This window comes from Mustela nivalis (assembly GCF_964662115.1).
Source record: "Mustela nivalis genome assembly, chromosome: 2".
Classification (NCBI taxonomy): Eukaryota; Metazoa; Chordata; class Mammalia; order Carnivora; family Mustelidae; genus Mustela; species Mustela nivalis.
This window is the reverse complement of record NC_139021.1, coordinates 140,026,833-140,095,980: the sequence shown is the minus strand read 5'-3', so window position 1 is coordinate 140,095,980 and position 69,148 is coordinate 140,026,833. Positions and strand designations below refer to the sequence as shown.

Sequence of the window (69,148 nt, the reverse complement as noted above, 5' to 3'; positions counted from 1 at the left end):
AGTATAATCAATAAGCAAATTGGCTATTTAAAAATCAGGTAAATCGGGACGCCTGGGTGGCTCAGTTGGTTAAACAGCTGCCTTCGGCTCAGGTCATGATCCCAGCGTCCTGGGATCGAGTCCCACGTCGGGCTCCTTGCTCCGCAGGGAGCCTGCTTCTCCCTCTGACTCTGCCTTCCACTCTGTCTGCCTGTGCTCGCTCTCGCTCGCTCTCTTTCTGACAAATAAATAAATAAAATCTTCAAAAAAAATCAGGTAAATCATACTTTTACCAGTTACACTGAATAAAAGCAATTCTAGTTTTCGTTACTTGTACATTGGTGACAATGCTGAAATGATATTTTAAGTGCTAAAACAAACCTACTGCAACCTAAACATCACAACATACTTCTCCCCCAGCCAGTAGCCTTTCTTCAAGGAGATGGGAAGAAGAGCTTTTGGTCAGAAGACCCAAAAGTCTAAGGGAGTGCAGAAGTTACCAAGTGGGAGGTGTGCAGTTAGTGACTTCCAGCAAAACGAGGCTGATGGTGATTTTATGTGATTTTATGAGTTGTGAGAAATGCTGACTCACTTCAAAATGTCTCCCTGTGCTCGCACTGGCTGGAGCAATACCAACTAGATATTCATTTGCATCAACCCTATCAGTTGCGACGTCATAGTCCATTCATTAAGAAGGGAGAGAAAGCCATGCATGGGATGCAAAAACCACTTTGCATTATGTCTAAACCCTTTGTAAGACAGATAATATCTCCATTTTACAGAAGCAGAAAGAGAAGTTCAGAGAGTTATTTAAGCTTCTGAGATTCTCATAGCTGATCATTGAGAGAGCTGATATGCAAACCCAGACTCTTCTGGCTTTAAAATTTTCTTGTTACGGCTGTGTTCTCTCAGTAGCATTTCACCATAGCTTACTATTTGTAGGTATTACTAGTTACTGATATTTTAGTTAAAGTAGCCTAAGCCATTTTGCTAAACCACAAAGCTAGTTGAATTGGATATGCTAGGAGAGTAGCTAAGCAGGTGGGCTGGTGCTGAAGAGTTTGAACTTGGCCAGACACCTTCTGAGAGCCTGAAGAGCTGGTACTGCCAGACAGCCCCAGGGAAGGGATGATGGGCAAGCAAACAAGAGGAAGTTCACTTGCTTTGCCCTTTTTCCTAGGGTAGTGTTTCCCCCCAATTTTTTTAATTTTCTATAAATTACTGGGCAATTTTGTTAAAGTATAAATTCAGTTCCTGAGTCTAGGGTGGAGCCCCAGATTCTGCCTTTCTAACAAGTGAGCAGATGATGCGGAGGCTGCTATTACGGGACCACACTGAATAACAAGGGCCAGCCCGTACTTGGAGTATATTGTGGAGAATGTACTGGAGGGAAAAGGAAAAATGTTTAGACACTTGGGTCGCTGGAGGAGTTTGAGGGCAGAGCAGCTGTGCCGCAGTTCTAAGGAAGCTGGTGGAGGGCTGCCTGGGTGATAGAGGGTGGGTGGGAGGTGGGCACAGTGCTGGCAGTGTCTTCGGCTCATGCTGTAGATTCTGAAACCAACCAGAAAGTGAGCCCTTTATGGCGTCTGTTGATTCAATGGACACAGAGCCGTGATCCTATGGCTTCAAAGCCAGTGGAAGCAGATGGCTCTGAACAGTAGAATTAGGGTTGTGTTTGCTGCCTTATCCAAGGACTCTTTGGGATTAGTTCTGGAGCATTCAATAGCAAGCTTTTGGCAAATGAAGCTCTGAGAGGCCCTTGGTCTAAGCTCTGCCATCAGGAGACATTAGAGGAGCTGGCAGCAGAGCTACAACCTCAATTCGTTGGTAATTACTTTTTATTATCTTGAATTGGGAAAAAATTGAAGCAGATTTAATGGGCATCATAGTGTAGGAAAAGGAGGCAACTCTTGGAAGAGTCAAGTTTGAGTGTGGTGTCTCTTACCAGCTGTGATGAATCTTTTTTGGCCTCAGCTTCCTCCTCTGTTAAATGGGAACAATACCTGCCTGCGTCATTGTGAGAGCTGAATGACCCTTGCAGGAATGCTTTGTAAATGGAAGACTGGCTATATGTGTTTATCAATATGGAAAGTTGGTATCAGAGACAGAATAGGGATGGGAGTCTGCTTCTACATAGGTTTTTTTTTTTTTTTTTTTTTAATTTGTCAGAGAGAGAGAGAGAGAGCACGAGCGAGCACAGGCAGACAGAGTGGCAGGCAGAGGCAGAGGGAGAAGCAGGCTCCCTGATAAGCAAGGAGCCCGATGTGGGACTTGATCCCAGAGCGCTGGGATCATGACCTGAGCCGAAGGCAGCCGCTTAACCAACTGAGCCACACAGGCGTCCCCCCCCCCTTTTTTTTTTTACATAGGTTTTTAATATCTGCTCTCAACGGGCCAAATGAGACAATTATATAGAACTTTCCTAACATGAAATGCTTCTGACCAAATTTTATTTTTGGGTGGGAGGGTCCATTTGGACTAAATGACCAAAACAATTATTTTAGTTTCTTATTTCACTTAAAATATTTAAATCCCAATACACCTTTCATATGAAAATATTTTCTAGGGCAAATAAAAGAAGACAACATATCAAGAGAAAACTAAAGTCAGATTACTTCATGACTATAGTTTTGTTTCTTTACAATTTTGCCTCTAAAATGTTCTACCTCCCTGTTTAGTTGTTTGGGGTGAAGATCTGTTTAGTGAAGAATTATATTCTAGGGGAAAAGGTGACTCGACTTCTGTCTCTGCCATAACTTTGGCTGTATTGTGAAATCTTAGGTCAGTGATTTAAACCCATCAAGTAAAGTGTGGAGTGACGTCACATGGTCCTCTGTCAATCCCAGATCCTCAATTTCCCACCTGTGTTGCTGAATTGATGGGGAGCTGATTTAAAGGGAGGGACATGATATTTAAAATTTCTGTAAACTAAATAAAGACAATTGAGATCACCTTCAGTTCTTAAAACAAAACTGATTTACAGTGATTGGCTGTGACCACATGCTTTCATTTCAGAATGGAAGGTATGTGCTTACGTGAAATCCTTTTTTTTTTTTTTCTTTAAGATTTTATTTATTTGACAGAGAGATAGAGAGAGAGCACAAGTAAGCACAGCAGCAGGCAGAGGGAGAGAGAGAAGCAGGCTCTCCACCGAGCAGAGAGCCTGATGCGGGGCTCGACCTCAGGACCCTGGAACCATGACCTGAGCTGAAGGCAGCCACTGAACCAGCTGAGCCACCCAGATGCCCTACGTGAAGTCTTTACGGATGCTAATGAATGTCCAAATGAGTCCCAGCCTCGTTCTAAGTTAAGAGTGGAGGGGTGATGGATTCCTTGAGGCTATGTAGGATATAATTAACATTCATATTGCTGGCTATGTGTTGACATATATTTGACTCAATGTTTTTCTACTTTAAAAATACTAGAAGTCATTCTACAAAAGCTCTTATTAACTGAATGGAGGATTAGAAGTATTCACGGTTGGGGATTTCCCATTGAAGGACAGTTAGGCTTGTGTAATCCACCCCTGCCCTTTCCCTCACCCTCCCTCCCCAAGGAAATTTTGTGGTGGGAGATGAACTGACCAATCACATGCTGCCCTTCTATCCCACCCAACTTCCTGCTTTGTCCTCTGAAATTAACTGGCTGATTTTAAACACGCCCACGTCGGCTCCCTTTTTCACTTCTTTTGGATATTTACCTTGGTGAGTGTGTTTGCTTATGTAAAGTGAGTACTGTTTATTTAGTGACAACACCCTTCAGGATACACATATTTAATATAGAATCCCATAATTATAGAAATCCTCCTAGAAATTGCTACATTTATCAGGATCTGGGACTCGCTTCATATTTTGGTATTTATCAAGAATATTTACTTTAAACTTTCTGGATGCTCATTGAATACATCCTGAACCGTTGAGCAAGACGTTTACTTGGAAGAAGGCCTGGGAACGCACGTAAAAGGCGGTACTAGTATTTGCAAGGTGGGGGGCCAGTGCAGGGCACTGAGAGCACCCAGTTCTCCTGAGGGCACCAACACCCACTCACCTACTGCAGTGTCCAGCACATCCTGGGCGCACACAGTGTTTGTGTTCCCTGTCATCATTACACCTGGCACCTCACCTCCTCACCCTGGGGCCAGAAAATTGGATGTCACCCCGGAGGCTGAGCGGCTCTGCCTACTCCCGTCTCTGCCCCCATCTCTGCTCGAGAGCAGTGGCCGCTAGCAAAACAGCGTTGGTAAAAGTCCGCATCTTGATCACGTGGCCCATCTACGCACATCTTTTGCTTGAAACGCTCCCCTGGCTTCCCTGGGCCTTCAGGAAGACACCTCAGCTCCTTCTAGGAGCCACAGAGAGCCTCCCTCTTGCTGTCCTTTAGCCCATACTCCACGCTCCAGCCTCACTGATCCCCTTGAGATGTCATGAAGGTTTCCTGCTCTCTCTAGCTTGTGGGCTTCGGTGAAAGTTCTTTCTGTTGCCTGGGACGTTTTTCCCCCAGAGCCACCTGGCGTATTTGTTTCTGTTAGGAGTGCGGAGGGCCTACCCTAACCCAGCATGCAGTGGGTGTTTAGTCCACCTTCAGAGAAGGAATGAGTGGATTGTGAGGATGGGAAGGTGGGGAGGGTGTGGGGACCCCCATATGACTGGGGTGCAGCCTGTCCTGCCTGCACAGCTGCCACCAAAACAGCACCCAGCAGGGCATGATGCTTCTTCCCTAGCCACGCCTCGTCCCCCAGGACAGGTCTGCCTCAGAGAGAGCCAACAGGTTGCCCGGGCTTCTGGCGTAAGCAAGACTCAAGGTAGTTGTTCTTGCACCGACAAGATTCTGGGTCCCCTGCTAGGAAGTGGCCTTATTTGGCTCTAGAACCAAGCCTTTTGCCCCCTCTTTGGATATCCTGCTCCTTGGTCGTCACATTGCCAGATTGCATAGTCTTCAGCTTAGGCCTTTAACTTCTCAAAGATTTTTCTCCTATAATGAAGACTCACAAGAGAATTTTTAACTTTGCAAGTGTGGACTTCTTCCTTCTATGGCTTAACAACCTCCCACTGTAGTTTGTTTCATTTTCCACTGCATTGTAAGCTCCTTGATGTCAAGAATCATAGTGGGTTTTGTTTGCTGTCAGTATTTCCAGAGACTAGAGTAGTGCCTGGGATATAGTAGGTGCTCAGTAAATAGTTGAGTGAGTAACATGAACAAATATAGGAATGAAGGAGCCACAGCAAATACTTTGTTTCTTAAAAGAAGAAGATTTAGAGCAGTTTTACATTTACAGAATTATTATACAGATTGCATGGAGTTTCTGTATACCCCGAACCCATTTTCCCCTATGATTAATATAGGACGTTAGTCCGGTACAAGGTCATGGGATCTTTTTCCTGAGCTCTCCCTTTCTGTGGTCTTCCCAGTGGTCTTCCACTCGGGGACTCCCCTTTTTGGTCCTTTGTCCACGCAGTGGGTTTCACTTACTCCACTCTGCTGCGCACCTTCCTGACCATGCCTGTCTTTGAGGCCAGGGGGCCAGGGACACAGAGAAAAAGAGCCACCGGGATTGTCTCCACTTTCTGGGCAGTCAGAACTCCTCCAATCAGAGACAGTTTCCCTCCCTCAGAACTGCGGGGCTTGCAGACTCCCACTGCCAATTTTGTCACCATGGAATCGTCTGGGAGCTGGGGCTTGAGAGAACAGAAGAAAGAGAGCGAGAGAGGATTTCCCTCCACTCTCTCACAGTGCTTGGCCGTCCGAGAAAGGGAGCCTCTCCTGGAGCTTTCTCGTGCGCCCAGGTGCCCACTCCTGGGTTCCAGGGAAGAAATGGGAGCCTTACTGACTTTTCGGTGATACTTTGAATTCTGGTCTTCCCCCATCTGCCTACTACTGTCTACTTTCAGAGTCCTTAACAGCCCCTCCATGGCGGCACTCAATGGCAGAGTCAGGGTGGGGTGTGCTGAATAATCAGTAATGGGACTCCACATGTCTAATGAACTTTAAAATTTTTATCTAAATAATACATAGAGGGACTATACCTGCATAAACGTATGGATATATTTCCTTCCAGAGAAAATACACCATGTTAATGATGTTTACTAATCTGTGAATAGAACGATCAGAGTATTTATTCCCTATTTTCCAAATTTTTCCCACAGTTGCCATAAAATACACAAGAATTAAACCCAATAAATGTTATTTTTAAGATTTTTAAAAATATTTATTTACTTACTTTAGACAGAGAGTCGGGGGGTAGCAGAGGGAGAGGGAAAGAGAATTTCCAGCTGACTCCCTGATGAGCACAGAGCCCAAGTAGGGCTCAATCTTACAATCCTGAGATCATGACTTGAGCCTAAATCATGAGTCAGACACCTAACCCACTGAGCTACCCAGGCACCCCTAAATGTTATTTTTTAAAAAAATTAAGCCCAGTACAATTGAACGTTGTGATTAGCAGCTTACAGCGCCATTTAATACAAAACATTTTGCTTTCATTTCTTCTTAGAAAGCAGCTCCAGAAAACCCAGAGGTTTGGGGATATTGTATTGTTTTCCCATTAGGGAAACACTTTGTTTATGCCAGAATCGTATACTATTTTGACACTATAGCTTTCTAGTAAGTTTTGAGTTTAAAAGACAGGAGTCCTCCAACTTTATTTTTCCTTTTCAAGATTGTTCTGGTTAATAAGAGACTCCTAATCTTGGGAAACAAACTGAGGATTCCTGGAGGTGAGGGGGGTGAGGGGGATGGGGCAGCTGGGTGATGGAGAGGGTAGGTGTTGTGGTGAGCACTGGGTGTTGTGTAAGACTGAGGAATCACTTACCTCTACCTCTGAAACAAATAATACATTTTATCTTAATTTTAAAATGGTCTAAAAATTTTTTAAAATAAAGCCACTCTATTAAAAAAAGATTGTTATGGATAATTTGAGGTCTTTTATAATTCCATATTAATTTTAGGATAAACTTTTACATTTCAGGGAAAGATGCTACTAGATTTTCATAGAGATTACATTGAATCTGTAGATTTTTTTCAGCTGTATGTCATTGTTAGCAATATTGTCTTCCAGTCCATGAATATGAGATGTCTTCTCATTTACTTTGGTTTTCTTCATTTCAGCAATGTTTTGTAGTTTGCAGTGTACAAATCTTGAACCTCCTTAGTTAAATTTTTCCTAAGTATTTTATTCTTTCTGAGAGCATTGTAAATGGAATTTTAATTTCCTTCTCAAATTGTTCATTATATTATAGTGTTTAGCAATCAACTTATTTTTGTGTGTTGATTATGCCTGAAACTTTACTGAATTAGCTTATAAGTTCTAATCATTTATTTTGCGTGGATTCCTTAGGATTTTCTATATGCAAGATCATGTTATCTACAAATAATAGTTTTACTTCTTTCCTTTTCAGTTTCAGTGCCTTTTCTTTCTTTTTCTTGATGATTTGTTCTGGCTAGAACTTAGAGTACAGTGTTGAATAGAAGTGGTGAAAATAGGCATCCTTGACTTGTTCCTGATGTTAGGAGAAAGGCTTTCATTTAATTACCATTGAGTATAATGTTAGCTGTGCATTTTTCATATAATGCCCTTTATCATGTTGGGTAAGTTTCCTTCTAGTCTAAGTTTGTTGAGTATTTTTATCATACAAGAGAATTGGATTTTTCAAATTCTTTTTGTCCATCAAATAAGATGTGTGTCCCCCCACTTTGTTCTATCATTATGGTTTATTACCTTGATTTTAATATTTTTAACCATCCTTGCATTCCTGGGATAAATCCTCTTTAGTCATGATGCATAATCCTTTTAAGATGTTGCTGAAATTTATTTGCTAGCATTTCAAAGAGGATTATTTCATTATACTCATAAGGGATATGGGTCTATAGTTTTCTTCCTATATCTTTGTCAGACTTTGGTATCATTATAATTATAGTTGGACAAATAGAATGAATTAAGAAGTGTTGCTTCCTCTTTTATTTATTTGGAAGAGTTTGAGAAGGACTAGTGTTATTCTTCTTTAATTAAGTATTTGGGGGAATTCATCAGTGAAGCCATCTGGTCCTGAGCTTTTTGTTGGAAGGTTTTTGATTGCTGGTTCAATCTCTTGACATGTAGTTCTTTTCAGGTTTTGTATTGATTCTTGAGTCATTTGGAGTTTGTGTGCTTCTAGACATTTGTTCGTTCTGTCTAGATTATCTAATTGGTGTGCAGTTGTTCATAGTATTCTCTTATAATCCTTTTTATTTCTGTAAGGTCTTTAGTAATGTCCTCGCTTCTATTTCTGATTTTAATTAAATATTCTTTCTTTGGTATCTTTTGGTCCATTGTGCTAAATGTTTATCAGTTTTGTTGACTTTTTTTTTTTCAAAGAACAAATCCTTCATTTTGTTGTTCCCTTTTGTTTTTCTATTCTCTCTTTTATCAGGACTCTAAATTGTTATTCCCTTCCTCTGCTAGCTTTGGGTTTACCATGCCGTTTTTCTCAGTTATTTAGATGTAAAACAGAATTAATGTGCTCTTTTTGGTCTCAGTTACTTAGGTATAAAACTGAGTTATTGATTTGGGATCTTTTTTTAAAATATAAACATTTACACTTTTATAAATTTCCCTCTGAGCACTGCTTTGCTGTATGCCATAAGTTTTGATGTGTTGTGTTTTAATTTTCCTTCATATCAATGCGTTTTTCTAATTTCATTTGTGATTTCTTTTTGATCCATTTTTGTCCAAGATTGTGTAGGTTAAGTTTTGTATATTGTAAGTTTTCTAGTTTTTCTTCTGTTACTGATTTCTAGCTTCATTCTGTTATAGTTAAAGTGGATACTTTGTATGATATAAATCTTTTCAAATTTATTGAGACTTTGTCACATAATACATAGTCTACTCTGGAGAATGTTCCATGTGCACTTGAGAAAAATATGTATTCTTTTGTTGTTTGGTGGAGTTTTCTGTATACATCAGCTGGGTCTGGTTGGTGATTAGTGTTGTTCAAGTCTTCTGTTTTCTTTTTGATCTTCTGTATATTTGTTCTATCTGTTATTGGAAATAGGATATCAAATCTCCAGCTCTTTCTTTAGTTCTGTGAGTTTTAACTTCATATATTTTGGAAATTTGTTGGTAGGTATATTTATAATGGTTATATCTTCTTAATTGATTGATTTTTTTTTCAACATGTAGAACCTTTATTTGTATCTCATAACATTTTTTATTTGAATTCTATTTTGTCTGATATTAGGGCTAGCCACCGTAGGTCTGGTTACTACTTGATTGGAGTATCTTTTTCCATCCCTTCACTCTCAACCTACTTGTACATTTGGTTCTAAAGTGAACACTGTTTAGTTGGATTTTGCTTTATTTTTAACCCACTCTACCTTTTAGTTGGAGAGTTTAATCTGATTGAATTTAAAATAATTGTGGATGAAAAAGGACCTTTGCCATTGTGCTGTTTGTTTTCTGTATGTGAGATCTTTTTTGTTCCTCTAATTCTCCATTACTGCCTTTCTTGTGATTGATTTTTTTCCTTATTTTACCATTTTTATTCTTTTCTTGTTTCTTTTGTACATTTTACCCTACAGGTTACCCTTTGGATTACAATTAGCATCTTAAAAACTATCACATTGAATTAAAACCAACATAGTTTCAGTAGTATATGAAGGCACTGCTCCTTTATAGCTCTGCCTCCCCTATTCTGTTGTTATTGTCCCAAATTACAAATAACAAGTAATATGTAGTGTGTCCATTAACAAAGATTTACAAAGATTAACAAAGATTTATAATTGGTTTATACATTTGTCTTTTAAATAAAAAGGAAAAGTTATAAATGAAAGAAACACAATCACTTTATTTACCTATGTACATGTACATGTACCATTTTTCTTTCTTTGTATGGCTTTGAGTTACTGTCTAGTGTTTTTTCATTTCAGCTTGAAGGCTTTCCTTTAGCATTCTGTACAGGGCATGTCTGCTGGGACAAATTCTCTTAGTTTTTATTTATCTATGAGTGTCTTAATTCCTCCTTCATTTTTTGAGAGATAGTTTTGTTGGGTACAGAATTCTTGATTGACAAGGTTCCCCCCTCCCTTTCAGTACTTTAAATATGTCATCACATTGCTTTCTAGCATCCACAGTTTCTGAAGAGAAATCTCTGTTAATATAGTAAAGGATTCCTTGTATGTGATAAGGTGCTTCTCTCTTGCTGCTTTCAAGATTCGTTCATTGTCTGTCTTTCATGTTTCATTATAATGTGTTTTCTTGTGGATCTCTTTGATTTTCTTCTGCTTGGAGTTTGTTGAGCACCGTGAATGTGTAAATTGATAGCTCACCAAATTTGTGAAGTTTTGAGATATTATTTCTTCAGGTATTCTTTCTGCTCCAAGTTGGGCAAAACAAAAGCCAGATTTTACACCAGTCCTTCTAGGAGCTATTAGGTAAAAAAAACAAACAAAGATAACCTCAGTTATTTGAGAATAAAGGTTTTGCTCATTCTGCACTAACAACTGCATTGGGAACATGAATTATCATCTTCATGGATGCCATGGATCTGGGGAGTGCAGGATGGGGTGGCCAATTTAAAATGCAACAGTGGGGAACCTGGGTGGCTCAGTGGGTTAAGCCTCTGCTTTTGTCTCAGGTCATGGTCTCAGGGTCCTGGGATCAAGCCCCCGCATCAGGCTCTCTGCTTAGCGGGGAGCCTGCCCCCCCCCCCCCCGCCTCTCTGCCTACTTGTGATCTTTCTCTCTCTGTCAAATAAATAAATAAATAAATAAGATCTTTAAAAAATAAATAAGATGCAACAGCATTCTCTTCCTGCAGGTGACAGCAATAATTATCACAGTAAGTGTGACCACTTCTTTCTTTACTAAGCTTCCTATAAATTCTTGACTTAATTCCAGAGTTTCGCAACAGTTGATTTAAACAGGACTTTTTCCAGGTATTAGTTGACTTTTGTGGCTGGATGGAAGGTTTCAGTTCTCTACCCCCCCACCCCCATTTTCAGTGATCTCACTTCTTTCTTTTCCTTTTTGAATCCTTTATTAGATCTTTATATATTCCGAAAATATATGTGTTACAAATCATTTTCTATTTTTTATTAAAGGGGGGTTATATATCATCTTTTGGCCCCCTTTTCACTGAATACTGTTGCACTTCATTTGTATTTTGGCATGTGGTATTGTGGTTAATGTTTTGACTGCTGAATGGTATTCCAGTGTAGGAGTTTTTCCAGGAGATTATTTAGCTCTTACTTTGTGAATATTTTGTTTGTATGCCTTGATTGAGGTGAGGTAGTATAAGAGATGGCTTGTTTCTCCAGCTACCAACTTGCAGGCCATTTTAAGGCACCCAGTATGTGGAGCATGGTACCAGCCTCTGAAGGGTATGTTGGTACAGCAGGGTGGGCCCAGGTGGTACCTCACTCAAATGTGAGATGGCAAGGATGGGCACAGATGTGACTACTTGTGGAAATGAAAATGGAAAAAGAGAATTCCAAGGCACCACTGAGGAAGAATGGCTGACAAGCTTTGGGGGAAATTGGATATGGATGATAAAGGATCAGAAATTGAAATTACTTCTTAGGATCTCAGGTCCCCAGAAGCTGGGGTATCAGTGTTTGGGGGAAGGGATGATTCTAGGAAGAGAAACAATGGAGGCAGGGCAGGATTTAAATCCGACGAATATCTCAGCATCCATTGCTTCTCAGGCTACTTCTGGATCAAGGCAGGAGTTTTACCTCTTGTCTCTGATTTTGGAATGCTTTTCCTCTATAATCTAGCTCACATTTTCCTGTCAGATAGAAAACCCCCATTTGCTTGACTTCCTGCATGGCTCCTTATTGCCCTGAGTCCCAGCTCCTGGCTCACCTGCTTTCCCTGCCCTCTATCTTCCTGCCCAGGCACCTCCCACCTCCCAAGTAGAGTTGGGCAATGGTCCTCTGTAACGGCTCTAAGCCACATGGGGACTTCTTGGCCCCACAGCCTTACCATCTCTTTACTGCCTTTAAAACGCTATAATATCTTTGGGGTCCAGCTCAGATTCTGCTTTTTTCTGTGAAATCTTTCCACATTTTTTTCCCTTCCTTTCCAGAATAGTCTTTGTATATGGAGAGCTTATTTGGATTTTTTTGCTGAACCAAAGTCACAAATCATTGAAGTGGCCTAAATTTTAAAAGACTGTATAATCTGAATCTATTTATCTTTCTTTCATAAATAAATTATTCGTGTTCTATAATGATATATGTAGGAAGAGTTTGTGCTTAAATTAATGAGGGCAAAAGTACTAAATCTTTTGAAAATAGTCCATGTGATTATTATGCCATTTAGATGGTTAAGGGAGTTTCTCACCAAAGTTGGTAAATGTTTGCACCTAACAGCTTTTAAGAAGTGAATGTGCACTCCACTCTGTATCCAGAGTCATCAACACTGCGTTACCTCTTGTCGGTGGTATAGCCATCAGGCATGGAAGGTGCAGGAGCAGGCCAAGGGCATCGTCTGCCCAGGTGCTCTCCACGAGCTACCTGGAGTCAGGTGCCATCAAAGCCTCTTCATGAAACTGGTCAGTGTGGCTTACACACAGCCATTTGCTTTGTATTTAATATTCATTTGGTATTTTATATTTTAATATCACGTGTAAATCTGATCAAAACGATAATTTGTTTTCAAAGCCAAGTTTCTTTAGAGGTTTGTCAGCAGACCTTCAGAGTTGAAGGTTGTTGCATGGAAATGAAATCAACTGTGGGCCTTTGACACATTGAATTGGACTTAGGTAATCAGTGGGGCTTGGGGAGGGAGAGACATTAGGACAATTCATGCGTAAGGGACAGCATGTGCGTAAGGCAGGCTTTAATTTGAGTTCATGATGGCCAATTCCCTCTTGGTTCAGTTTTCTAAGTCAAAAAGGGGCAGATTGAAGCCACTGTTCTAACTCTTGGTGCAAATGCAATTTTTTTTTTAATTTTTTTTTTTTGTCTAACTGGTAACATTTACTATAAGAGAGAAATCTTTTGACTGATTCAGCATTGCTTTGGTCTTGCATTTTATATTTATACATAAGAAAATCATATAGTATGTACATAGAAGGCACTTAAGTAATATTTTATTAAAGTCTTACTATGCACTGGCTCTTTGCTCAATCCTCATCCTACCTGAATGACCGCATCTATTTCTCACAATGATGCTGTGAGGTCGGTAGACATTTAACCTGCTTTACAGTTGAGGAAGCAGGAGCTGAGAGGTTGGGAAGCCTTCTGCAGGGTGGATAGTGGGTTAGAGGCTAGACAGGACTCCAGCCCTGAAGCCCGCACTCCCACCCACTGTGTTCTGTGTGCTGCTTGTTAACATCTGTGGGCTAAAAGACTATAAGGTGGCCTAGATTGAGTGGGGATGTCATATGAGACTCACACATAAGATGGGTACTGAACTTGGTGCTCCCAGATCCTTCCCTCACTCTGAATCTGTGTCCAGACTGCAGAAGCCGCCTGGTTATCTCCCGCAAAGCAATACTTCTCTGTATGGGACATGCCCATTTAGTCATTCTGCTCAGGGAGCAGTGAGAGAGCTTTGCGCTCTGACTTCTTGCCAGCTCTGGGACCTTGGTGAGTACTTGCTACTTAAACACCATCTTGCTCTTACAACAGAGTTAAAGCATAATGGCCATAGTTCTAGCTGCTGGGCTAACCTAGGTCTATAGTTCACATTAAACATTAGCTCATATTGCCTCCAGGTTTGAAACCAGTGTACCCAGAAGAAATTTACAAAGGGACAGCGATGTTGAAATATTTTAAGTGCAAACAGGAGGAGTCCTGGCTTCTGACAAGGACAAGGCTATGTTGTCTAAAGTCCCTATTTGATCCTCATTTTTCCGTCCTTTCTCAGTGGCCTTTTCCTCTCTGGACCTTCAGCAGTCTTGTGCCTGAGCATTCCAGCTCCTTCTTTCTTAAGTGCCTCTGATGAGATGTGTATATGTAAATTCTCTTACTTCATCCCAGAAGCGGTCACTTTAATATAGTTTATACCTGGAGGGGTAGTGCTGCTACAGCCAACCAGCACTCCAGCTTTGGAGCACCAGAGAAAAATTTTTAAATGCTCACATTCTGAATATAGAGGGAATTGGGGTAGCAGAATTGTTAGTGGGGGCTATCGCATCCCAACTTTTGCTTCCCACAGCCCAACATTTGGGGCACAAGCCTCTGGCTGCTTACATTTTATTGCCTTCTAGTGGGAACTGGTTTCTCCACCCATTCTCACTGTGATCTCAATCCCCTGCCATTGTGCTAGCCTGAGGATGCAGCTAGATCTGAGGGTAGGAGACAATGAAGAGATAGAGAGACACCATCATTTAGTGCATTACTTGGCTAAAATTTGTAAGCCTGTCCACATTCCTTGGTCAAAGCAAAAAATGTGCGGGAGTCCTGCGAGCAGGTGTTGACCAGGTGAACAGGACCAAATAGGTAGGTGTTTAATTTATCTTAGGGGAGCTTTGGGAACCTGAACTCTGATAATTTCCCTGTAATGAATCCGTCTCTCAAGAGTTCCTTTCCCAAAATAGCATTGTCTTCTGTAACCTGTCCAGATACTTCTTAACGTCTTGCTTGTGACTGCCAGCATGTGAGAGACGTTGACAATTTAGGCGATTTCTATTAGCAGAAAAATATGGGCTCAAAAGCTTCTCCTCTGAATGAATGTGTTGTGTAACATCTGAGCTGACTCAGGATACAGGTGCATGCTTTAGCTCTGAGAAGGTAGAAGGAGGAGGAGAGCCCGAGCCAGACAAGGTGTGGGGGAGGAAGGCCAGCACCCAATAGAGCAGGTCACCCTGTGTTGCAGGCTTTGCCTAAACCGTATCTCTGGGAAAGAGTACCTGGCTGCCTGTTTGTATCCCTGAGTCACCACAGACCCCATACCTCCAACGTGGTATGTTAACCTTGGAGCAATATGGAGATTAGCTGCAGAGCTGAAGCAGGGTCCCAAAGGAGCTTCAGTTCTGCAGCATCTACACAGCCTTCTTTTCCACACACTGACCAGATGCCTGTGCTTGGGACGTCCGAGCTGACGACTGGAATCCCTCAAGGTAAGAAGAACCCCTCCCAGGAAATGGACTCCTCCAATTTTCTCACATGATTATTCAGGCACTTTCACTTTTCCATATATAGGAGTCACTCAGGAGCAAGCTGTGACCAGTCAGAGGGAGTGACACGGCTGTGCCAGTCCCTCCCTCCTCACCTTCCTCTCATGTGCTCTCAGGCTGGTCGGCAGAAGTGAGCCCTGTGGCTCTGCCAAAGACAAGCCTGTTGGGTTTACAGAAGGAAAAAAAACCAACAAAACCAAAACCCCAAGCAAATCTCAGGCAAAGTCACAGCCTGAAATCGGTACCCTGAAGAAGCTGAGTGGAGAAGCGTGCCGAGATGAATGGCCCGGTGGATGGCTTGTGCGACCATTCTCTAAGTGAAGAAGGAGCGTTCATGTTCACCTCAGAGTCGGTTGGAGAGGGGCACCCGGGTGAGTAGGTGGTCATGGGCTCATGGCAGCTGCTGCCAGGGGAGTCATTTTACCAGAGGCCTTAAAGACAGTTTGTGTTGGTTACTCTGCGGGACCTCTGGAGGTGCGGTATGAGGCGTTTTTCATTCTATTAGTTTGTAGTTTTGTAAAACAGCCACTGAGTATGAACTGGGAAGTGTTCAGGCAATGAAGCCCAAGGCTCGCTCTGTGCCCGCCTCCAGCATCTCCACGTGATGGGGCTACAGCAGAGAACATCCCCTGGGTTGACGGAACATAGTATACGGGGGACGTGTGTCATCAGATATCCACTTTATATATATTTTTGGTGGGGGCGAGAATAAAGCTTTATTATCAATGAGTGACTTAAGTCAACAGGGAATGTTCCTGTGGACAAGATCACTGAGTTTTGCATGTAAGGCACATGCAGGCTAGGCATGAACGGCACATTCTAGTAGTCGCTGAGATAGATCACCAGGTCCTGAAGGCCTCAAGTGTGTTAGCTGAGAGAAGTACAGGTGACCTCCTGAAGAGGAAGAACATTTGAGCAGTTTTTGGTGTGGGGGGAAGTGGGAGAGGTTCGCACACGTGAGCAGCGAGGCCCATGATCAGAGCCTCAGGCTGGAGGTCAGTGGTTCTCAGACCTCTGTGAGCATCCGCTTCCCCCGGCAGGCTTGCTGGTGTACAGTTGCGTACCCACCCCCTGAGTCTCTGATTTAGTAGGTCTTGGTTGAGGCTCAAGATTGACGTTTTCAATAAAGTTCTCAGGAGATGATGCTGCTGCTGTGGGAAACACATTCTGAGAATCACTGTTGTAGAAGAATCCTAGGGCTAGACACATTGATTTATGACTTTTAAGCACTTCTTCAAAATTCATTTGAACATTTGAAGTTACGGTAACTTATCACCAAGGCTGTCTTTTCTTCCTGTTCCTCCTCCACTTTCTTTCATACTCCTAGCTCAGCTTTCATCATCTCCTCACCCCACTCCTTCCATATGCTTTAGCCAGTGGTTCGCAACAGGGGGCGATGTTGCCCTTTTCCCCTAAGGGCATTTTGTATTGTCTTCCTGAAACCAATTTTTTGGCTGTCTGACAGAACTCTGCGTGAGGGGTAGGGGGTGCTCCTGACCCTTAGTGGCTGGAAGCCAGCTAAGCTTCCAAACATCCCGAATGCCCAGGACCCTCCCCCTGCAACAAAGAATTTTCCAGCCCCAAATGTCAACAGTACCGCTATTGAGAAACGTTGGCTTACATTGAGTTTTGTAGGTGACTTAGCTCAATTCAAAACAAACAGCCTCTTTCATCATGCACAACTTTATAAAGTCTCTGGGTCTACAATGCTTGTAACCTTGGACTTATTTCCACGTGTAACCCATGAAGACCATATACGGGTTAGGAGAAGGATTTACCCCACTCAGAGGATGTGGGCACTTGACACGCAGTGGCCAGTGGTCCCCTTGTACATACAGCAGTACGCTCAGTGGACAGAGAAGAAAAATTCTAGCCATCCAGTTGGCTGTTTTGTCCACTTAATGGTAGCCTTTCAGTTCGTCTGACTCTCCTTTCTCTTGCCACGAACAATGAACTGTCCATGTAATTCAGCTTCCCCTAAACCTTGGTGATGGCTTGCTTGTCATTCTAGCACTGACTTCTTCTCCACCAGGAGGGTGATACCAATGCTTTTCCAACTTCCCAGAAAAGCAGCGATAGGCTACCTTAAAGCTACTGAGCGATAGTGATAGAAATTCCAAAAGCCTGAAGAAACAGTACAGAAAGGGCCTCCTTAGGCATTCCTTTAGTCTGTGGAGCTATCTTAACACTCTTGCTCAGCTCTAGGGTTTTTTTTGTTTTTTTGTTTTTTTAAAGATTTTATTTATTTATTTGACAGAGAGAAATCACAAGTAGACGGAGAGGCAGGCACAGAGAGAGAGAGAGAGAGAGAGAGAGAGGAAAGCAGGCTCCCTGCTGAGCAGAGAGCCCTATTCGGGGACTCAATCCCAGGACCCTGAGATCATGACCTGAGCCAAAGGCAGTGGCTTAACCCACTGAGCCACCCAGGTGTCCCGCTCAGCTCTAGCTTTATCCCTAATACCCCTTATCCCACCTCCCTGGGTGGACTGTGGACATGTGACCTGTGTCCTTGAAAGAAACAGTCATCCACAGCGGGCACATGGGCAGCCCTAGCAGTCCTGACAGGTGGGCCTAAAGGGATATTTTAGCATCAGGCCTTCCTTGGTAGGGATGTGTGGAGGCAGTGGCCTCAGATAAACCTAGATTTACTGTCGGCTCTGCCGCTGGCAGGAGGTTGCACAGAGAGCCTCAAGGTGTAGGAGCATTTCCCCAAGGCAAGTTTAGAGGATGCACCTTGAATGGCAGATTAATATTTTTTCAAAAAGATTTTATTTATCTTTTTGACAGGAATAGATCACAAGCAGGCAGAGAAGCAGGCAGAGAGAGAGGCGGAAGCAGGCTCTCTGCTCAGCAGAGAGCCCGATGTGGGGCTCCATCCCAGGACCCTGAGATCATGACCTGAGTCGAAGGCAGAGGCTTAACCCACTGAGCCACACAGGCGCCCCGCAGATTAATATTTTAAGTAGCATTGACGTTAACATTTTAAGTGATGTGCTTTTGAGAGCAGAATCACTTGGTTCTGGGTCTGGGTCCTTAATATGAAAACTGAAAAGCAAAAACACAACAGAAGGACACAAGGAAGCTTCTGGAGGTGATGGCTATGTTTCTTACCTTGTTTATGGTGATGGTCACATAAGTGTATTCACATGTCCAGACTCCCCAAATTATATACTTTAGTTTTATGCAGGTTTTTTTTTTTTTGTATACCAATTATACCTTGATAGAGCTGAGAAGAAACCCTTATGACTCTACTAAGAGCAAACTCTATGGATATTTTAAACATTAAATGAGATATAATATGTGTAAATAGATGTCACTTTTATTTCTGAGTCTGTGAACATTGGCAGTTCACCCAACCCAAGGCAAGACTGGATTTTTCCACAGTGCACTGCACTGAGGGTCTGCAGGCTCAACCATGTAGAGTCCTTAAGGCAAGTAGTGGAAAAAGAAGATCAAATCTCAGCTCCGCTGAGCCATTGTCAGTCCCACCTTGACTGAGGTCAAACCCAGCTAAGAGGACAAATAGCCTTCAGGAGGCTGCGTGACCGTGGGCGTGATCCCAGAGCTGCTTATGAAAATGTTCTGCAGAACAGGAATGATGTGTAGAAGCTCTCCTCTGGAAATCCTGGTGGATTTGGGCGTAGTATCATATACATAGCACACACAGCTTCTAGAACCTGCGGCGCAATGTATCTGTTGTCCCATCTGACTTTACGTGTTGGCACCTAATCTTACCGATGTTGTTAGCTGTTTTAACTTCTATTTCTAGGAGTTTTCTAGATTTTAGACTTAAAGGGAATATCTTGAAGAATGAGAGGCTTTTTACTAGGAGAATGTGTGTGTGTGTGTGTGTGTGTGTGTGTGTGTGTGTGTGTGTTGTGTCTCTGTAAGTGAATTGCTTTAGTCTCTTAGAACTGATTATGGAATGTACTTCTTTTTTCGGGAATGCCTTGAGTTTATATAATATAAATCATCCAAAATTAGGCAGAAAGGAGAAGAAATAAAAATTTCAAAAAGTTTCTAATTTTTTATATTTAAGACAGTATCTTCTTTGGTAGATAAATTTGATATGTAAACTTACCAAATACCTAATTATTTTAACATTTCAGTTTGTTATACCTGATACTTCTGTGATTCTCATACATGTTCATTCTTGTGCAGATAAGATCTGCGACCAGATCAGTGATGCAGTGCTGGATGCCCATCTGAAGCAGGACCCCAATGCCAAGGTGGCCTGTGGTGAGAAACGCCTGCTCCCTCCCTGCGGAAGACCTCATGGGCTGGGCTTGAGCTCTTTGCCTGTGCCTGTGCCAGGGCTCTTGGCACAGTGGGGGTCAGGGACCCCAGCACCTGGGGGGCTCCCCAATGTGGTCATGGGTGCAGCTGAATTGGGGCCTTGGCCAAGGTCACAGGGCAGGGGTGCCTACATGGAGACCAGAGCCTCACTGTCCTCCCTGTGCACTGCCCAGATGGCTCCTTCCCTCTCCAGGGCTGCCCTAGCCCCTGCTTGGAGCCCTGCAGGGACCTGCACCCTCGGAGGGTGGACCTCACCCCAATAGCTTGGTGAAGAGCCAGTGAGATGGTTGGTCCTCCTTGCTCTCAGGATTTCAGCCTGCGGTGCAGTGTCATCAAAAAGGGGTGGGCGAGGCGTCCTGGACGCCAGGGCATGTTGGACCGCATTCCTTGTGACAGCCACCTACCCCCATCGTCTCACTCTGAGCCACACGGCAGTCCCTAGAAGTACTGTATTTGGGTAGCAGTTGGGGAAGCAGACTGAGAGAGGTTAAATAAGTGGTTCGAGATGACACAAGCAGGAGGCGCTCGCTGCGAGAGTGAGGTGTGACCCATTCTGTCCGAGGTGCAGTTCTCTGGGTGGCTCTTACATGTGCTCAGCCCTTCTGCTGGGATGTACTCTGTTTGTTAGCTTTAGTCTTTTATTTCCAGAATTTGTGCCTTGTAAGACTCTCCACAAGGGTCTGGGAGGGGCTTCCCTTGGCTGGCTCGTGGCCACCCACTTTCCTCCCTCTCTCGCAGAGACGGTGTGCAAGACGGGCATGGTGCTGCTGTGCGGCGAGATCACCTCCACGGCCACCGTGGACTACCAGCGGGTGGTGAGAGACGCCATCAGGCACATTGGCTACGACGACTCCGCCAAGGGTGAGGCGGGGCCCCGGGTCTGAGACGCATGGGTGCCCCGACAGTGTGTCTGAGCTGAGGCTCTCGGTCCTCGGTGAGGGCAAAGACCCCCGGGAAGAAAACATGCCTAGGCCCGTCTGGCAGGGTCAGGGGTCAAAGTCTCTGGGAACAGCATGGTGGTCCATGTGATGGCGTCCAGTTGAACTAGCCCATGTCTGTCCGTCCGTCTGTTTCAACTCTGGTCTTCTTGGTGCAGGCGAAAGCTTTGAAAGAGAGAAGCACCCACCGAGGAGAGGAGCTGCCCCCTGCTGGGGACGTGTCCTTTTTCATTGTTTGAGCCCTCTGCTGTACTCCTCCCGCAGATGAGGAAACTAAAGCTTGGGAATGTCCACCCTTTGTGTAAAGCGACAGCCAGCAATCGGCTGCCTGTGTAGACCCCTGTGCTTTCTGCTTCTCATGATAGAGAAAAAGTCAACTCTGTCTAGAAGTGGTAGCTATGGCAGGTGAAGGGGGCAGGCTGGCCGAGGTGGGCTCCAGTGCCAGGCAGTGTTGGGACTTGCATTCCAGGAAAGGGACACAGGCCCTGGCAGGAGTGAGGAGAAGCTCCGCGATCAGGGGGAGTGACATCTGGAAAGAACAGGAGGGTCCAAAGCAAATTCCAACATCTGAGACAGGGCAGGATGGGATGGGGCTCAGCCTGGAGTGGCCTCAGAGGACCGCCCACAAGAGCCAGAAGCCGAAGACCTGTGTGCACGGACATCCCAGCTACTGGGTCTTTAGGGCGACGTGTGCCACCGCTATGGTCAGGGCAGGCTGGAATGAGGCAGTGCACACCTATGAGTGGGAACCCCTCGCCACTGCAGGTGCGGACACAGAAGCTCAGGGCAGCCACCTTCTGAGCTGCCCAGAGCACTCCCTTGAGCACGTGACAGTTTGGGGGGACTGTGTTGGGAATCAGCAGGAGGAGGACCAGTGAGCATGGGCAGAATCTCCCAGTCAGCACACGAGGGTGTTCATAGAGGAAGCACTGTTCCCAGGCAGTAGCTTCCCGACAGGCTACCCTGCAGAGCCTTCACCCCGTTCCACAAGGAGAAGCCAATTGTTTACATTTGTGTAGACCTTATTCAAGAGTGAGTCTTGTTCTGCGCTATGCAGAAGGGAAACTTCCCAGAAGGCCATGTCTTCAAGAAAGAGTGAAGCAAGAGAGAGGCTAGCTCTGCTGCTGGCGGAATTTCTGCGTGCCCAGCTTATCCCGGTGCCTGTACCCATAGGAGCCCACGCAGCGTGGCAGCTGCCCTAGCGGGGCCCCAGGCTACCTGCCCCTCACTGCTTTGGGCTGCACAGTCGCTGGGCAGCTGCCTTTCCGGGCCCTGCTCCTCTCCCCTTAGTCCCCTGAATTCCCAAAATTTGTTTCCAAATCACTTGGAGCGCTTGATGGATTTGCAGTACTGAGATGATTCACTGTGGTTAGGAAAAATGCAAAGTGTTTAATGCACAACGGTGAGTCCTTGGCAGCCCTCTAAAGATGGTTCATTGGTTTGTGTGTTCAAAAACATTTGCTGGGAGCAGGAAGGTGCAAGGGACAGAGGCTACCTGATATTTCCAGGGTTGGGGTGCTGCCTGGCATTAGATGATGCGGTATCAGGTGGCCAGTGTCCAGTCAGTGGCACAGTGCGCAGTGACGGAAGGGAGAAGGAGGGACGGTCCAGGGGCGTTTACTGAGAGCTGGTTGGATTTGGGTGTGTGGGGATGGGGAGTCGGAGGAGGAGTGTTCTGCACAGAGACATAAAGTGGAGGTAGAAAAGCGAGCCACGCTGAAGGCTATACCCAAGTGCTTGGCTGGGGCCGTTCAGCAGGGAGGGGCTGCGTGGAGCTGAGGGGCTGCGTTCTGCTTCATTTGGCGGGAGGTCCCCACGTGAAGCATGCACAGGAGCAGCAGACTGGATCTGGGTTGGCTGGTTGGTCGGTTGTAGTGAGCTCACGCTGACAGCCTGGATAGAACCGACTGGCAAGAGAGTGGCAGCTACTCAGCCTGCCACTAACACTTGACCTTGTAGTGGGGCCTCTGTGAGTTTCAGCCCCTCATTCATGCAGTCCCCATGACTGAGCCTGGCAAGACCCGAAGACTAACAGGGAGATGAGTGTGCTGTCCAGGTGCAGCAGCCCCTCCCCGGGGCTCCTTGGGCTGGGCTGCCGCCCCCCAAACCTCTGCGAACCAGTTCTCGGCCTACGGCCCTTTGCTGGGGAGAACAGCCTCCATCTCTGTGCCTGACCTTTGGGGATAGGGGGGATGGGGCCTCGGGCTCCAGCGGGATGCCTTTTCCGTTATCCTCCAAGCCGTGTGCATAGCTTGGGATCAGAGGACTCTATCTAGGTCTGGGAGCCTGTCTGGGTAATTCCTGTGTATTATATGTGTCCAGTATATTCAATACCTGCGTCAGGCACATACCTGGGCTCCGGAACTGCAGTGATGGAAGGTGATTTTCAGCCTGGTCTTAGAAGGTGCTTAAGGGGTCAGGGCCAGAGTGACCCACCTGCTCTTCAGCCCGAGCAGCTGTAGCTCTGGTTTTTATATAATCTGGGTATAATTTAATATAGTAAAATGCCCTGTAGAGGGTTTTTTTTGACTTAGAGTTCTGGATGATGGTATGGGAAGGGTACATGGGCTTCCCATCCCTGGGCCTCAGCTTTGAGCCCGACCGACCACAGCTGGTTACAGACCACCCACCTCAACACCGGATGGTACATGAGGAGCTGAGCAGTCCGCCAGGAAGCTCACAGCCACGCTCTGCCTGACCCGTCCCCCCACACTGAGGCCCACTTTCCCTTCTGCTTAGGCTTTGACTTCAAGACCTGCAACGTGCTGGTGGCTTTGGAGCAGCAGTCCCCAGATATTGCCCAGTGTGTGCATCTAGACAGAAATGAAGAGGATGTCGGGGCCGGGGATCAGGTAAGTACACAGGGAAAATGGGCGCGGTGTCAGGTCGTGGGAATAGCACTGTCTCTCTCTGCCCTGGCTCAGACTCCGGGGAGGAGCTGGCCGGGAAGGTCACAAGCACTGGATGGGGTGATGTCCCGTGTGGGTGGTACATGCACGAGGCACCCAATACACCCGAGAGTGCCAGTCAAGTGTTCGATCGGAAGGATGTTCCCACCGTCTAACGTGGGCCTTGCTCGGCCGGCCCTCTCCCTGGCTGCAGGGCTTGATGTTCGGCTATGCCACCGACGAGACAGAAGAGTGCATGCCCCTCACTATCATCCTCGCTCACAAGCTCAACGCCCGGATGGCGGACCTCAGACGCTCCGGGGTCCTCCCCTGGCTGCGGCCTGACTCCAAAACTCAGGTGAGCTTCCTCCTCTCACCTCCCACGGAGCCCCAGACACCCCCTTCCTGCACCCCGTGGCCCTCTTGGTTTCATGTCATCACTCGGATCAAAATGTTCAGTCTGGACACTCAAGAGTTACTGATTGTGAAAAGAACTCTTTGTTTGAAAACTCTTCAGGTCTAGATGTTTTCTCTCCCAATTTTATTATGAAAAATGTTTAAAATACAGAAAAACAGAGCAGTTCTAGATCTTTTTTTGTTGCCCTCTTAGCATATATTGACCCTGGTCACATGACTCCCTGCTCCCTGCCACATGGTGCTTGATCGGTTTCAGACATCGGTCACTGTCCTTCCAGCTCCACAGGTCTCCCCACCTTGAGCAAGGACTGAACACCGAGTTGTCAAGGGCTGTCTGTGTCTCGCTATGACTCTTTACCCGTTTCCCATAAAAAGGCTCTCCCTTTGCTGTTTTGGACTCCCTGTCGCCTCGGGCCCTGACCTCGCTGCTCCATGTGGTGGGGAAATCCTCACCCATGTCCACATTTGAAGGTCGACCGTGATGCAGGTGTGGACGTGGAGGCCCCCAGTCTGCCCCCTATTTCTGCGTCCTGCCTAGTTTAACCCTGGTGACCCTTTCCCAGAGCTGCCTTCCCAGCTCCTCCTCTGCCCTCCAACAGGTCCTGGGCCCTTCTTCACACCCTCTCCCCCTCCACCCGCACTTCTGCCCAGTTTCCACCATGTCTCTCTCAGCGTCCTGAGCTTCTGCCTGCCAGCTCTCTGAATCAGCAGCCGTGTTTCCCATCCACCCTGTAAACACCTGTGCCTGTGGCCTCCGTGTTGTCTCCTCCACAGCTCAAAGGAGTGCAGTGGTGTCCCTGCCTCCAGCTCAGTGCCTCCCAACCCCCCATCTCCACCCTGCTTTGCTCTGTGCTTTCCCTTGAGAGCATCTCTTCCTCTCCAGCCTGGTTCCCAAGGCCAGGATCCACACCAAGGATTCTCTCTGCCTGGAAACACCCCTTAACTCCCTTTGGACTTTAAATTTCTTCTTCTTCTTCTTCTTCTTCTTCTTTTTTTTAATTATTATGTTCAGTTAGCCAATATAGAATAGAATCCTCTGTAGTTTTCTGCTTCCTATAGGGGGACAGAACCCTACTTGTTATTCTGGGATTCCAAGCCTTTTATGGTCTCCCAGTTTTACCTTCCTCTACCTCCCCTCCCCCAGGCTGCTTAATCTGGCTGATTTCACTCCTGTTCCCCTTATTTCTAGTGCTTTGCACCTGTGCTCCCACCCTCCACCTTACATGGAATCTTCTCAGGTCCTCCCCTCTCCATCAGTGGCCCGCAAAGCTCCCACCTCCTGTGGCTTTCCCTGGTGGCTGCCACCTGACGGGGCCTTCTCTTGTTCCTGTAGTTGGAATCGGGCCCACGTGGTTGTGTGGCTCAGCACAAAGCACGTGACTGTCCCGTTATCCCGAGGTGCATCCTTCTCAGCCCCGGTGGGAGGCCGCACAGGGCAGAGGTCGCCGCTGGGCTGAAAGGGGCAAGGAAGTGCACTTGTGGCCTAAAGCAAACCCTTCCTGATGTTCTCCAAGGGACCCCTAGGTGGGAAGGGGAGCCCTCAGTACTCCTCAGGGGTGCTCCGAGGTTGTGGGGCAGGGGAGCTGACATGCAAAGACTGGTGGGATTGAAAGAGAGGGGCACACAGGAGGCACTGGGGCACCTGGGCCCGTCCTGAGGCAGAGCAGCGCTACAGTGGAAACTGGGGTGGAGATTCTCAGAACACAGAATCGTGGAACAGGGGTGGGAGGAAGTCGAGCTACAGGGTTTTCCTTTTCCTTGTGTGGCCGTGAGGCCCGGAGGCACCCCCATGGGACCGGCCAAAACAGGGAAGGCCTGCATCATCCCGCGTAGTACTTGGAGGCTCCCAAGTCCACAATGGGAGCTGGGGGGCCAGGATGTGCTCTTCTGGGGGCTCCCTTCCTGCAGGGCTACCCAGAAGCCTCTTATTGCTACCTGGACACGGAAGTCCACCTCACTGACCTGCTGCAGGGGGGCTGAGCCCCTGGCAGCACCCTCGTGGAGGTGCGGGGGTGCATCGGCCCCGGCCAGCTGTCCCACAGTCCTGCAAGCAGTGCCTCCCCGTGAGCCGTCCTGGGTCAGGACCGGTTTCTGGGCCGGCTCCCGAGCCCGCTGGAGAAGGGCTTTCATGACCTCAGCACAGTGTTGACTGTGAACAGGATGAGTCTTTCCACCTGAACAAATGCTTGCTGCTGATATGAGACTCAAGTGGCAGTGTGGACGGCTATTTTTATACCTGGTCAGAATGGTGTTTTCCATGGTGTGTTTTTCCCCACATCTTGCTGACATGGTGAGATAAGGGACGCACTTGGAGCTCTTCGCCCTGCCCCAGTTGTGTGGCTCTACACGGAAGCCCAGGGCTCACGGCTGGCCTAGTGGGACGTCCAAGGAGCAGGCGAGGGGGGAAGACGGGCCCTGCAGCTCCTCAGGGCAGGAGCCTTCTCCTGGGCCTGATGCCCACGCAGTGGGTCTGGTCCCAGAGCCGGTCACAGACCTCCCCTCCTGGGAGCCCCCACCACAGATGTCCCTGTGCCCCTGCCTCTCGTGCTAGGATCGGATGTCACGTGGGCGAGGCCCTTCCTTCTTCTGGACTCCACCTCAGGCTTTTCGAAGCAGGCAGGGCACAGAGTAGGAGCTGGAAACAGGCCCAGTACTTGGTAGATAGCAGAGGGCCCTTGGGCGGGCAGAGATCCTGCCACAGGCACAGCCCCAGGGAGGCACTGTTGGCTGTCCCATGGTCCTCTCAAGCCCTGGCATAAGAATAGTGTTTCGCCTGGCAGCCGGTGTTGCTACCAGGGCCATCTGGCCTAGCTGCACTCCTACGGGCCCCACACACCCCAGGCACCCCCACCCTCCACCCAGTGTGTCCACAATGCCTCAGGCGGCACAGGGGCCTCTGACTCCCGAGTGTCCCTCCAAGCCCTGAGTGGCAGCCTTCTGCTGGGCAGTGCCCCGGCTACCAGGCCACACAGCCCCAGGGCTAGCAACCGCTTCCCCCACCTTGAGGCGGTAACTGCTTTCCCAGGTTCACCTGCTGTCCTCATTGTCCCCCTCCCTCTCGCTCTGTCAGCCTGGTGTGCCCAGACCGCAGTCCTTGGCCACCGGTCAGATCAGTCTGTGACATCGGCCTCTTGTGCTCGCTGACGGGTCAGCGTGGCCCCGGGTCTGTGAAGGAGGATTTTGTCTGTGCTGCTGTGGGGATGACGCCAGCTTTTGGATGGGTCAGAACAGGGTTGGCTTTTTGGCTTTTATCTGACTGCTGTGTGACTTCAGACAAGTTGCTCCACTGCTCCTACCTTGTTTTTCTCAATTGTAAAGTGGAGATAAGAATGCCAATCTTGCTGGGATGACTTAAATAGGACTCGGCAGGGCCCAGAACGGGTGCAGCACTGATGCAGTTGGGTAGAAGGGAGCATCACACTGCTCACTTCCAGGGGTCCTGCACGTGGGCTCCTTCCTTCCATGGGCTCTCGGCTTTTCCTTGCTTGAGCTTAGATACCCAGATGGCAGTCATGCGGGGCTTTTTGCCCCCTCAGTTTCAGCCAGCCTGACCTGAGTCCCTCTTACCCTGTCCCTACAGCAGGCAAGTCCCCTGGGCCCATACACTTACAAAGCTCCTCCCCTGAGGGGCTGGGTCAGGCGGACGCCTGTGCTTCTTGGCAGGAGCCAGGATACCTTGGTTCCAGGCCGTGGAGGGTCAAGAGAGGGCTTTGGCCATTTGGACATTTGTTGGTACCCAGTGCCCTCTGAGAAGCGGGGGAATCTTGTTGGGTCACAGATAAAGGAGAAACTCTGTAACCCTGAGTCTCTAGGGGGCACTAATAGGGATCCAAGGTGGGAACTACTTATGCCTCATACCCAGTCATCCCATATTTAGCGTGGGGCCGTTACTCAAATATGAGAATATGTCAGATTAACTTTCCCGGAGGCCCTTGGAGAGGACAGGAGCCCCCCTGCCCCCTACCCCAACTTGGCTCCCGGGAGCCTGATAGCGATGTGTCCTCAGCTCAGGGCAGGAACTTACCGTGTCTCCTCCTGCTCTTGTGACCCAACAGGTGACAGTTCAGTACATCCAGGACAATGGCGCTGTCATCCCTGTGCGTATCCACACCATCGTCATCTCTGTGCAGCACAATGAGGACATAACCCTGGAGGCCATGCGCAAGGCCCTGAAGGAGCAGGTGATCAAGGCCGTGGTGCCCGCCAAGTACCTGGATGAAGACACCATCTACCACCTGCAGCCCAGCGGGCGGTTTGTCATTGGCGGTCCCCAGGTGCGCCCTTGCCTCTGAGCAGAGTCCTGATTTGTCCTTGTTACTGGGTTGCTCACCTGCCCAAGCACAGCAGAGCGGGTAGCTTTGCGTGGCTCGGCCACATCTGGCCTTGGACAAAACACGAGCTCAGCTCTCACTCGTGGGGCTGGTTGTGTGCACATCAGTGCGTGCGGAATGACATGTCCCCAGGACTCTCCCACCTAGTGCGGCCTGGCCCCCCGCCCCCCGGTCATACTTGCCCATGCTGCTGCCTCTCCCAACTCACCATTGCAGGTGATGGGCCTTTCCCAGGGGGTATTACGGAGTTTTTGCCACAGGTTACCTTAAACTCGTGTGCGGCAGGTGTTTTGATGGGGACCCCTACTTCCCCCTTTCTTTTCTCTCTCCCAGAGAGAGGAAGTAGGGATTGGCAGAGCTCCCCAGAGAGGCTACTGACCTCTGCCAGCAGTCCTTAGCTGGTTCTGTGCCCGAATGTAGTACAGGGACATGGGGTAAAAGAAAGGCAAAGCTTACTGTCATTTCCTATAGGACTTCTCAAAGCCTAGATGTGCCAGTGGGAATTGTGGATCTCAAAGCCTGGGTGTAGAGTACGCAGTCTTTCCCCAAAGCCCTGAATGTGGAGCCCCTGCCCGCTAAGGACATGGTGATCGCAGCACAGAGCAGCGACGTGGGGAAACGGGCCTCATGGCCTGTGCTGGGTGCCACCAGCCAGGGCCACAGTCCGGGGTGTACCTGTCACAGCACAGCTCCCTCCTGCAGCTGGATTTCTCCAGCATGACAGTCTCACAAGAGCAAAGCCTGAAGTAGGCTCTGGCTGGGGTTCCAGAGAGCCTCTGGCCCATCGTCTGCACTTGCTGATGGGGCTCTGTCAGCTTACCTGGCTTCTGTAATGGGTCAGTGACTGAACTGAGGTTAGAGACCAAGGTTTCCAGCTTTAGGGACAGGGAAAGTTTTTTAAAAATGCCCACAGGCAGCCTCAGGGAGCCCTTGCCACGTAAGTCCAGTGGCCCTCAGGGTGCTGCCATGGTCTCTCTGCCCTGCCCTTTTGGCACTCTGGTTCTCATCTCCTCCTTGTCCCCTTTTCCTATACAGGGGGACGCAGGCGTCACTGGCCGTAAGATTATCGTGGACACCTATGGAGGCTGGGGGGCACACGGTGGCGGGGCCTTCTCGGGGAAGGACTACACCAAGGTGGACCGTTCGGCGGCATATGCGGCCCGCTGGGTGGCCAAGTCCTTGGTGAAAGCGGGCCTCTGCCGGAGAGTGCTGGTGCAGGTGCGCGGGCCCCACTCTGAGCCTCCCATCTTGGCCCTGGGTGAGGACATGCTGGGCTGCGGGGAAGCCCACAGACTTTGCCAAGGGCTCTGGGGCACGGACCCTGAAAACGTGAGGGAGGTGGAAAAAATCTTCAAGGAGAGAGTCCTCTACAGAAAGGGCTGCTCCCTGCGAAGGTGGTGGGGATTCTTCTAGGCAGACAAGGCTGGGGAGCACGTGGGGCAAGTGATGGGTGGTCCAGCTGCCTGGAGAGGCACAGAGCCTTCTGTCCCTGACGCTGCTCTCTTCTGGAAGGTTTCCTACGCCATTGGTGTGGCTGAGCCACTGTCCATTTCCATCTTCACCTACGGAACCTCTCAGAAGACAGAGAGAGAGCTGCTAGATGTGGTCAATAAGAACTTTGACCTTCGGCCCGGTGTCATTGTCAGGTAAAAGCGCCACCCGTCCCTATCTGACAGGCCCTTCCTCCTCCCTCACGCAGAGGCTCAGCTCTGCTGGAAGAGAAACAGAAGGACTTTCAGCCTCTCCAAAGCAGGAGGACCTCCAGGCTTTTGGCCCAGCATGACACACTCCCCAAATGCAGGATGCCTGCTTTCAGGCTGGAGGAGGCTGGCCTGGAGATGCTGATGGCAGTGGGGCCATCTTTGAGCAGGTGGGGGGTCATAGGAAAGCAGTTGTAAGGCCAAATGCTGAGAGTGAGCCAGCAGGTCTAGTCCCATCTACCCTTGTGTCTAATGCCATCCCTGCTTTCTGGAGCTTGGCCATGTTACAGGGCTACAGCAGGCCAGTGGCGTGGAGAGGAGAGGAGTGAGGCTCAGTGAGGCCAGAGTTCAGATTCTGGGTCCTGGGTGCGTCTGGCTGAGCCTGTCTCCTAAGGGCCAGTGACTCCCTGCAAAGATCGTCACACTGTTAGTCACTCCTGTGTTCAAAATTCAGAGAAACTCTGCTCTTTTTCCACTTAAAGTGACCCTTTCCTTTGCTGACTATGCAGGGATTTGGATTTGAAGAAGCCCATCTACCAGAAGACGGCGTGCTACGGCCATTTCGGAAGAAGCGAGTTCCCGTGGGAGATTCCCAAGAAGCTTGTGTTTTAGAGCTGGTGGGAGTGGGGCCTGACCTGGCTCTGGAGGGGTCTGGGTGGCCTGGTTCCTCTTCTTCAGGATCCCAGCTCTCACATGTCCCAGACCCAGGGCTCTGACTACCCTCCCAGGGTGCCCCCCCCCCGCAACCCGAGTCACCCCCTCCTGGACCAGGCCACACCCTGAGGGTTAGCCGGGAGCTGTCATCACTGTGAATGGCAGGAGGCTTGCTGCTGGGAGTCACACCTCCTCAGGAGGGTAATCACAATGTTCCCCTGCTTTCCCCTCAGACCAAGGCCATGTTAATTTAGTGGAAAAACCACCCCTGTCAAGAGTAAATCCCCTCACTCACCGCCCCGTGAGTGGCCCGCTCCTCCATCACAGGTCCCAGGGATCCTGGGCGGGCCAGGTCTGCCCTTCACATCTGAGGCCCGTGCTCAGAGCCAGGGCCTTCCCGGAGGCCCCCTGGGCGAGGCACCTGGCCGGGACAGGAGCAGGGCTGACCTCTCCCACGTATCCACACTTGCGCGAGGGACGGAGCTGATTACTGATCTCATTTCTTCTTCACTGCAACATGATGGGGCGACACCACACCCCCACTTCTATAGAGGGAAACTGAGGCACAGACTACCTAGGTAACTTTCCCAGGGTCCCACAGCTACGTGTCAGGACCTAGACATGAGTCCAGGAGCTCTGACTCAGGAACCCATACGCACCCCCTGCCCCCTGCCAAGCCCTGTTCCCACCTCGTGCCAGATGCAGGCCCGAGCAACAACAAAGCAGATTTGAGAGGAAGCTTTGTGTCTTCTTCCCTGAAGACCTGGTGTTTCTGCGATTAGGGGATTAACCCCTGGCTCTCGGTGAGCCCTGGGCAGTCGTATGCAAAGACAGGACAGAGACGCAGCTTGTCCTAGCTCAGGGGGCCAGCCTTTCAGACGGAGCACCAGAACCCTGTGTCTTTCAAGTCCTTCTCTCTCTTTGGCCTTGTTATCTGAGTGCCATTGGAATAAGTGGGTGAGCCCCTCAGATGCCCCTTCCAGGGAGGCCAGGGGTGAGGCCCGAACATGTGATGTTAAATAGTGACCCAGGCGGCATAGCTGAAATCCCAGTGGTAGACAAGTTGGCTGGGATGTGCTGAGGAGATCCTGCCTTTGCCAGGTGGCTGCTGGGCCATGGTACCCACGGGGCCCGAGTGGTCCTCAGTGTGCTGGGATCTTGGAAGCTGCACAATCCCCCTGCCTTTCCATCCCTGGCCAGCACTTCCCACCCTATCTGTCCTCAGCCTGGGCCTCTGACAGCATTTCTGCCTTTTCCCTAGCTGCCTGGACCACAGGCTCAGGTAGGGCCCCCTGTGGGTCCCAAGAGAACACTGAAGACTGGGCTTCTTCCCAGGGCATGTGGTGCTGGTTCTGGCTGAACGGGCAGCCCATGAAGCCCCATCTGGGGAGCAGACAGTCTGCATTGGAGCTTGGGGCCCAAAGCACAAAGACCCGAGGCTCTTCTTCTCTTTCTGTCAGAGAAAAGGCAGCTCTTCTGGGAAGGAAAAAGAAGCCCGAATTTGCATCTAAGCCCAGAGCTTGTGTCCACTCTGGAGGCTCCGATGTGTCTGTGGGCGCAGGTCACCCAGCAAGTCTCAAGCTCCTTCCAGGAGAGGGGCTGCAGGTTTGTGGGCCATGAGTTCCTCTCACTCGGGCCGCATTAGAAGTCAAAATTCACGATGGTGTACTTTTCCCACCCCCTAGAGAAACAAGATCTTTTTGGGGGTCAACATTGTTTATAAGAAACTGGAATCTTCATTGTTAATAGTACCTGCTAGGACAGGATAAATAAAACAATAAACAGTCCTTCGTGAATCAGACTGGAGGAACAACTACTCTATGCTTAGTTTTTGTCGGCAAACCTCCAGACGCTCCAGCTCTGAGGAGCATTCCCCAGCCCTGAGCAAAGGGGGTACCCCCTGCTCTGTGTTTCCCTGCCCAGGGCCCCCTGTTCCTGTCTGCGTGGGCTTCTCCACCAGAGATGAAGGCTTCTCATCCCCAGCGACTGCGTTGTCACCGTGTCTATTTATCCCTCACCACACCCGCTGAGTTTCATGGGGAGAACCTGAGGCCCAGGGAGTGAGGAAGGTGATGCAGGCACCCGGCTGGCAAGCAGCCCCCCGACTCCTGAGTGCGCATGCTCCGTCACCACGTGCTACTGCCCCGGGGCCTGGTGCCCTCCCTGTGGACTACCTGCAGCACGACTGTCATGAGGGGGCCCCTCCGGCCATGCTGTCCCGTGGCCGAATCAATGAAGTCAAATGAAGGAAGTGCAGGAGGGTTTTGGTGTGCAGAGAGATGAGCTCTGTAATCCCCTGTTTACACACTGTGTGAGGAGAATTCACAGGGGACATTTGGATTAGCAGACTGTGGGAGCAGAAGCCCCTGGAAAGGCAGTCCTAAGGGTACATGCAGCTGGGTTTGGGGGGTGGGGGGCTTTCTGCACTGTGTCCTATAAGCAGGCTCTGGGGAGAGGACCCTGCTCTGGAGAAATGTCTGGGTCCAGGCTGAGGGGAAAACCGTATAAGGAGGCTTTGAGATGGCTGGGTGCCAGGAAGGGCAGAAGTGTGGCCAACACCTGGGAATGTGGCAGCGGCGTGGAGAAAGCCAAAGGCCACAGGCTTGCATGAGACAGTATCTGTGACTTGGGCAGATACTACAGGGGCCATGCAGCAACCTTGCCTGAGAGAGAAGGCAGTGAAGGAATGGGTTTTATGGACACCAAAGGGCAAATGATCAGAGAGAGCAGAAGGAGAAGCCACTTCTGAGCCACTAAGTCTTTCATGAAGCCCTCCAGTGTCACAGTGTTGTGGAAGTGGTGAGAGACATGGGTGGGGGGGAGGTTAGTAGGACAGTGAGGTGTCCTGGGAAGTCAAGTGGAGATGGTGTGTCTGGGGCCAGGGAGGGCTCACCCATGAGCAATGATACTGATGGGTTAGATGATAGAAGGCCTCAGGGGTCCAGGGACTTCAGTGTGCGGAGATGGGTGGTGGCTGGGAACAGGAAGAAGAGGCATTACAGCCTCTTCTTTCCACCCCAACTTTTAATCTGTTGGTACTTCTACTAGACTTCTACTAGACTTCTACTAGACACTGAATAAATTTCAGGATGCATGACTAAGCCATCACTGTCCCATGTGCCCGCCCAGTGTCTATCTGTTCAGCCTCATTCTGGGTTCCATCCCCTGTCACCATAGTCCAGACTCCCCAGCTTCTCTGGCTTCCTTGAACAGGCCCAGCTCATTCTCACCTCAGGACTTTTGCACATGCCATTCTGTCTGTGATACTCTTCTGTCTTTTCAAATGGATGCTCCATCTCATCCTGGAGGTTTCAGAAGAAATTTCTGTCTTTCTGAAAAACGCCTTCCTTGTAACCTCCCATTTGTACCCATTTTTAGTTTCTTGTTTAATATCTAACACAATGTGTAAATACGTATTTCCTTGTTTAAACCTCCCTGGGGCCCACCCCCTTCATGACTCGTCCACACCCACCTTCCCTTCTCTTCATGTAGTGGTACCTCTGCATCCTTCCAACCTCAGTTTACCAGTCACCCTCCAGAAGGACACTCTCAAACGTGCTCCATAAATTATGCCCACCGCCATCTCTATCTGCTCCTGGGCTTCAAAGGCTGCCATGCTTTATGGACGTCAGTGCTTGCTTTTTCATGCCTGTTGCTTCCACAGGACTTGGAATTCTCGAGGTCTTACCTTGTCGGCTCCGTTTTGCCGTTTCATACCTGGATCCAGTGCAGGGCTTGGCACAGAGGGGTAGCTTGTTGTAGTCAGATCAGAGAATGGATTCTAGGCGTGTCTGTCTCTCCTGCCCTTGAGCTCTCCTTAGCAAAGAGGTCTTGGAAGAGATGAGGATCCTGCTTGCCCTCTGGCAGTTTCTGTGCCAGGCTCAGGTGCCCAGAGATACAAATTACAATTTTCAAAAGAAATTTTTTTAAGGCACCCCTTAACATGTAGTGTTATGACTGTAAGGACTTCTTATTTATTTATTTGTTTGTTTGTTTGTTTTCTCTGTGTGTTTGTGTGTGGCAGAGAGCACACGCACATGCAGGGGGAGCAGCAGGCAGAGACAGAGGGAGAAGCAGACTCCTCACTGAGCAGTGAACCAGATGAGGAACTCGATCCCAGGACCCTGGGATCATGACCTGAGCCAAAGGCAGACACTTAACCTAGGCCACCCGGGGGCCCCCGGTGAGGACTTCTACAACAGTCACTTGGCATTTTAATCTTTCAATACAAGATGTAGACATGGGATGACAAGATGACAAGCCCCATTTTCTGCAGAGAAGCCCGAGGAAGGTGACACTGGGCAGGGAGGCAGTCAGGACGGGCAGGGGAGACGTTGGTCTGAAAGGGATTTTAGAGGTGGCAGAAGCCAGAGAAGTAGGGAAATGAGAATTAGAATCAGCATCTCAGCAGTGGTGGCTGTGGTGAAAGGCTTGGGGTGGGGAATTTAGAAGAAATTTTTGCCTGTGACAAATTCCCTGGAGTATATGTGATGCAGACACAATGTGAGAAGCAGTGTGATGCAATAAGATATGCAAAGAGCCTAAGTGTCCATCGACAGACAAATGGTTATAGATGATGTGGTACAGATACAGGATGGAATATTACTCAGCCGTGAAAAAAGAAGGACATCCTAGCATTTGCAAAAACTTGGATGAACCTTGAGGGCCTTATGCTAAAATAAGTCATGCAGGGGCACCTGGATGGCTCAGTTGGCTGAGCAACCAACTCTTGCTTTCGGCTCATGTCATGATCTCGGGGTCATGAGATCGGGTCCCACATGAGACTCCCTGCTTAACAGGGGATCTACTTGAGATTTTGTGTCTCTCCCTCTCCTCTGCCCCTCCCCCTGCTCATGTGCTCTCTCAATAAGTAAATAAAATATTTTTAAAAATTCAGGCAGAGAAAGACAAGTGCTCTATGATATCATTGTATGTGGAATCTTAAAACACCAAACTCGTAGAAACAGAAGAGTGGTTACCAGAGGCTGTGAAGTGGGAGAAATGGGGGAGACGCTGTACAAATGAAACAAACTTCCAGTCCAAAGATGAGTAGATTCTAGGGATCTATTGCACAGCAGGGTGCTTATAGCAAGTGTCCTTGGAAGTTGCCAAGAGACTAAATCTTAAATGTTCTCGTCACAGCCCAGAAATGGGTAATTATGGGATGTGTTGGAAGCATAAGCTAGCGCAACAGGGGTGATCACTTCACAATGTATAGATGTATCAAACCAGCATGTTATTGCCTTAAACTTACACAATGTTACATGTCCATTTTATCTGAAAAAAGCTGAAAAAAAAAAAAAAAAAGCAGGATGACAGACACCTGGTCCCTGGGCTGTGAGGTCTCCTGCTTTCTTACCATGACACCTTCATGAGAAAGGTTTTGAGGAAGTAAAGCAAAGGGGCTGTGGTCTGGGTGTAGCTCATGGCAGCTCTGGAAGTCAAAAAATGTGGGTTCGGTAAAATTCAGTGGGAAGCAGGAAACAACCCCTGGAAATGGGGGGTATTTGCAACCCCGGCATCTGTAACAAAGGGGTTCCTGGGTGTCCCTTGAAATAAGGCAGTTGCACAAGAGCCACTTGATGTGGCTCTCACAGGACAGTGGGAAACTCAGAAGTTGCAAGGGAACTAAATCGTCAAATCTAGTCTCATAAAAAAGAGACGTGCACTGGGGGAGAAAACTCAAAAGGTCAAAGAGATGTGACAAAAAATATTTGCAATTTCAATGGAATGGAATCAGATCAATAAGAAGCAAGAAAACCCCAGTAGTAAGTGAACAAAGTGTAAGGACGGGAGCAAAGAGATGTCATGAAAAGAAATAGGAAAAACCACAAGAAATGAAAGCTGATCAACTCCACTCTTCAAGAAATAAAACTTTAAAAATGTAATATTGTATTTTGGCAAATAGCTGAAATTTAAGACGTTCTTAAAATCCAGAGCTGGCGCCAGTGGAATGATGGCCCTCCCTGATTACCAGGCGCAGCTTTGGAACATCAGTATCTGAGACAAAGTCTTGCTCTCTCTCTGAAATTCAGTGGGAGATGGTGGACAGTGTTGGGGTAGGTGCCCTGGTCCTAGCTCTCTTGTTTTTGACTGACTTGTTCCACTAGCGAGAGACACTGTGTCCAGAGGGACCAGGAACATGCCGGCAGCAGTTCCGCATGAGTTCCAGAAAAATGTTTTGCCCCAGGGGGTAGAAGGAGACAAAAACCCAGAGGTACCTGAAGTCCCGGACATGTATGTCTGAAATGGACCACCAAAAGTGGTTCAAAGATCTTGAGGAAATGTGGAAAGAGCAGTTTCTTCTCAGAATCAGATTCCACCCCTTGAACTGGAAGCTCATGAGGGTTGGTCCAGAGTATAGGAGGCTGAGAAAAACCCCATCGCCTCCAGTCGGGAGGTGCAGACTTGGGCCCAAGAACAATGAAAGTGGTGACTGAACCAGAGTTTCTAGACGTGGATGCTGGTGTGTCCGTGATGCAGGCAGAGTCTTTGTCAAGGAGCGTGTGCTCCCTGCCCCTGAGCCCCGCTCTGGCAACCAGGCCGTCCCCTGGTCCCTGTTCTTCATTCCCAAGGGCCGTGTTTCCAGTGAGTTCACATGTGGAGGTTATGGCAGGAGGAGGTTTTCTTCCATCCTTTTCCTCCAGGAAACCTGAAGTAATCCCGGAGCTGGCTTCCCACTCATGGAGGTTGTCAAGCACAGCATTCAAAAAAGAATTCTTGAGACATTTCACAGCGCAGGTAGGCGCCTTTTATTATGGCACAGGCTCAGGACCTGCGGGGAGAAAGAGCTGTGCTGAGATTGTGAGGAGTGACTGACTACCTACTATTTTGTCAGTGGGTTTAGGGATAGCGTAAGTCTCAGAGGGATTCCTGCATGCTGAAAGTCGGACCTACATCACCTTGCAGGTCCGGCTATCGTCAAGGTTGCCTTTAGTCTAATGAAACATCAACATTAAAAGGGCAGTGAATTCTTCTGGGATGTCACGCTCTGCATCAATGGGCTGCAAGTTGTACGATTTAATTTTAGCTGCATTTCTCTTGCCTTTTTTCTCATCTCCACGAGGGGTCGCCATCCTCCCTGCGCTCCTTGTCCAGATCGGAAATAAGCTGGCTTCACGGGGCCCACAGTGTGACCGGATGGGGGGGCAAACTCTGAACCAGCATGTAATCTCTTATTTTGTTCAAATGTGGGGTTTTTGTTTAAGATTTTATTTATTTCAGAGAAAGAGTGCGCGGAGCGTGAGGGGCCAAGGGAGAGAATCTCAAGCAGACTCCCGGCGGAGTGCAGACCCCAAAGCAGGGCTCCATCCCGCCAGCCATGAGATCACAACCTGAGCCAAAACCAACAGTCAGAGGCTCGACCGAAAAAGTCACCCAGGTGCCCTCAAATGTGCTTTTGGATATTCTACATTTGTTTTTATTTTTTGAAAACTTCTTTTTTACATAAGTATTTTTTTTTTTCCTCAGATTTTCTCAGCTCTCACTTTTTCTCAGTATTATAAAGAAACCCTGGACAGCATTTTAGTGATTATTTAAATTATTCTCATCATATTATGGTTTCTAGAAAATACAGGGAGTTAAATTTAATGGGATGACAGAATTTGCTATTTCTTCAGCAACAATGCTATCATGTGCGAGCAATTCAGCCCCTGGAGACATGAGAGATATCAGAGAACTTTGTCTCTGCTGATGCTTCTGTGTTGCTCTGGGACAAGAAAACGGCAAGGGTTACTTCATGGTCTCCGTGAGATAGTTGATGAAAGAATGCCTGGGCCCTGCTGATTGCACAGAGGGCATGTGTGTGCAGTGAGGGACCCAGGGACATTCCTGGTGGTCTGGGCCAGGCAGAGCTACTGCCTCTTTATGATCAGGGCCCTGGCCAGGGTTAAACCATCTCAGCTACTCATGGCACCAAAGGTAAGTACAGGCTGGGATTCTCAGTTCTGCTCTACCTCTCCAGGTGGTGAGGGATCTGGGCAACTGGGGCCCTCAGTCTTTTCATCTAGAGTGAAGAGCCTGCCCCAATGTTGCCACTATCTGCCCAATGTGTGTGCCAAGACTTTGGGGAAAGCTTGTGCCAAGCTCTGGGGAACAAGGCCCTTGGGGGGAGCCTGTGCCAAACTCTGTGGCCTTGGGACTGGGGGTTGTGTGTGAGTTGCTGTGCCCAGCAGCCCAGCCGAACCAGGATCAAGCATGTCCAGGGATGGATGTGGATTATGGCCAAAGAGCAAAGCTGGAGCCTCTGGGCAATACGGTAAATAGTCCTGGGACCTTGGACAAAGTTTACCCTGCCCTGAGTAATAGTCCCAACAGAGCTTGTCCAGTGCCTAATCCACAGCTGTGGCAGAGAATGTGCTGGGTTCTTCAAGAAAACCATGCTTGAGATACCAGCTGGAAAAATGTTTGAACCAGGTTCTAGAACCTCCAGGCTGTGCCGCCTCTGGTGAGCTACAGACCATCTGAGCCTCTTCCTCCTCTGTTACAGGGAGTGAAGACGGACCTTCTTTTCAGGGAGTCTGGGAGAGATAGGATAGATGTAAACGGTCTAACTGGTCCCTGGTACCTGGCAGTGGCTCAGGAGAGGGCAATGGTTGACACTAGGCTTCTCCGGGGACATAATACTAAGCCAGCCTCTGTGGACAAATGGAGACGGAGCACTGAGCCAGAAGAACCCTGGCAAAGGGAGGCACGCAGGGTCAACTCTCTGAATCTGTCAGACTAGCACACGGGAAAAGCGGGGGAAGCAGGAGAGGATTCTCATGGATAGACCCTGGGGGAGTTGGAGCATTAAACTGTGGCTCCTGTTCCCTCAGGGCACCTGAACAAAGTAGCCCTCTGTGAAGGGGGACAATGAACAGAGGCGCCTGTCTGCCCAGCCCTTCCGTGCAGTTTTTCGTGCCGCCACCAGAGGACAGAGCTAACTCACACTCTCCTTGGGGACCGTGCAGGGGTTTCCTCTGGGGAGTTCTGGGTGTGGGGAGGGGTGGGGGGATGGGGAGGTGATGAGCCCCAGGGCTCGGGGACCCCCATCCTTCACCACGGAACAAGAGACTATTCAGAGCCCCTGAGAGGTCAAGACGCCCTTTTCCACATTCCATCTCTCCAGAACAGGACAGTGCAGTTGAGACAGATGTTCCTGTATCCGTCCGGCCGGATTCCTCAGGACTTCGGTGTGCCTCTGCTCCCTCTTTTCCCAGGGAGTGCTCCCCACCTGTTCTTCATTAGGGGATTATTGTTCTCAGGGAAAAGGATCATGCACGCAAACGCTATCCCATGCAGGGCTTGTAACTAATGTCTGTCAGCCAGGAACTGTCTGGATGGCTCAGTCGAATGAGCATCTGACTCTTGGTTTCAGCTCAGGTCACGATCTCAGGGTCCTGGGATCGAGCCCGCGTTGGGATCCACACTCAGCAAGGAACCTTCCTGAGATTCTCTTGCTCCCTCTGCCCTTCCCCTCTAAAATAAATAAATAGTTTTTTTAAAAAAAGATTTTATTTATTTATTTGTCAGAGAGGAAGAGAGAGGCAGGCAGAGGGAGAATCTGGCTCCCTGCTGAGCAAGGAGCCTGATGCAGGGCTCGATCCCAGGACTCTGGGATCCGACCTGAGCCGAAGGCAGTTGCTTAACTGACTGAGTCACCCAGGCATCCCCAAATAAATAAATAAATCTTTACCAAAAAATAAAGGTATAAAAATGGAGTCCCACTGCAGAATCATGATTAGCAATAAGAGGCAGAACCCTGGTTGAGCATGGGTGGAATTCATCATGTGTGTGTATTCTGCATGGAGCCCCCTTCCCACCCCACCTTGTGTGATCACTGCAGGTGCCCTTGATGGGAGGTAGGGAAGGGGGGATGGCTGGGCCTTTGGGGGACAGGGAGAAGAAGTGGCTGGCATCAGGCTCTGATGAACTGGGAAAAGTTATGTTTGCATCTAAAATACATACTCCTTCGGGGCGCCTGGGTGGTTCAGTGGGTTAAAGCCTCTGCCTTTGGCTCAGATCATGATCCCAGGGTCCTGGGATCGAGCCCTCTGCATCTGGCTCCTTTCTCAGCAGGGAGTCTGCCCCCCCCCACCTACTTGTGATCTCTGTCTGTCAAATAAATAAATAACATCTTTAAAATACTTACTCCTCTTATTGGGGGAGGGTTGTAGGCTTGGAAACCAATCCCTGCACAAAGGCTCCAGGACCCTTCTGCTTGAGGACGCCCACCCATGTCCCCACCATGGCATAGCGTTTCACTCCTGGGGGTCTATAATCCCCTGCTCGGGATTGACCTTCCACCTTGACCACAGGCAGCATGTGGGTCCCGTGACACATACACTGAGGTGACCAATGCACTCTCTATTGTTCCTGAGCTGGGGGAAGTTCCGAGGCAGCCAGCTGGCACCCTTTGTTACACACACACACATACACACACACGTGCGCACGCACACTGGGACATGACACCCAGGCAGACACTCCTGTACTGACATGGGCAGAGACACATATGGACAAACACACAGTTGATATGATACATACGTGATCTCCATGCAACCCCTAACCTCCCTAGACATAAAAGTCATGCAGGCATGTTCACGGGACATGTCCTGGGGAGTTGCCTGGACAAGGCTTTTTGGTGGCAGCACATGTGGCTAGTGACCAGGGTCCCTGCAGCAGTCACCTCCCGTGGTTACCCTCCTAAAGGCCCATTCTGAAAGTCCCTCCAAGCCTGGCTCCTGGCCCTGCACAGTGTGGAGTTCATGGCCCAGTGTGTCCCCTCAGGTTTCAGGTCGGGGCACGGCTGGGGGACAGAGTCCTGGCTCTCACGGAGACTGGTGCTTGCCCTTCTATAGGGGCTGTGCTCCTCTGGCTCGGGTCATATATATGAAGTCTACACTCAGCTTTTTATATTTATATTCATATTCGTATGTTTTATATTAACACCATCCCCCCAGAAAACCACGGTGTTTGGGGTCAAAGTTGTTTCTGGTAAGTGTTGGTTTGAAGCTGGAGTCTTTACTTGGTTGTGGTCCCCCCCACCATCACCCTGGGTCAGAGACTCCCAGCTCCAACACCCACCCCACGGGCCGTCTGGCATGAGTAGAAGGGAAAAGCAGCAGGAACACACAGCAGCGGGTGGTCCCAGGAGATCTAGTTCAGAGTAATACTGGTGTCAGGGAAGCGCTGCTCCCCCTGAGCAGAGGGCGAACCCCGGGCTGGTGTGTGGGGACATGGTCCCTGTCACTCTGGCGCTGCGGGGCCAATTTCCCCACACCAGTCGCTCTGCCAGGGCCTTGACCTGAATCATCACCATTAATTACCTATCCAGCCCAGTGGGGAGAGAGTCTCACTACTGTCACTTTAGAGATGAGGGTCTGAGTCTCTGCAAGGCTCAGCGTCACGCTCAAGGGCTGTTTTCTTCTCCAGAGCCTGCTCCCGCCCCCATGCCCAGCCACCCATGTCCTTGTCCGTGTCGCCTTCCTCCAACTGTGTGTCCAACCCACCACCATGAACATCCTGGGTGGGACCACATGGGGCTGTGAGTCTCTGTCCTTGATGCTTTCTTTCTCTCTTCCCCTCATGAGGGAAAGGGAGCTTTGCTGAGATGGACTCCAGAGGCTCACCCTGCTGGTGGCCAGAGGGAACCTGTGCCTGGAGATAGCCTGCTTGAGGCCACAGAGGTAGGCCTCCAACTGCGTGTTGGTGCTCCCAGTATGAAGAGTCTGGGGGATGGGGGAGAGCCAGTTCAGGAGACCAGGAGCACAAGGGAGTGGCCAGTGCGTAGGAGGTGCAGGGAGTCTGTGCCCGGAAATGAAGTGAGCTGTATTTCAAGGGTTCATGTGGCTGGTGACTACAGTGCAGGGCAGCACAGGTCCAATGAGCCAGCCTTGGCCCAGCCTGGGGAAAGGCACCCACTGTGTTAACCGAGACTGAACTTCATAGCTCCTTGGCTTGGGAGATCTTGAAGTCACCACATACACACTGACAAAGAAAGGGGCTGTTTGGCTATTGAGTAGCTAGTGGAGGGGATAAGAGGGGATAGTGGTTCTTTCCCTTGACAGCTAGTCGCTTTCTAAAAGAAACAAGCACAATCTGGGGGGATGGCCCACCCCTAGCTCCAAATTGGCCATTTAAAAGAACCTCTTTTACAACCCAGACACCTCCCCCCACCTCCCACAATGCACACCTTCCTCCTCTGAGATCAGCTTCACCTGGAATATTTGGTTCAATGAAACTTTGCCATCTCTTACCCACTCTGGTGTGAAAGACACGGAAATTTCCAGTAAGGAACCTATGAAGGCACAGAAGCACGGAGACAAGCCTTTACCTGGTGTTAAGGAAGAAACAAATCTCTGTGGAAAGCACATAATCCGCATTCTCTCTGGGCTTGTGAGCTGGTCCAGCTAAATGAGATGAGCGACAGTTGTAAAACATAACGAGCCTGGGGCGTCTGGGTGGCCCAGTGGGTTAAAGCTTCTGCCTTCGGCTCAGGTCATGATCTCAGGGTCCTGGGATCGAGCCCCACATTGGCTCTCTGCTCAGCAGGAGCCTGCTCCCCCCTCTCTCTGTGCCTGCTGCACTGCCTACTCATGATCTCTCTCTCTCCCTCTGTCAAATAAATAAATAAAATCTTTAAAAACAAAACAAAACAATACACATGACTTTGAAGATCTAATAAGAAGAAAAATGAACGAAAATAGGTAATTTACAATCATTTTTATCCTGATTATATGCTAAAATGGTACTCTTTTGAATGTGTTGGGTTAAGTGGCATTAAACTTCATGCGTTTTTTCAAATGTGTTTTCGTGTGGATAGCAGAAAATTTTAAATTCTATATGCGGTTTGTATTTCATTTCTAGTAGGGATTCTCTAAAATCTGGGCAACCCCGGGCAGCACCATGGACTCACGTCCACCTATGGAGGGTGGGTGATAAGAACGGGTGCAGCTTCCCTGGTGAGATCAGGAATCCCACGCTTGTGGTTTGGCTGTCCTCCAGGATGCTGTGAGGGACGCCCCTGCCCCGTTCTGGAGCCACCTGAAGCTGAAAACTCCAGAGAACTTCCTCTCATTGTGGACATTCAGGTCTTCCAGAAAGTGAAACCCAGACCATCGCTGATACTGGTCCCAAATCTCGACCTGAGGGGGCATTCTCCAACAGCCCAGAACCCCAGGGTCAAGCATGCCAGATGTTGACAAAGAGTTGCTCCAGTCCCTTCTGAAGTGTTTTTCAAGGTCTGGGTGGAACGTGCTGGGTGTGCTGGCTGTAATCTGAGGCCCGGGGATGCAGGAAGGCTCCCAGGAGGACATCACACACAGAGGTGATGGAAATATTCGAGCCACAGCTCCAGGGAGAGCAAGCCTCTCCCGACCGTTTTGTGCAGACTCCCAGCTAATTGGGTGGCAGTGGCGGGACTGAGCAGGGAGGAGACCGAGATGTGTGTGAGGCTGTGGGCTCAGACCTTCTCTGAGGAATATAAGTGGGTGTGGGATGGAGCGATCCATGATGGGAAAGGTCCCTTCAATTCTAGTCTAGAAGCAGCCAGAAACGGGCTGCTGGTATTTCTAACCCTTCATACTGGGCTCTGGTGTAACCCACCCTACTTCCTATCTGGGAAGATGAGTATCAGCAGAGCCCTAACCGAGTTGCTGCTGGCCCGTCCCGGTCCCTCTTGACTGTCAGTCCACACTGCAGACTGAGCTCAGCCCTGCCTCCACCAGACAACCTGGTGTAAAGAATCATGGGAGCCAGAGCAGGCTGGGTGCCTCGGTTCTGGGCGTCCCATTGTCTGGAGCCTGCTGTTCCAGAGAAAGAGACAGACACTGAGAAGCCCCTGCTTGTAGTTGACTCCCTGCTCCGACAGACACTTGTCCCTAGGAAGGCTGCTCAGAGGCACCTGTGAGACCATGGCCACACTTGGTCCTTTCGCTCACTGTCCTGTCTACTTTGCCTTACCTTGCTCCCTCTCCGTGTACCCAGGGCAACTCCACCAAAGCCCCAGGAGATGACCCTCTAGTCCAGGTGCAGGTGGGTGACTGAGGGGTCAAAGTAAACAAATCTTGAGCATTCCTCCTTCTGGCTCCTGGATGTCCCCTGACAGCTTGCCGGAGAGTTGGGGTTTATTTGACTAGCAGCCTTGTCTATGCCATATCTACACCCCATGTTTCAGACCCCTGCTCACTGGCCATGCAGAGCCCAGGAAAGATGTTTCATCCCAAATCTGAGCCAAAGATCATCAAGCTTGTTATGGTCCCAAACTATACATCACACCATGACAGTAAACCAAAGGAATTCTCCCCTTCCTTACCAGAAACCTCTGCTTGTCCAAGCCCCTACAGGCAGAGCTGCCCCATGAGATACAGGATGCCCTATAAAATGGGAACTTCAGATAAACCTGAGTAATTTCTCAGTATGTAAGTATGTCCCCAATATTGCATGTGGCACTCTTATATTAAAAAGTTATTTGTTCCCTATATATGCTGGGGTTGTAGACTGGTCTAGTCACGATGGAAAACAGTATGAAGTTTCCTTGATAATTCAGAAACAGAACGACCATAGGATCCAGCCCTCCCAAGTCTGGGTTTCATTTCCGAAGGAAATGAAAATAGGTTATGAGAGAGGTGTCTGCACTCCCCTGTGTGTTGCAGCTTTATTTACAATAGCCAAGGCGTGGAAACAACCTATGTATATACACGGGCAAAGAAGGTGTGGTGTAGACATACAGTGGAATAGTATTCGGCCAGAGGAAAAAGGAAACCCCACAACTTGTGACATTCCTCCATGTGGAATCTAAAAAACCCTGAATTCATAGACACAGAGTAGAGTGGTGGTTACCAGGGGCTGGAGGACAGAGGGAATGGGAACATACTGGTCAGACTCTACGAAAGAAAGAAAGAAAGAAAGAAAGAAAGAAAGAAAGAAAGAAAGAAAGAAAGAAAGAACGAACCAAGGCTCAGAAGTTATATAACCTGACCAAGGCCACACGGATAACAGAAGGCGGCTCCCAATCCCAGCTAAGGTGTGACTGAGTCCCAGATTCCCACCTTTGCCCACACGGCCCTGGCCATCCCTGCTGCCTTGCCAAGGCCCTTCAGAATCCACCCACATTCCTGTTCCTTCACCTGCAGCTCAGTCCTCCCTCACCCAAGTCATGCTGAAGCCCCTTTCATGGTTCCATGCTGCCCCCCATCCTGCCCGGCCAGCACTCACGTGGGGCAGCAGCAGGTGGCGGCAGGGTTCGGGCTGGCTCTTTGCTCCTAGGAGTGGGGTCCTTTTAGCTGAACCCCCACTTTCCCAGAGTTGCCTCACGCTGCCTGAGGACCTCAAGATTTTTCAAGCCACTTACAGGTAAACACGGTGACTTTTTCTGGCCTTAGCTCCCCACTGTTAACATCCCTCCAGACAGAGCTCCTCCGCCAACCCCACATCAGGTGGCCTGAACAGGGGATTTCTTCAGTCAGGGTTTCCCGTCCTTTACAACAATGACCCCTGCAGGTTATAAACATCACCCCTGTCCCAAACTGGGAGCTGCTGCCCTCCTGTGACCTTCCAGGCACGGCCCTGCTTCCCCGCCGCTGAGCCTACCTGAGCAGGGGAACTGGAACACGTAAAGGGTTTGCCTGTGACTCTGAACCATGTGCCCACCTGCTTCGCCAGGGGCTCCAGAAGCAGGGCCCCGGGAGGCCGGGGAGGGGGTGGTGCTGGGCAGCTCAGTGGTGAGACCCGTCCCCAGACACACAGCTTGTCCTAGCACCACCTGACCACCCTCCACCTAAGCCATGGCCTCTGTGTGGCCTGGAACCAAAGGGCTCCCGTCCCCGGGCCAAAGAGACTCTGGAGCTGGAATGGCCCCAGGAAGGGGCCAGTGGAGAGATAGCCTGTGTGTGGCTGACTGGTCTGTTTGCTCCCCCGGGGAAAGAGGGCTGCCTGCTATGGTGTCCTGTGGAGGTGGGTATCTGGGGGGATGGTGACATTCAGATGGGGAGAGAAGGACCCCTTTGTGGCATGCCTCCACCTGTGCCTGGGTAAGGGCTCTCGTCCTTCACTGCTGGGAAAGTGGGCAGTGGGGAGAGTGTCCCACCCCCTGAGATGTTAGCAAGTGTCCTGAGTGCCCCTCCAGCCTGAGTGCTCTGGGAGGGAATGTTGCTGTGTAAACAAGATGGCTGCTTCCTGAGGCCCTTGTGACGGGAGCCTCTCTGGGCTGGAGAGGAAGCCTGGAAGTCTGCGTGCATATAAGTGGGGCTGCCTGCCTCTCCACGCCGCCGACCTGAAGGCAGAGGTGCACGGGGGGCTCTGTTTGCGAGGGTGAGTTTAACCCCATCCCTGTGGTCCTCCCCAGGGCACAGGTTGCAGGCAAAGAGAACCAGCCCAGCGGTCACAGGTGTAACTAAGGGCCAGACTGGGAAGGAGGGGGCGTCCCTGTGGGAGTCATTCCCAGAATCATAACGATGGACGCAGAAATGTGGGCTTGCCAATATCCTCATTCCCTGACCCTGCAAGGAGGGAAGCTGAGCGTAGAAGGACCGAGGGAGGGGGTGACGCCATCCCTCCTCCCCACGACCCAGGAGGGAAAGGTCGGGATTGTCTCCAGGGTACAGGAGTCAAGACAGGTGATGTGAGTCCCCGTGGTCACACCGCGAGGTGTAAACCGAGAGCGCGTCAGAAGCCAGGCCCTCTGACTCTCCAGGTTCCCCTCACCAGCCCAGGTACCATCCCGCCTCCAGCCCCAGAGGTGGGGTGTGAGACCGCAGAGGATGCCGGCAGTTTCCAGGGACAAGTTGGGTCTTTCCCACAGTCGTGTCTGTACCTGCACCGGCCCCCAGGCCCGGCCACGTGCCTGAATCTTCACAAAGTACAGCCACGGGGAAACTTTTGCAAATGCATCAGACGAGCCAGGGGTGCTTTCTCACTGCAGGAGGATCTCTGGGGACAGAAGCCATGTTGCTGCGCCCTTTGGCCCTCACGCTCACCGTGCTGATGGTGTCCGGCTTCGAGTACAGCGGGAAGGATATCTGTAGTGGCCACCCTGGCATCCCTGGCACTCCCGGATCCCACGGCTTGCCAGGCAGAGATGGGAGAGATGGTGTCAAAGGAGACCCTGGGCCTCCAGGTACTGGGTGAGTCCCTGCCCTCAGCTGAGGGACAGGGACCTGTTTCCAGGAGGCCCACTTGTCCTGGGCTCTGGGCTGGGTCCCCCAGTGGGTGGGATGGTGGCGCACGGTGGGAGTTGGGAGTTGCCTGGGGGACTTAGACTGGTTACCCTTGCAAAGTGCCCGTGGGATGACACGTGAATCAGCTCAGCTGATAAGGGGGGTCTATTTACACCAGCCCCAGCTCTGCTGTGGGTGGTAAATAACACACATCCATGTCCCCTTCTTTCTGCAGGCCCCATGGGCCCCCCTGGAGGAATGCCAGGCTACCCTGGGCCTGAGGGGGTGACTGGAGCCCCTGGCGTTGCTGGAGAGCGTGGAGAAAAGGGGGAGCCTGGTGAGAGGGGCCCTCCAGGTGAGCAGGGCAGGGCAAGCGGGCCGCAACCACACAGGCACTGCGCCCAGGTGGCCAGTTACGTGAGGGATGGTGGGGGTCAGACAGAACCCTGGAAGCCCGCAAAGGACATCCTGCTCAGCCTAAGTGAGAGAAGACGAAGCCAAGGAGAGGAGTCAGAGATGCCCAGGCAGTCGGCCACAGCGAGGACTGGGGGGGGGGGGTGGTTAGAAGCGCTCCACATGCTACAACTGCTGATGGGCACAGGCAGGGCATCAGGTGCAGGACGAGGACAGCGCCGGGAGGCAGGGAAGGCACTTCCTAGGGCTAAGGTAGGGGGCGCATTCTGAAAGGTGTACAGGGTTATGTGGGTGCTAGGCAGATGATGAGAATGGGAGCCCTACATACAGAGGGGCACTCCAGAGCGTAGGGCGGTGACCAAGATCAGTCAGGAGAGCACAGAGAACGAGCGCTACCTCTCCATCAGAGCGGCTTCCTACATCAGTGTTTGAAATCCTGCTTCCTGGACAACTGCCCACTGTTGACCGAGCTGCTGGGTGGCAGGGTGGGGAGGGGTGAGGTTGAGGGAGGATGAAGGGTCAGGATCAGGGGTAGAGTCCACGGTGAAAGCCTATTCCGGCAGGCAGGTAGATGATGCCATGGCTCAGCCAGGCCAGACAGAGCAGGATGGGTATAGCTCATTTGCCTTTGGTAGGGGGGGATCCTTGCCCCCAAACCAGAAAAACCCACAGGAGTGGGCCGACAGAGCCGTTAAAGGACAGAAGGCAGAAGCCGTTAAAGGACAGAAGCCGTTAAAGGCAGGAAAGAAGGGCAGGTGGGAGCTTAGCAGGTGCAGGGCTGCAGCAAAGGACAAGTGTGGAGACACACTCCAGGGCCTGAGCAGTGGGCATGGACAAGTAAAGGCTCGCAGCTGGCGTCAGGCCTGCTTGGCCGCAAGTGGGAGTCTTGCTTGGCTGGACCCTGATCGTGGGTGGGAATCTCTTGACAGGGCTTCCAGCTTCTTTAGATGAGGAGCTCCAAACCACACTCCGCAAGTTCAGACATCAAATCCTGCAGGCCATGGGAGGTAAGGGGGTTCCACAGGGGCTTACAAACACAGAGTTTCCTCCATTCCCAGAATCGGGCTCCAGAACCTCAAGACACGACAAGTGGGGGCGGATATGCAGGTCTTAGGGGGAAAATAATGATACTTCCCTTTCCTGATTCTTTGAATGGCCCCAAGGAGACAGAAGTAGACAAAGTTCAGCTCCCGATGTCAGGGGAGTATAGGTTCTCTGCCTAGCTTGCTTTTTTTTTTTTTTTTTTTTTTTAAAGATTTTATTTACTTATTGGTGAGAGAGAGCATGAGAAGGGGCAGGGTCAGAGGGAGAAGCAGACTTCCTGTTGAGTACGGAGCCCGATGCTGGACTTGATCCCGGAACTCCAGGATCATGACCTGAGTGGAAGGCAGTTGCCTAACCAACTGACCCACCCAGGCACCCCCTCTCTTGCTTTCTATTGAATCTTGTAAATTGAAATTCCTGGCACATAATAGATGGTCGATCAGTAATTGTGAAATGGGTGAACGAAGAGAATGATAAGAGCGGGGAGGGGGATTGAGGAAGACTCAGGCTGGCAGGGCAGAAGAGGAGAGCGGGCTTAAAGACAGGGAGCCCGAGCGAGGGGCGGGGACCATGAGCCAGAGCAGTCGGTGGCCTGACTCAGTTTCTCCGCTCCAGTCCTCAGCTTGCAGGAGTCCATGCTGGTGGTGGGAGAGAAGGTCTTCTCCAGCAACGGGCAGTCGGTAAATTTTGAGGACATTCAACGTTTATGTGCCAGAGCAGGTGGCCGCATCGCTGCCCCGACGAGCCCGGAAGAGAACGAAGCCATCGCAAGCATCGTGAAGAAGTACAACACGTACGCGTACCTGGGCCTGATGGAGAGCCCCGACTCCAAAGAGTTCCTCTACCTGGATGGGGCCCCTGTGAATTACACCAATTGGTACCCAGGGGAGCCCAGGGGGTGGGGCAAGGAGAAGTGTGTGGAGATGTACACAGATGGGCAGTGGAATAACAAAAACTGCCTGCAGTACCGGCTGGCCGTCTGTGAGTTTGGAGAAGGCCCCTGGGTGGCCGGGTAGATAGGGCCCTGCCTTGCCATCCAGCCTCCAGCCAGAGCCTGATCTCTGAGATGCTACAGCTCCTCCCCAGCAAAATGTATTTGTGGCCCCTCGCGCAGGAGGCATTCTTAGCCACTCCCCTCCCTGGTCAGGTCCGGAATCCTTGCCCCCTTCATCATCAGGAATCAGTCTGACATGTCCCTCCCTCCTCCCCCCAGCCCCTCTCGGCCCTGCATTCCAGGTGCCCCTCCTAACCTTGCCCTTGGGCAAGAGTTGGAGACTTCCTTCTTCTTCTTCTTGTCCGGTTTCTTCATAGCCAGATGCAACAGAGAGGTCCTGGGTTGGAAGTTCCCTCCAGAATCACACAGCAGGTGCCTGCTTCCCAGGCCCCTCTCCTCTCCCTCTGCAGACTACCCACTGCCCAACCTCATCAAGATTTGGCAGTTCTGATCAAGCACAATGGTGTGTAGGGGGTGCTTCTGGGAAATTCCATATGTGTGGGGCTAGGGACGCATTTGGGATTCTCTGGCAGCCTGGAGCCTATGAGGGCACATCTGGTCAGTGCCTCTGTGAGGTTGGAGAGCTGGGGGATGCCTCGGCATGTGCGGGAGGCCAACCTGACCCTAATAATTGCCTTGAGTCTTGGGTTGCCTCCCAACTCCCTGACCGAAAAGCAGCCAGTCTACACCCCTAGGAAAGATCTCACCCCCGACCCAGACATAATCCAAGTAACTTTCAGCTGATGGACGTGTCCACACCTATTTTGGATCTCAGTGAGGTGTTCACACCTCTCACCACACCACTGGATGTTTAGTGAGCACACAAATAGCGTATGTGCCAAGTCTTTGTGCCCAGAACCTTGCCAAGCACTTCTAATACATCTAATACATCTTATGGAATAGGATTTAATCTCTACACAATGCCACGGGCCCCGCCTGATTTCCCCCCATTTTTATTGAGGACACAAACTCAGAGAAGTTAAATATTCTGAATTGTATGACTTGGAGCAAGTGGCAGAGGCTGTATTCAAACGTGTCTACCCAGACCAGAAGCTTATGCTCGTAACCACCTCGCCTCTTACGGACAGAGGCGACTGAAGTGTAATAAACCATGACTGCCTTAACATGAGTTTTCATTGCTTGGGTTTCAAGAAACAAAAAGTTTGTGTATTTCTAGAAATCAAATTAACTCTGGCTCTGAGCCCCCACTTACCTCAAAAACATGGAGAATTCCATCTCAGGGAGTGCCTTCTTTGTTGGGTTGGAGGGGCAAACTGCTTTGCACCCTTAAGTCGTACAAACATATGGCAAGCTACGGAAAACATCTGGAAGAACATAGGGGCATTCGTGCTGATGGCCGGCATTAAGATATCTCCTGAGCTAAACCCACACGGTTCCTTTGTGGGTGGTGATACCATGCCTTCCATTTTCCACTCCGCCACCTCAATGTTTCCCATAGTGCGAAGGTGGTGGTGTGCAGGGGAGCCTGCTTCTCCCTCTCCAGCTCCCCCATGCTTGTGTTCCCTGTCTCTCGCTATGGCTTTCTGTCAAATCAATCAATCAGTCCTACAAAGTTTGCAATGCAGGGTTCTGGGGAGAAGATTGTATGAAACATTGTGAGGTCATGTATTCATTTTTTTAAAAAAATATTTTATTTATTTCTTTGACAGACAGAGATCACAAGTAGGCAGAGAGGCAGGCAGAGAAAGAGGAGGAAGCAGGCTCCTTGCCGAGCAGAGAGCCCGATGCGGGGCTCAGTCTCAGGACCCTGGGATCATGACCTGAGCCGAAGGCATAGGCTTTAACCCACTGAGCCACCCAGGTGCCCCTTTATTTTGAGAATAGGGTGAACTTCAAGCTTCCAGATTGTACATGTCTGCTCTATGACTCTCGTTCAAACTTGTTATATATTTCATTAGTGAGTTACATGGATTTAGTTTTTGATATTAAACCATTCTTTTGGGCGCCTGGATGGCTCAGTGGGGCAAGCTGCTGCCTTCGGCTCAGGTCATGATCTCAGGGTCCTGGGATCGAGTCCCACATCAGGCTCTCTGCTCAGTGGGGAGCCTGCTTCCCTCTCTCTCCCTCTCTCTATGCCTGCCTCTCCGTCTACTTGTAATCTCTCTCTGTCAAATAAATAAATAAAAGCTTAAAAAAAAACAAACCCATACTTTCCTTCCTAGGATATACCCTCCCTGGTCTAGGGGCTGATACTCTCATCACACTTACTCTGTGCCCGGAACTACACTTGGACTAACTCATGTGATCCTCCTTAACCTATTTTGTGGATGCTGTTGTCATCCCCATTTTATGAGTAAGAATACTGAGGCTCATAAAGGTCACAGTGGTTTGCCGTAGGCCATGTGGCCAGTTCATGCGCCGTCTGGGCTGTGAATACAGGAGTCAGGTTCCAGGGACCGTGCTACTGACTGTGGATGCATGCCTGGACGTCAGTAGCTACTTTTGACTTCTGGCTTTCAGGTGGGTTTGTGTCTGCTCCACATTGTTTAATTAATCCAATATTAGTATAAGCGAAGACATATTCTCCCATGATTGGAAAAACCAGAAGAGGCTGGGTTAAATGCCCAAGCATATGGAAAGCTGCTGTTCCTCTTGTGTCTGCTCACGGTCACATGGCCAAGCCGAATGTCGCAGGGGGTGGGACATAGAGCACCCCACGTACTCCAGGGACAGACTCCACGATGTACCATGGCCAAGGGCATGAACGTGTAATTCTATGATGTGGAGACATAAAATATCAGCAACGGTAATCCAAACTTCTCTGGCCAGATTTGCCAAGTTTATTTATTTTGTTCTTGTAAAGAACATGTTTTTTTAAGAAAAATTATATTATTAACTTTATATTATTTCCTTATTCTAATTCATTAATTTGATTGTTTAAATGTTCATTCTTTCTTTGCTTCTTTCTTTCTTTTTTTTAGAAGATTTTATTTATTTATTTGACAGAGATCACAAGTAGGCAGAGAGGCAGGCAGAGAGAACGGGGAAGCAGTTTCCCGGCTGAGCAGAGAGCCCAATGTGGGCCTCGATCCAAGGACCATGGGATCATGACCTGAGCTGAAGGCAGAGGCTTTAACCCACTGAGCCACCCAGGTGCCCATGCTTCTTTCTTTCTTATACTGTCTTTTTAAAAATATCAATTTGGGACACCTGGGTGGCTTAGCTCAGGTCATGATCTGAGAGTCCTGGGTTCGAGTTCCATGTCAGGGTCCCTGCTCTGCGGGGAGCCTGCTTCTCCCTCTGCCTGCCGCTCCCCCGGCTTATGCTCTCTCTCCTTCTCTCACACTCTCTCTGACAATAAATAAATCAAATCTTTAAAAATAAATAAACATAAAAATATCAATGTATCTATTAAAGAGAGGCAGCTCTCCTGGGAGGATTCCTTCGGAAGCTTATAGTGTCAGTCAGCTTTCATTCTGCTTCATTTCTACTGTGTTTGGTAATTTTTACAAGGGAACCTTGAACTTAGCAGATCTCTATCTGAAAAAATCCTGAGGCACCTAGCATGAAAGTCCCTATGGTGCACTAGGGAGTGACAAGCTGAGATACTTGAAAAACTATTTTTCATCTTGGCATAAATAGCCAAATTCAATAATAATCACCTTGGCAGAATAATATTATCGTATAGCATGCATTAAAACCCGGGCCTCGGGCACCTGGGTGGCTCAGTCGGTCAAGTGACTGCCTTTGGCTCAGGTCGTGATCCTGGAGCCCCAGGATTGAGTCCTGCCTTGGGCTCTCTGCTCAGCGGGGAGTCTGCTTCTCCCTCTGTCCTTACCCCCTCTTCTGCTCTCTCCGGCTCTCTCTCAAATAAATAAATAAAATCTTTTCTTTTAAAGATTTTATTTATTTGACAGAGAGCGAGAGATCACAAGTAGGCAGAGCAGCAGGCCGGGGGGGGGGGCGGGGGGCAGAGAGCTAGTTGCGGGGCTCAATCCCAGGACCCTGAGACCATGACCTGAGCTGAAGACAGAGGTTTAACCCACTGAGCCACCCAGGTGCCCCAATAAATAAAATCTTAAAGACAAAACAAAAAACCCAGGCCTACGTGAGGACAGACTAAAGAATATGCATCTTCAAAGGAGGCTCTTTCCCCAGCAAAGTCTAGGCTTTCTTGTCCCTTTCTTAGCTCATCCCTCCTACTTCCTGCCATATTATCTCCCCTGCTTCCCTGAGCCACTTTTCCTCTGGTCTGTAGCATTGAGGGTCCTGGTTTATGTAATTCTCTGCTTCACATTCCTGCCTTTCTGGGAGGTCTGCCCATTTGCTGCGTGGGCTGGATGTTCTTTGTCCTCTGGGCCTGGGGCCCTTCAAAGTCATGTCAATGGCAGCAGGAAACACAACCTTGCCAGGGGTCTTCTGTCCAGGGGGGCCCAGGAATCTAGGAGGGCTGCCGAGCGGGGCATAGTGACTTTGAGTACACAGAGCTGATGACCCTTGAGAAGCCAGAACCCCAATCACAAGGCAGAGTCCAAGGGAAGTGGCCCCGCACTGACTCCCCATGAGGGAAAAAGCAAACCTCTCAGCTGTTTGATAAGACTGAGTGTTTCAAAGAGCAAGTGTAAATTTGGGGGAGGGCAGGAACCAAAGGTCAGGTCAGGGACTTGAAAAAGGCCACTTGATCAGGCTCTGGAGATAAGTGGGTGCTGCTGGAAACCAGGTGCGGAGGTACCGTGTGGACGGGTCTACCCCTGGCTCTGGCTCATGGGCTCTGCTCCCCGCTCTGCCCCCACTCTCTCAGGGGACCCGTCCTGTGTGCCCCACCCTGGGGTGCCCCGTGGAGACAAGTCAGTGAAGCAAACACAGCGCCTGCCCTAGAAAAGTAGCTGGGAACGTGGACAATGACAGTAGTTCTGGCTGGCGAGCAGTCAGGGGGGCTGCTCAGAGGAGGAGGCAGAGGGACTCCTGCCTTCTCTGTTTATCCAGCTGCCGTGACTGCTTCCAGGCACCGCTCTGAGTGGGGCCGTAATAGCCGAGGACAAGATCCCTGTTCTGAAGGAGTTCTTGTTCTAAAGGAGGGCGGTGGTCGACGAATGTGCCACTAAATAAACAAGACAGTCAGTCGTATAGGTGTATCTCTAGTGGGCAAAGAATTAAAACAGAAAGACACGATGGGGGGCACCTGGGGGGCTCAGTGGGTTGAGCCTCTGCCCTCGGCTCGGGTCATGATCTCAGGGTCCTGGGATGGAGCCCTGTGTCAGTTTCTCTGCTCAGCGAGGAGCCTGCTCCCCCTCCCCACGGCCCCCCCATGCTTGCCTCTCTGCCTACTTGTGATCTCTGTCAAATAAATAAATAAAATCTTAAAAAAAGAAAGAAAGAAAGACAGACAGACAGACACGAGGGAGTGGCTACTTAAAATTAAATATTAGAGGGAAGCCCTTTCTCCAGAGAGAATAGTTGAACTACAAAGTAAATGATAGTAATCATGCAAAGACAGAGACAAGTGTCCTAGGCTACAGTAGCTTCAGTGCAAGTGCTCACATCCAGCTGTGAACTTGAAGTACCTACAGGTACTTCCTTCCCTGGGCCTCACCCTGGGACGTCTGCACCTCATCCAAAAAGAGGACCTTCGGTAAATGTTGTGAAGGAGAAGGGAGGAATAAGGCGACTCAGTGTTTAACCCCTCCCAGCCCCCATCCCCATCATAAACCAAACACAAGTCTGAACGAGTCAGAGCAGTGGACACAGAGGGGGGAGCCTGTACGTGTAGGTGTGTGTGGACGTGTGTGCTCACGCATGAATGTGTGTTTGGTAGAATGTCTAATCGTGTCTCTTCTAGAAATAAATATCGGGGGGGGGGGTCGACTATTGTCCAGACTACGATTCTGGGGAATCAGATGGACAGAGCTGGATGCTCAGGAGGGACGAGCAGGAGGAGGCGTTTGGGCGATTCAAGTAGTGAGCTGCCTAGTGCTGGGTCGCACACCCCAGCACTGGCACTGGACAGCCGCCCCAGTAGACACTGGTTCTGAGGATAGTTGTTTATTAATCTGGGGTTGAAGGCTGGTCCAGCACTGTCCCTGGCCATAAGGTTAATTGGGCCTGACGTCTGTGGTCTAGAGGACCTGCTTCCCGGCCATAGCCCCAGTGCTTTGAGGAGACATTCAGTAAGTCATTTCTGGAGGATGGAGGGAAAGGCCTGGGCCAAGGGGCCAGCAGGGGCTTGGGTGGGGTGGTCAGGCCCACACAGGGCCTCTGTGTCCATCTGACCTGGGACTTTTATATCCTTTCAGGGTCCATTTGACCTTTCTGCAAATGAAAGGGTGGTCTTGTCAGGCAAAGGGAAAAATGGAAGTGGGCTATGTCTGCCAACAACATGTTTAAGCTCTGACCCTGGCCTCCAGCATGATCAGGGAAGTGGAAAAAAAGAAAAGAAAAGAAAAGAAAAAAGATAGAAAAAAGAAAGGCGGAGATGAAAGTGATCAAGAAAGTTCTCTTCTGGGGCGCCTGGGTGGCTCAGTGGGTTAAGCGGCTGCCTTCGGCTCAGGTCATGATCCCAGGTCATGGGATCAAGCCCTGTATTGGGCTCCCTGCTCAGTGAGGAGCCTGCTTCTCCCTTTCCCTCTGTCTGTCACTCTGCCTTCTTGTGCTCCTTCTCTATGTCTCTGTCAGAAAAATAAAAACCTTTTTAAAAAGGAACTCAATACTCCTCACTGTGTCCCGCAGGAAAGGAAAGGTTAAGGCAGCAGACAGGCCAGTGAAGGCGAGCAAGGGCAAAAAAGCAGTGAGGGAGAGAGGGACAGGGACTCCGGGATGAGAGGCCAGACAGGCCCACGGGGGCTGGGCTGCCAAGCTTCTGGAAAGGGGGCTGGCTTGGGCATGAAGCTGAATGGTAATCTGACGGCTGGCTCGGGGCACAGTGCTGGGGAGGCCTCTGGGCAGCCTGCAGACGAGCCCGCCAGGAGAAGGAGCAAGAGCTGGCAGGCTGCCGGATGCAGCGTGAACTGAAATTTCAGGAGCCTGGGTTCTGGCCGGCAAAAACGACCTCTCAGTGGAAAATCTCAAGCCAAGGAGGGAGAACTCTGTCTCGTCTAGCCGGGATCAAGGACCAAAGGAGGTTCTATTCTGAGAGTCAGGAGCCTGCTTCAGGGCACCCTGGGTCCTGAGCCCACCCCCCACCCCCAAGTGCCTGTCGTAGGGTAGAGACTTGCCGCAAGATGATTGGCAGGTTGACAGGGAAACAACTAGGACTGATCCCCAGGGCTGCCGTGGCCCGCAGTGAAGGACAGCGTTCTTACGTGGAATGAGCAAAAGGATGTCAGAAACCAGGTCCTGCTGAGAAATGGGTCTTGTGGGACCTCAGGTTACCTGCTGGAGTTTGAGTCTAACTTTAGAGCCCATAGGAAGGGGAAGAAAAGGGAAACTGAGGCTCCCTGGGACCTCAAGAAGGGAATCAAGAAAGAGGAGCCAAAGCTCGTGCAGGTGCTGAGCTCTCTGTCTTTCTGCCAGACCACAGAAGCCGTTCGTTTGTGATCACCAGAGCATGTGGGCTCTCATGTATGGGGGGCGGCCTAACTTCCCAAGGCTCGAATCCACAGGCCCCTGGTGCATCACTCTTGCATGTGCGACCGTTAGATTACCCTTGTTTCAGCACTGAACTACCTCTACTACTTTTCACTTGTCTGTCTCTCCCATAGCTTGGGAGTAATGCAGAGCCAAGAGCCGCGACGGTCCCTTCTGGGTCTCTTGCCCGGAGCACAGGGTCCGGCACAGCAGATGCGGTCAGCAAAGGCTGACAAAGCAAGAGGAGAGAGAATTATTTCCCTTGACTTTCTCCACCCTAAGGTTCAGGATCATGCTCCTGTTTTCGTCGCTTCCTGTCCTTCTGTGTGTGCTGACAGCAGCCAACTCAGAAGCAGAAATCTCGGGCGATGCCCAGAAGTCGTGCTCAGTGGTTACCTGCGCCATCCCGGGAAGAGATGGGCGAGACGGACCCAAGGGAGAAAAGGGCGAGCCAGGTACAGAGCAGGCTGCTCTGACTTCCTAAATCTTTACCCCCCACGGGAGACCGTTCCCTAAAAGATGTCTAGCAGAGACAGGACAACACTCATCTTTCACTTATAGCCACGTGACCATTCACTTAGGATCATTCTTGTGAAAGGTCGTTCCCTCCAAAATAAAGATGCTTCTCTGGTTCTGCTGGAGCCCAGATTTCCACACGGGAATCCTCGATGTGTGGTCACCTGTAGAGAGCAGACGTCCTGCCCGTTCGGGGAACTGGCCCTTAGCACAGGCTGTCCGCTGGAGAGCAGGAGAATCTTTTTTCTTTGGGCCACCACTGGCTCACTGGAGTTTCTCTGGGGTCATGGTAAATCACATTGAACTTCTGGAAAAAGAGAAGGAGCCACAGCCCCTGAGTCACTTTTCCTTCCTCTTACAACAGGACAAGGGCTCCGAGGTTTGCAGGGCCCTCCAGGAAAACTGGGGCCTCCAGGAAATGTCGGGGCTCCTGGGGTTCCTGGGGCTCCAGGACCAAAGGGCCCCAAAGGAGACCATGGAGATAGTTCAGGTAAGGAACTCACCTCAGTCCAGTGTGGGCCTAGGGGACCCAAGGCTCTGGGGCCTTAAGGGTCAGGTGGGAGGTGGTTCCTATTCCTCCTGCTCCATTGGAAGATGCCAAACTGCTTCCGACTGGGTACACTCGTTCCCCTGACCCTTACTCCCGAGGGCAGACTTCCAAACCCTGTGCCTCCCCAGGGCTCTGTGGGAGACGGGCCCTGGCTCTTCCTCAGCAGACACAGTCTGTGTGTGTCTCCAGGCTGGGAGGGAACAGCGGTGTCCTCTCGGCGGCCGGCTTTGTGTGTAGGGTCAAAAGAGTGCTGTGATAATGGTCAGTTTCCTAGGACCCCTGAATCATGGGGAACGTCATGGCAACTTGATTCAAGGTCAAAGGACATAAATTCAGTCCCAACAAAAGTGAAATGATGACCTCTTGTTAATACCCACCAGCTGGCTCATCAAAATTATAAGAGTATTAAAAAGTTTGCCTGGAATAAGAAATGAAAGAGAATAATTAAGGACAATTTTCAAAAGGAAGAATAATGAGTTGGGCTCGTTCTTATAAATAGTTACAATATTGCACCATTTAAGCACTATGTGAACAAAAAGATCCAGAGTCATAATTTATAAGTTATTTATTATTATTATTATTATTATTAGTTCAGAGTTAATAGTTTACAAAAGCTACTAAGAGTATCTCCGAAGGTAGGAATCCAGAGGTTTTCTTCCTTTTGCCTCGTTTTGGTTTCTTGTTTTTCTAGACTAAGCATACTTTTCCGTAAGCTCACCCCACACTCTCCTCTCCAACTGACGGTCTTCTCATTAAACGCCCTTCTTCCTACTGCTTCACAGTTGCTGAGATGATTCTGGATAACCTGGACAGGGAGATAACGAGCCTGAAATCAGAACTGGACCATGTCAAAAAGTGTAAGCTCGCTTTCTGCACCCCAGGGCGCTTTCGGCTCTCACCTTTTTCTGGCGTGCTCTTGGTTTCAGGGGAAGGTGGACAAGGTTTAACATTTATGAACACTTACCATATCCCGTGGCCCGTGCTAGGTTGGCATTCCCTCGCAGTGTGGTTTCATTCAATCCTCTCACCGGTCCTATTTGTGGGGCTTAGACCCATTTCATTTACAGGGGAGGAAAGGTCGGTCCAGGAAATATAGATAATTCCCTCACTGTCCCGGAGCTAGGAAGTAGTGAAGGAAGGACTGGATGCGAAAGTCTGCCTCCTCTAGAATCCTGCCTCTTTCTTCTGAGCACCCCCTTGGCTCAGATGGCTATCCATGCACACCTGGATCCCAAGCCCGGCAGGAAGGCCCAAGCACCCCCTGCACCGGGCCAGTTTGTAACAGGTGTTCATCTGCGGGGTGGGATCTCCCAGGAGACTGTGAGCTTTCCGCCATGGACTTGCTTGCTCTACAGCTGAGGAAGGCTTCCTTACTAGGATCTGACCTGGTGGTTGAGCGTGGGGCTATTTTTCTGAGTCCTGAGTTCCCAGAGCAAGGCTTTTCCCCCCTAGTGTCCTGGGCTGAACCCCAAGCCTGGTCAACCTCTCCCACCCATTGTGATTTCAGTGCTAACCTTCTCCTTGGGCAAAAAGACTGGGAAGAAGTTCTACGTGACCAATGGTGAAGAGATGACTTTTTCCGAAGTGAAGGCTCTGTGCGCCGAGCTCCAGGGCACTGTGGCGTCCCCTAGGAATGCCGATGAGAACAAAGCCATCCAGGATGTGGCCAAGAGCACGGCCTTCCTGGGCATCACGGATGAGGTGACGGAGGGTCAGTTTATGTATGTGACAGGGGAGAGCGTGACCTATAGCAACTGGAATACGGGTGAGCCTAACGATGTCGGCGGGGAGGACTGCGTGACCATCCGGGAGGACGGGCTCTGGAATGACATCTCCTGTGGCATCCCCCACCTGGCCGTCTGTGAATTCCCAGCCTGAGGAGGCAGCTACCTCAGCCCCCTTCCTGACCTCCCTGCTCTGTTCTCTCCTGCTGAAAGAGAATTCATGGCTCTCCTAATGTTGACTCATTCCTTCAGGGGGATGATGGGAGGGAAATAAAGGGGGAGGGTCTGGGAATGAGGAAGCAAGAAGAGGTTGACAGCAGAGTCTAAGGGTCTCTGGTCCTGCCTAAGAGCACAGCAACAGGTCAGAGTCAGCCATAGACATGGTCAATTCAGTCCCCTCCTTCCTCAGTGAGGACCCCTCGGCCCACCAGACAGACCTGTGGAGGGACAGTCTGTGTCAGAACAGTAGACTTCAGCCTCAGGAGATGCCGTTCTTCTCTCCCATGTGTTGCCACTACGGGATGCCAATGTCTCCTGCCCTCCGTGCCTGCCCATGGCCAGCCCAGCCCTGCGGGACATGGGTGCTGTGCTTGGTTGTCTGTGAGCTGCACCCCCAGACCAGAACACCCGGCAGTATCCCCCATGGGTAACAAGGGTTAGTTCCAGGAGTCCCCTCACCCTGCCCAAGTGGCAGCCTTTCCCTCCTGCATACCTTGAGGACACCGATTTGATACTGTGATGTACACCAGCATCACGGAGGAGGCAACGCCTGAGCAGGTTGTGTCCCTCTCCACAGCGCAGGTCTCCATCCCTGCACATTCAGCCTACCCCTCCCTCTGTGACATCCTCGTCCCAGCCTAAGTCCACAGGTCCATTATTATAGAGACAAGAAGAAACACTCCCCAAAGGTAAGTTTCACACCCTGTCAAATTATCTAGCATTCATTCAAATTATGGACGTCACCCTGTCAGATCATGCAGCAGCATCGGGTCACCAGACAAAATGCCCCATGGGGACGCCTGGGAGGCTCAGTCGGTTAAGCTTCTGCCTTCAGCTCAGGTCATGATCCCAGCGTCCTGGGACTGAGTCCCATATCGGGCTCCCTGCTCAGCTCTCCCTCTGCGTGCTGCTTCCCCTGCTTGTGCTCTCCCTCTCTCTCTGACAAATAAACAAATAAAATCTTTTAAAAAAAAGAAAAGAAAAAAAAAAACCTCCCTCTGAGCAGGGTTCTGTTGCCGTCTTGGCCAGCAGCCCTGCTGGTGACCAGGGATGGTTTCCAGGAACTTCAGAGTAAGTAGAGCTGAGATGATAGGAGTCCACGCAGCAAACCGAGGGAGGAATGTTAATTCCAGCTTCAAGTGTGTACCATTCACAAGATGAGGTTAGAAAATATTTATGGGGCGCCTGGGTGGCTCAGTGGGTTAAGCCGCTGCCTTCGGCTCAGGTCATGATCTCAGGGTCCTGGGATCGAGTCCCGCATCGGGCTCTCTGCTCAGCAGGGAGCCTGCTTCCCTCTCTCTCTCTCTGCCTGCCTCTCCATCTACTTGTGATTTCTCTCTGTCCAATAAATAAATAAAATCTTTAAAAAAAAAAAAAAAAAAAAAAAGAAAATATTTATGAATGGACCAAGGGCCACTTCCCCTTAATGAACTATTCTTGTAGAAATACTTTCCTTCGCATCTAAATTATCAGAGAGAACACCCAATATTTAGGGGGAGCACCAGGCCTCGGAGACATGCTGGTGGCCTTGACACTGGCAGGGGGACGGTGACAGGACCTGTGTCCTTGGCCTCTAACACATGCAGACTGTCCTGTCACTGAATCTTCTGTGAGGCTCTTCTCCAGGCACCATCCCTACGGACAAAGGGAAGAGAATTTTTGTGACGTCGAGCAGAATGGTTCTGTTTTCAGTGCAAACCCACGTGGCTTACCGAAGGGAGGGGGAGCTGCTCACAGTGTGGAGGCACAGATGGAAAAGGGAAGACCAGAAACTTTTTTTTTTTTTTTTATAAACATATATTTTTATCCCCAGGGGTACAGGTCTGTGAATCACCAGGTTTACACACTTCACAGCACTCACCAAAGCACATACCCTCCCCAATGTCCATAATCCCACCCCCTTCTCCCAAACCCCCTCCCCCCAGCAACCCTCAGTTTGTTTTGTGAGATTAAGAGTCACTTATGGTTTGTCTCCCTCCCAATCCCATCTTGTTTCATTTATTCTTCTCGTACCCACTTAAGCCCCCATGTTGCATCACCACTTCCTCATATCAGGGAGATCATATGATAGTTGTCTTTCTCTGCTTGACTTATTTCGCTAAGCATGATACGCTCTAGTTCCATCCATGTTGTCGCAAATGGCAAGATTTCATTTCTTTTGATGGCTGCATAGTATTCCATTGTGTATATATACCACATCTTCTTGATCCATTCATCTGTTGATGGACATCTAGGTTCTTTCCATAGTTTGGCTATTGTGGACATTGCTGCTATAAACATTCAAGTACACTAAGACCAGAAACTTTTTAGAAGGAAAGAAGATACACACAGCAACCCCAAACAAGAGAAGTTCCATCAGTGAGCACTGAAGTTATACTCTGAATTTTGTCATAGCCAAGACAAAAATGGGGAAACGGACAGATGGGGCGCCTCGGTGGCTCCATCTGTTAAGCCTCTGCCTTCAGCTCAGGTCATGATCCCAGGGTCCTGGGACTGAGTCCCACATCGGGCTCTCTGCTCAGCAGGGAGTCTGCTTCTCCCTCTCTTCCGCTGGCCACTTGCCCTGCTTGTGCTCACTGTGTGTGTGTGTGTGTGTGTGTGTGTGTGTGTGTGTGTGTGTGTGAAATAAATAAATAAAAATCCTGGGGGGGGGGAACCCAGACAGATAACCATTATGTAATTCCTTCTTATTTATGTAAGGGGGTGGGGGTCACGTCCACCCTCCTTTATACCATGCATAAAGGACAGTCTCTTTAGCTATAAAGCGGCAGAAGTTAAAGCATGTATTTCAAGTGGATGGTTTCGCAGGATGTCCAGATTGCCTCCTAAATCAGGGCAATGCGGGAGAAAGCTACAGGACAAGCTCGGATCCTTCCATTCCCCCTGCAGGATTCTTTCTCCCTTGTTCTTCCTTGATCTAGAATCTGATCATGTTGTCAGGGCTCCTCTCTCTAAATGAACCCCAGGCTGCTGTTCTTCACTCAACCTGGAACTGAGGTCCCCGCCTCCCTGTGCCGTCTCATCCCGAAGTGGGGCGCTGTGCAAATTAGCTCCAGGGAAGGCGGAGCCGATCTGCTGATGCAGGACCCTCATCAGAGTCCAAAGACCGAAATTGCAATTCCTCCAGGCTTCTCAGGATCTGGAAGAAGAGGGAAATGACAGATTCATGGTCTCTCTCCCTCTCCCAAGGGCTAGGGGCAGGCAGTTTCCTTTCCCATGGAGCACACCACGGTTAACATCTCTTGGAGGAGGCATGTGGTGAAGGGAGGTGCTTCAAGGACACACCTTAGGGGCTCCAGTGAGCACAATCCTCTCGAGGCCTGTTGTTTGCTCTGATGCCATGGGAACTTCTGCATCCCCAGGCGGTTTTGTTTGTTTGTTTCATTTTGTTTTTGTTTTTGTTTTGGACCGGGGAACTGGGAGATGCATCCTCGCTGCAGTCTTCCTTTGCTGCCTCTCGCAAAGAGGAAGAACCTGAAGGTCATGCCTCAGAACGTTCAGGAAAAGGAAGCTGCTGTTCAGACCTCTGTGGGACTGGGGCCGTGACTCTGGGGTCATACCCAGGAGAAGAACCAGGCCTGGCTCTCTGTGCGCTCTGTTAGGGCTGAAGGAGAGGCGGCTGGGCGGGTGGGCAGATCAGGATTTGGAAGAGGGAGGCTGCGGTTTGAGGTTAGCTCCCTGACTAATGCACTGAGTGGCGGGTTGGCCCTCAGAGCCTCAGTCTCCCTATCTGGAAATTGGTCTATAATGGACTTCTTCCTTTGAAAGTATGAATCAAGAGTTACACAGAGTTTCAGAGACGCAGGGCCTATTTCACGGGCAAAGGATCTAAGAACTGTTTTCAGGTTTTATTACCTGTCAATTGAATTTTGTCCAAACTGTGGCCCAAACACTTAACCACCTACTTCTCGAGTCCCTAGAAAGCCAGTATGAGTAAGTTAGAATGGCCACTATGCCCTGTTCTCAAAATGGGAACGCTGAATTTAAATTACATCTAAAAATCAACGGCTCTTACGGAAGTACAGACACAGCCAGTGTAACTGTAATTTGCTTCCTGGGCCAGAAGGGAAACAACTAACAAAGCTCACAACATTGAAGGCCCAGGCTTCAGCCCGAGTTTAGATCCTGGTATGGTAAGACCTTGCTCCTGCTGGGTCATCTTTATTTGGAGTCCTATAGTTCTGCTGATCTCAATTTTAGCCATGCCCCAAGCCAGTGGAGGGCGACTTGGGGTACCAACTGGAGGCCCAGATTTCATTCCTCAAATCCCCTTCCTGCCTGGGACCATCCCGCCTCCCTTCTCTGTGGCTGTCAGAGATCGACCAGCACCAGGGGCCAGTCAGATCATGTGTCATGGAGAGACCCTCTGACCTGGAATGTTGTTTGCTCATGACTGTTAACCGCTCTGTGGAGCCTGCCGGGAATCAGGGACTTTCTTCTCACTCACCAGGAAGGATTGAATGTCACTGTGGGGTTTGGCTTTGGAGATGCTGGGAAGTGGGTTTTGCAAAGTGTTGCTGCCCTGTGACCCTGAGTGGCCGATGGAGTGCTGGGAAGATGGGCGGAGGTCCAGGCTCGGATTCTGGGAAGGAGTGCTCGGCATCCCAGCAGCAACCTGTGTGGGGAGGAGACAGCGTCTCCAGCTGCGGACCAGTGCATTGTCCAGGCAAGCACATGTGTCACACTCTAAAGAAGTGGGATACAAGTAGCCATTTACTGGCTAACGCAATGCCTTGGGCTAGGCTAGGTCCCTGCTAACCCCAGGTGTGGCGTGCTCTGTCCTGGACGACAGTGTTTTTGTCCCCGTCATGCAGTTCTTCAGAGTAGGGACCAGGAGAACTGCATGAGATGCTGGACAAAATCATAGGCTCTCAGCCCCACCCTGGATGCAATGAATCAAAACCTCAGAAATCTGTCATTTTCTCGAGATCCCTAGGCTATCCCCATGAAACCACTGGCCCGAGAAATGAGAAATACTATGGGGCTTTCTGCCTGCATCTCACCTCTGCAGGGAGGCCTGGGCTCCTCTCTTCCCGTAGGCCCTTCATGAGGTGACGTGAGTCCCGCTTAACTCCATACTGTCAGAGACCAAATAATCTCCCTCAGCCGTCCATCTCCCACTAGTGACTTCCAGCAGTCTGGAAGCGACTGCTGACCGGAATCCTTCCCTATGCATTTCCAGGGCCCGACCTTCCAGGGTGTGACTTTGGGGAGTGGGTCTGGGCCTAGAACAGCTCTGGGGAGCCTCAGAGGTGAGGCACTGGGCAGGTGAGACTGTGTCCATGGGATTGTGTGTACATGGATTTGGGGGCTATTTATACGTATGTTTGTGCACGTGTGAGTGTGTGAGTGGCTGTAGGGAAACCAACAGACCCAGTGCTCAAAAGTCCCAGCGTCCCGTCAGGAGGGAGCTCAGCCTTGGCCTTCCCCCAGCCTGGGTCCAGGCCTCTCTCTGCACACCGCTCGCTGAGGAGGCATGGCTCGGGGAGTTCCAGGGGCTCTGGGTGAGGTGTGGGTGCTCGGTCACAGACAAAAGGGTCCACAAGGGGCCCTGAGCTGGGCCCCAGAGAGACTGTCCAGGTGCTAATGTGCTCCGCCCTCTTCCCTACCCCACTCCCCTGCCCACCCCCAACCCACCACCCCACCACACTCCCCCCTGCCCCACCACCTCAACCCCAGTCACCATTACAATGCTCCATTTTATTTTCTTGTTAGCAATTCTAGTCACCTGGAATGATCTTGACCATTTACTCATTCAAGTTATAACTGTGAAGCAAAGCCATTAAGAAGACTCTGAGCCAGACGGCCTGGATTCAAACCCTGGCCCTACCCCTTCAAGCTGTGTCACCCTGGGCAAGTCACACACATCCCACGCTGGAGGTCCCTTCTTTGTAAAGCTGGGATAACAGTTGTGGCCCTTCATGGGGTTGTTTGTGCCCGTTGCTGTGGTGATGATCACAATACCGGTCCCTCACTCCCGCTGTCCCACGGCCCCAGGAAAGGGCTGGAAATCGCACCTGCAGTCAGTGGCGGTTGAGTGAGCAAACGAGTGACTGGATTTCAGTCCTGCCTCAAAACGTGGGCCCCGACAGGCTTCTCGGGAACTTGACTCAGCTTCAAGCGGGACTCCAGAGAGAAACAGCCAAATATTCTTTGAAATATGGCAATGGGCACAGCCTGTGGCCTTGAGCGCCGGGCCGTGGCCTCCTGCTGCCCTCTGCTGGCTGTCTCTAGGATCAGGCTAGCAAACTCCTAGAGATTGCTGGGGGAGCAATAGGGGGGTTCCCAGGGGAAGGAAAGAGGGGGAGTTTCTCAGGAGCCCTTTGCTACTTCCGAAGCTCCTGCCTTCTTCCTCTCCTCTTTTGCCCTGGGGCTACACCCACTTGGAATGTCTTTCCTAAACTCCTCTACCCCTCAGGCCAGAACCAGATGCACACTCCCTCTGCATTAAAAGTGTCCAACAAGCCCTCAGCACTAGTGGGATTCTCTGCTCCTTGTCTGCGTGTCTGTCTCATTTCCAAACCTGGGTTCTTTAGGGCAGGACCCACGTGTCACCCCCACCCTCCTCCTCTGCATCCAGGGCAATTTCAGAATCCCCTCAGGGACAGGACCTCAGGGCTCACCCTTTGGAGGCTGGGTTTGTGGGCTTCCCACTGGGCTCCCCGTGCACATTCTGGGTACCTCTCTCTCAAGGCCAATCAGAATCAGGCCCTGGGCTTTTTAGACCCCATTCCCTGCCACCCCCCCTCCCAGCAAGGAGGTTTACCTGGGATCTTGGTAGTGACCTCTCATCCTCTCAAAAGTACTGAGGAGTGCAGGCTGAGGACCTGCAAGTAAGGAGACTTGGGAGAGCGCCTGGGCACCCCTTGGGCACTGGCAGAGGGCCCAGCACACAGAGGGATGGGGGATCCCCTGCGGGTCTCGAAGACAGAAGACCATGCTGTCCATCTGTCAGACAATCTACGGGGTGATAGCTGTCCTCCTAAAGCTGGCCGCCCAGCTGGTGGGAGCATCAGGAGTCCGGCAGAGGTTCAGAAAGGGCCTTCGCTTGGCTCCCTGATGAAACTCAGGGGCACCTGCCTTGCTGGGCTCCCTCAGGACCTGCAAAGCAGTGCCCCCCACTAAGGTGGGAATGGCAAACAGCACACTAGGCTCTCCTCCCCTACGTCTGGGGCAGACAAAATGTATCAAGTATCTGCTACTCAGCCTGAATGAGACCCAGAAAGCCATTTAACCCTGCCATTCTCACCAAAGGATCTGGATGGTGCGTGCAAAGTGACTTCCTGTCCACTCCAGTCTGGTGTACCTGCCAAGTCCAGCTTCCTGTTCGCCTAAGACCTCACAGCCTCAGTAATCACAGAAGGACTATCCAGTGCCTTGTGCGGGGTTGCACGTGTGACCCTCACCCCCAGCGAGAATGGCCTCTGGGGACTGACCTTGCCTGGCTGGGCTGAGCCCTTCCCGAGCTCTGTCTGGAAGCCATTCCTGGGCCATCATCGCCTCCCCCCGCTTTCACCCATGAGGTCTGGTTGCCAAGCACTCCAAGGGCTGGCATCAGAAAAGGTGGTGTGCATTTTGGCCTCACTGTGGAAAGGAGGTGTGGGGAGTCCGGAGGTGGAGGGCAGCTAGTTTCATCACAGATGGCTTAATGTCGCACTCGCTGCTGCTGGACACTGTCAGCTAATGCGCCAAAGTGATGTGCTAAGTTCCCGATCAGAGAAAGAGCAGTCTCATCTTCCCCCTCCCTAGCCGGGATGCTGTTAACTGCCGCAGCCTCGGGGCCACCCCTGTGATCTGGACCCCAAGCCACAGGCGTATATTAGTATGCCTCCCTCAAGTGAGGGAGGGCTGTGGAGGGATGGCCACGTCCATTTGTCCCGGCTGCCTTTAAGCAGGGTCAACACCGAAGAGAGTAAATAGATTGCCTTCAAAGTTCTTTTAGTCTATCTCTGTGGTTATAGTGCCTTTCTTACTGCTGGAAAGCTGACCCTTGACTAGCAGACCTTAGGGACACTAACCTCCCAAAAAGTTGAACCCCCATGTGTAACTTTTGTCTTCCCAAAACTTGACTAATAGCTTACTGCAGACCGAAAGCCATACTCATAACATACATGGTCAAGGAACACACGTTTTAGTATTGTTACACATATTATACAATGTATTCTTGTAACAGAGTAAACTATAGAAAAGAAAATGTAATTAAGCCATCAGGAAGAGAGGGAACATTTATAGTACTATCCTGTATTTATAAAAAGTGAATCTGCATATAAGTGGACCCACACAGTCTAAACCTGTGTGGTTCAAAGGTCAACTAAGTGGTGCATATTGGTGTTTTGTTTCATTTTTTTCTTATATAGATTTATCAAGATGTGTGTTTCCCATTTGGCTTATTAAAAATCTGATTTCTGGGTTAATTTATCATCTCTATCATTTTTATGTATTTTATATTTTATCAGTTTCACTTTGTTTTGTCCTTCCTTTGCTTTTTGTTGTTTGAGAAATTTGTTTTAAAAAGATGAATACTTTAATTCAATTATTTTCAGTTCTTGCTTTAAAAAACTTTTTGTGGGGTGCCTGAGTGGCTCAGTCAGTTAAGCATCTACTTTCAGCTCACATCTTGATTCCAGGGGCCTGGAATCAAGTCCTGCATCAGGCTCCCTGCTCATTGGGGAGTCTGCTTCTCCCTCTACCCTTCATCTACCCTGATCCTGATCTCTCTCTCATGCTC

At 50.1% G+C, this 69,148-nt stretch overlaps 3 protein-coding genes across 4 annotated transcripts; all 3 read left to right on the top strand.

Annotated features, from left to right (window-relative positions):
- Positions 1-14,798: 14,798 nt before the first annotated feature.
- MAT1A (methionine adenosyltransferase 1A) lies at positions 14,799-32,101 on the top strand. Its single transcript, XM_082720135.1, has 10 exons — positions 14,799-15,019; positions 15,102-15,447; positions 19,238-19,315; positions 20,111-20,233; positions 23,050-23,162; positions 23,413-23,556; positions 27,671-27,889; positions 28,982-29,164; positions 29,459-29,592; positions 30,156-32,101. The coding sequence occupies exons 2-10, from the start codon at positions 15,354-15,356 to the stop codon at positions 30,256-30,258; spliced, it is 1,191 nt and encodes a 396-aa protein (XP_082576261.1). The 5' UTR covers positions 14,799-15,019; positions 15,102-15,353; the 3' UTR covers positions 30,259-32,101.
- Positions 32,102-46,481: 14,380 nt separating this feature from the next.
- LOC309858686 (pulmonary surfactant-associated protein A-like) lies at positions 46,482-51,011 on the top strand. 2 transcript variants are annotated; one of them, XM_082719025.1, is made up of 5 exons: positions 46,482-46,590; positions 47,201-47,395; positions 47,671-47,790; positions 48,779-48,856; positions 49,509-51,011. In XM_082719025.1, exons 2-5 carry the CDS (start codon positions 47,224-47,226, stop codon positions 49,907-49,909), a joined length of 771 nt encoding a protein of 256 aa, XP_082575151.1. In that variant the 5' UTR covers positions 46,482-46,590; positions 47,201-47,223; the 3' UTR covers positions 49,910-51,011. The 2 variants fall into 2 exon arrangements, with proteins under 2 accessions (XP_082575151.1, XP_082575150.1); XM_082719024.1 differs by lacking the exon at positions 46,482-46,590 and having other exon boundaries at positions 47,148-47,395.
- Positions 51,012-55,890: 4,879 nt separating this feature from the next.
- MBL2 (mannose binding lectin 2) lies at positions 55,891-60,434 on the top strand. Its single transcript, XM_082719575.1, has 5 exons — positions 55,891-56,015; positions 57,694-57,866; positions 58,292-58,417; positions 59,260-59,334; positions 59,985-60,434. Exons 2-5 carry the CDS (start codon positions 57,704-57,706, stop codon positions 60,353-60,355), a joined length of 735 nt encoding a protein of 244 aa, XP_082575701.1. The 5' UTR covers positions 55,891-56,015; positions 57,694-57,703; the 3' UTR covers positions 60,356-60,434.
- The last annotated feature ends 8,714 nt before the right edge of the window (positions 60,435-69,148 follow it).

Excerpts from the sequence above, each read along its gene's own strand:
- MBL2 (XM_082719575.1), top strand. The coding sequence starts at position 57,704 with ATGCTCCTGTTTTCGTCGCTTCCTGTCCTTCTGTGTGTGCTGACAGCA. Across the intron at positions 57,867-58,291 it reads GGGAGAAAAGGGCGAGCCAG|GACAAGGGCTCCGAGGTTTG; the intron begins GTACAGAGCAGG and ends CTCTTACAACAG. Across the intron at positions 58,418-59,259 it reads AGACCATGGAGATAGTTCAG|TTGCTGAGATGATTCTGGAT; the intron begins GTAAGGAACTCA and ends ACTGCTTCACAG.
- MAT1A (XM_082720135.1), top strand. The coding sequence starts at position 15,354 with ATGAATGGCCCGGTGGATGGCTTGTGCGACCATTCTCTAAGTGAAGAA. Across the intron at positions 15,448-19,237 it reads GGTTGGAGAGGGGCACCCGG|ATAAGATCTGCGACCAGATC; the intron begins GTGAGTAGGTGG and ends ATTCTTGTGCAG. Across the intron at positions 23,163-23,412 it reads ATGTCGGGGCCGGGGATCAG|GGCTTGATGTTCGGCTATGC; the intron begins GTAAGTACACAG and ends CCCTGGCTGCAG.
- LOC309858686 (XM_082719024.1), top strand. The coding sequence starts at position 47,164 with ATGCATCAGACGAGCCAGGGGTGCTTTCTCACTGCAGGAGGATCTCTG. Across the intron at positions 47,396-47,670 it reads AGGAGACCCTGGGCCTCCAG|GCCCCATGGGCCCCCCTGGA; the intron begins GTACTGGGTGAG and ends TTCTTTCTGCAG. Across the intron at positions 48,857-49,508 it reads AATCCTGCAGGCCATGGGAG|TCCTCAGCTTGCAGGAGTCC; the intron begins GTAAGGGGGTTC and ends TCTCCGCTCCAG.